Here is a 72,089-nt window from a genome sequence, read left to right on the forward strand (position 1 = left end):
CTTGTTTCGATCAAACGTGGAGTTGACGTGTACCTGCATCATTTGAACACCAATATGGGCTCTGCCGTGTGCATGATTCGAATAAACGTCGGCCTTGTCCCTGTTGCTTTGTCTGCCTTGCTGTGCTTGCTCGAACGTCAGCCTTGCTGCTTCGACCAAATGTCGGGCTTACTTCCTGCTGGGTCTTGCTGCCTGTTTCGTTCAATGTGGGACCCACCGCGTGCTTGCCTTGATCAAGCATGAACCTTGTGCGCTGAATATGGGTCCCCCTGTTCTCATATCCCTCCACGTCCAAGAGAGAATGCTTTACCGGTCGTGAGTACACATTCCGCGATATATATATATATATATATATATATATATTATATAAGTAATGATTTTGTTTTCTATTTCGTCTTATTGTAGTTGTTTGAAAATGAACAAAGAGGATCCCGCTAAGACATCACCTGAAGATAATACTGCCGCCAGATCGGAAGGTGTTAACAACTCCAAAGACATGCCGAGCATAAATGACGAGTTGTTTACTACGCCTTTTCCAAACGTTAGAACTCATCCAGGGCATAAATGGACCCTACTAACCGGCTCAGAGAACGAAGAGGATACTCCATCCACTTCTCCAGCATACGTGATGAGATTTTGTCTTCGGAAAAATGAATATCCACCTTCTCCTATTGACTTTAAGGTTTGTCAAACTCCAATGGGTTTTTATGAAGGATGGATGAGGCGTCTGTTGGGCAATGAGCGTATCAAAGACAACTTGACTAAAGCACGAATTATCGAGGCTGTTATGGCATCTGCAAATCTTCACATTAAGAAAGACGTTGCTGGTTTGATTACTTTGATGTATCGATGGCGCCCTTCCACGCACACGGCCATATATAGATGGGGAGAAATGACCATTACCTTGGAAAGCGTGGCCGTGTTGATGAATCTTCCTATTGCTGGAAATTTTCATTATAAGTTGTCCACCGAGGAAGGAATCATCTTCGATGCTATACTTCATAAGGCAGGAGAGTATGAACAACATAAAAAGGATGCGAAATTCTTTTACACTTGGTGGGTGTCTGAGTGGTCTCCCGCAAAACCAAAGCCGGGTCAGGTACTGGACGATGAACTCAGCATAGTTGCGTTTTTTTCTTTGTGGTTGTCTAGGGACATCCTTGATGAAGGTTCGGGGAAGAAGACTATAAGAGAAGATCTCGTCATTTTGCTATAAAGTTGGCGAAAGGTGTGGTCCTCCCTTTGGATGCCTTATTCCTTGGATCACTGTATTCTCATTTGGATGCGTTGGCGGTAGACATGCATGCTTCCAACGGGTATAAGAAAGTGGAATCGCATATCCATGTTGCTTTTCTTCAGGCGTGCCTGTGGGAACATTTCAAAGGTTACGCCCCTATTCCCGCAACTTCGCTTTCTGGTTTGTATGGCTGCTCAAGGATACTCCGTTGGAAAAACATACGTCCAAAGCCCGGGTTGAGACTTGTGTATTTTATCGATAACGTGTACGCCATAGATTTTCGTCCATGGGGAGCGGTCCATTCTTCCGTGGTTCAACCAGAAACCTTCACTACCACCTCCGACATTGTGTTGCACACTGAGGGAAAAACCATGAACTCTGGAGAAATCATTTTCTTGCGAAGTTGTATGCCAGGATACATTCCCTCTTTCTTTTATGAATTCCTTACTGTGGTTCCTTATAATATTGACAGGTCGCTCGCCAGATGATCTTTGACCAGGGCGTTCTGTTCCGTCGTCCACCAATGCCTTCGAAGGATCTCGTTTCATCTGTTCTGAATACCAACATCTTCACACCATAGCAGAGCCTTCCATTCTTGCCTCTTGGAAGAAGGCCAGCTGCGACTGGTGGTTACAAGCGTTTTTGGCAAGGAGAGCTGTTAGCTTTTCAAAAGTTCTCGGAAGAAGCTATGACAGTTACGCGCGGCAAGCCGTCTTCTGATATTTTGAAGCATCACAAACGATAGAAGCCGCTTCCGGGTAAACGAACCAGGGATAGCACTACTGATGACTGCAGTCCCCAGAAAGGAGCGGGGTCTAAGAAGCAGGCGTGTGGTCCCGTGGTCTTCAATTCCTCTCACATACAGGTACTTTGAACTTCTTACTTTTGATCATCCCATTTTACTTATCTTGAGCAATATCCACCAAAGTAATTATTTATTCGAAATCAGGGGCTACCGGAAGAGAACGTTTTCACAATGTTGGCACGTAGTCATAACGAGAAATCCGGCAACACTGATCTTATTGAAGGTGATGACAAGGACGATGCAAACTCGGTCGGCGACGAGGGAAGCGTTTTCCAGAGCGGCAAGGAGTCTGATCGTTTCAGTGATCTTATGGATGAAACCGTGGCAGAAATCAACCTTCAGGGTGAAGCGAACGGCGTGGGGAATTCCGGAGAGGCTACATCCATGATTGCAGAGGTGCTTCCCTCTGAATAATCTTCTGCAACTGACAAAAAGTTGGTGATGCACCCTGTCCCTGGAGTTGTCTTCGATCCTCCTTTCGATACTCCTTACACAAATCATGTGCTGGTCGGAGGATTCAGCGTGCCGGCTAATTATGAGGAGTTATACACCAAAATATGGAGAAAACATGGTCATATTGCCACTTCCAGAAAACTTAAGAGTCGCTTCGCATTAGTCAAACGTGTTGAAGAAGCTTTGTCCACTATCTACGGCATGAGTGTCATGATTGGGCGCACGGTTTCTGGAGAGATAATTTCAAACTTGGAGTTCCATCGGGATGTGTTCAAACAGTACGAGTTCAACGCTCCTTGGTTCTACAAATGGTTCTCTGAAATCGAGAAGCTTCAGAAGCTGCAAGGTGAGATGCATGAAGTTCCTTCCGCAGACTGCATTGCTCGCCAAGAAGAAGAGATCGAGAGGTTGCCTAACGAGTTGAAGCTGAAGCAGGCCGCCCTCTAGAACATGAAAGCTGCTCTTTCCCAGAAGAACGAGTTGTTGTTGAAAGACTTCCCTTGAACGTTTTAGGTTGTTTATTTATGCTTCTCTTCTTTCAGGTGTTTTTGAGTGATGTGAGGATTCCTTTTTACAACTTGATTTTCGGTCTTGAACTAATCGGTGATTGAATTTTGAATTAGATCATTTTGAGATAGTTTTGTGAATGATTTTTCTGAAATAAATTTGTTTTTTAGAAGGAATTTTCATTATGATTATAAATACGTGATCATTCTAAAGATATCGTACATGATATATGAAGTTGCAAATATCGTGTGAAAAGGAACATATCTACGGGGAAAGCAAAACATGATGTTTTACGATGATTTGCATCATTGGACCTCTTTCTCATTGCGGGACGTCAAGTCCCTAGTAGATTCTAAAACTATCTTTCTCATAAATTTGTTTAATAGAACTTACTTGTTCTTCGAAATTCCATCTGCATGAAATTAGGTCTTCTCTAGCACTTACTTCGAGAAATTATGTGCACTAATTTTAGGAGAGGGGAGGCAAACCTTCTGAATTAAGCTTCTTTTGGACGATGCACTTCAGGCCGTTGCATTCACTGTTAGGGTGGTGAAGAAAATGATGATAATGACAATACCTTGGATCTATCATCTCTTGATCAGTTGGTTGTCGCCACACAGGAGGAAGTTGAACTTCTCCATCTTTCACCCATACCTCAAATAATTCCAAGACTTTCTTTATCGAGAACGGGAAATGAGGGTATCCCAACTCTGGCTTTTCTTGTGCTAACGGATGTCGTGACATCTCCCGTTGGCTTTGATGTGAAGCACGCTTCGGGGATGGAAAAACTGCGTGTGTTAGCATACCCACGGCCCGCTTAGCTGGTCGAATTTGATGGAACGTAGAAGGCATTGTAACATCACTGCTGGGTGAATGGGTTGAGCGCTCCCAGCCTCTGTATTCACGTGCTCCTTGATTGATTTCTCCTTTCTCAAGTATTTCTTCACTTGGCTGAAAAGTCGCTGCGGATTGAGCAGCCTTCTGAACTTAGGCAAGGGTTTTGAGATATACATCTTCCAGCAAGGCTTCGTAAGACGCAGGCTCCTTTTCTTTATCTGGAAAATGTTTTGGAATCCCCGAGAAGTTTTTTCCTCTGTGGAACTGTCCTGAGTCTTCGTTGCCAGCTGGACTACGTTGTTCGTCTCCCCCCCTGTGACTATGTGTTCTTTCTGTATCTCCGTTGGTGAAGACATGGCCTCTAGGTAAGGATCCAACATTTCTCACATTGGCGTTTGCGATACTCCCTGGTAAATGCTTTCCGAGACTCCTTGTAATTGAATTGTTATATCATTCAAAAGGAGGAACGTCTCGCGCTGTCTTCTAGCGATACCAGCTTGATTTGCCAGGATATCCTCCAGCATCCTAGCCATACCTCCCATGATGTTTGAATTATCCATAGCTTCTGAACAATTTAGCGAGCGAGGATACACTGTGAGACGAAAGTTGGGGATTGATGAAAATGAATAGATTAATGATTAAATTGGACCTAAGATCTATCCCTTCAAAGTTGAGAAGACTGGAATGAATATTGAGAATTCAACTTCGAAACCGAGAGATTAATCTCCCACAGTCGTCGCCAATTGTTTATGGGTAAAAACTATTTCCGCTTGTTTTGGTAATCTTAGGTGTATGTGGATCAGAAATGAATCTAAACCCTAAACAAATGCACTGCACAGGGGTGCTTTTCGATTCGAGAGATCAATCTATACAATTCTGGCCTAAACCAAGAAATTGTCGTTCCAGACTTGCTTCGGTCACAAAATGAAGGAAATATGGTTGATTATAGGGAGGGGAGCGAAGAAGGTGTTGAGATTGTGAAGGTGTTGGCTGTTTATGACTTGTATCAGAATGTTGAACTGGTTTGCAATAATGTGAGCAATCCGCTCTGGATATTTTCTGGATACGAATGACAACACTTGGTTTCTGTGTCAGTCTTGTTTGGAAATAGTAGAACCTATTTATACAAGTCATTGAGCGCAACCCTCATCTCGTGGGAAGTGGAGGGAGTAAAGTGATGGAGCAGTGGGGTCGTGTAGGTGATTGTCATACGATCACGTCTTTGCCCACTTCTTCCATCATCGCTAACCGTCCATGCCTCCTGACACGTTCTCGTAATGGCATGTTGCACGCTGCACGCTATAAACCACCAAACCAATACCCCGGTAAGTATCCCCCAGTTTGTGACATGCTTGATGCCTCTAATGAGTGGATCGTGGGACCCACAGGAAGTAGCATACGGTGCTAAGTTAAATAACTAAGTTATTTAAGAAATTGATATTCATGAAATATTGTGTATGCGCGATGCATGCAACGCATCGAAAACAATTAACATGTACGAAGCATCGATGTTTTAAGGCTTAACCGAATAAGTCGCGGATTAAGCGTCTTAAAATAGCATCACGTCCAACCATCTTCGAGTGGTCGTTTGGAGGCCGCATGGGCGAGCTATCTCCTGGACGATCACTCCATGTGGAAGAGTGGCGGACGGTTATTATCGAGGTATTTCATTGGTCGTCTAGCTTTCAACCTAGGCTGTCTGACCAAGGTTGAAAAGTTGGACGGATGAGATGGTTTGCGGCACTTATTTGCGATCGTTGATGGATTTCTAGGATTTTAAAGAGGTGTGCAAGCATCCCTCTTCGGCTTGATCGAATTCAAGCATGGCACCAATTTTGGTGGGACCGATTGGTCGTGCATGGAGGTGGTCCATCGTTGTGCACGTCTATACCTCTCAGTCCCGTGAAGGCTTAATCTATGCCACTCAGATTGACTGGAAAAGATGAGTGATCGTGATTGATTTGCGATAGAAATCCTTTACCGCAAAGAATTTGGGAACCACGTGACATGCTTCCTTTGGGCATGTGTTTCGAGGCGCTCGGCCATGGTTGGCCTAGGCCGATTGGTCACGCGCATAGGTGGGCCCACGGTGATCACGTTGATATTCTTGGTACCTCTTAAGTTTATATCTACACCCTCCGTTTAGGCTGGCGAAGATGGATGGACACGATCGAACTGCGACAGTTATGCAGCGCCGCAATCCCTAAATAGGGTTTTTAAAATAGTCACGGATGCGTGAATTTGGCCAATCGGTTTGGCAATCTATGCCTCTCCTTTGGAGAGGTCGATCATGTGGGGCCCACGTTGGGCTGATAGTGAACATATGTGCACCTCCCTGATGGTCTTAGGCGCGATCTAAGCCATCCGAACATGCTGGTTAATTTGGATGGTTGAGATCAATTTAAGACGCTAGTGGAATTTCCGCGACCCTCGAGAAGCCTCACGCCCATCATGTTTTGGGCAAATGTTCATTAGTTAAGGTAGGGACGGAGTGCACCCGCCAATGTATGCATTAGCGCTTCACTGATCATTCGCGGGATGATCTAAGCCGTCCAACCAGGATGGTGAGGTTGGACGGTCTTGATGATTTTAAGACTGCCTCAAACAGTCTAAGCTCGTCGAGCTTCTTCCAAAGCAGCGCAACCACCCTATTTTAGGGCTGGCGTTTGACGTGCTGGGAGGAGTTCGTGTGATGTTCGGCCGGCTAGGGCATAAGTGGGACCGCCGGTGGTCATCACGTCAATCGCCTACTCTTGCCAGGGTTTGGCCAGGCTTATTAAATTGCACAACCAACTTCTGTGGTCGCGATCGTTTCTGAGACTGATATGGACAGTCCAGATTTTCCTTAAGGAAATTAAATGCGTTCGATCGAGCTGAAAGCTTATCGATTCGAAATTCTCTTTGTCAGAGAATGATGTAGCCTGTACGGGTATTTTGTGCATGTCTCAAAATAGGCACTTGGAGATTCATGTTACTCTGCTGAGAGTGAACACTCAGTCGTCATGTCATGCTAATAATGAGAGCTCGGCTAGGAACAACACAGGAAATACTAGGCTAATCGTGCATTAATTGGTAATGCTATAAATTTACAGAATATTTGGGATTGTTTCTACATGCACCATTCTAGGTGAATTTTTTATATTTATCGAATTGCTTCAAATAAATAAATCAAGAGGTTTTCATCGCTCATCAAACGGCTTTACCCTTTGTAGGTTGTCAACACATTAAAATTGGTTTTACAATTTTATCCCTGAACTAAAATCCACCATCAACAGGTGAACACTTGAACATATATATATATATATATCTCATATATACATTCATTAATCTTCAGAAAGGAACTCGATGGAAATTTTTCCCAAAGAAGAAAGTTAACCCTACTGTAAAGGATGATCTCAAAGAAAGTGATCCTGCTCAAGAGTTTTTCTGAAGAAGATGCTTGAAAGGAAAGAGTATAACTCTTGGATTGGAGAATCTGTCAAGGACTTAATTATCGTTCAGAATGAAGTAAAGAACGAACTTGCTAACCTTCAACTGCAGATAAACCAGCTTAGATGGACATGCAAAAATCCTTGGTACTCAGAACATCTTGATTAGGAATCAGAAGAAAGTTATTCTTGACTGCGCTAAGACTCGACATTATTGATCGAAAAACTAATGTTCTCACTCATGAACATGGGGTCTCAACGGTCAACAAGATCAAGGATATCAGTGATTCTTATTTCGATGGACCATTCCAGAGGTATGAAATCATCAAGGAAAATTGAGTTTTATTTATGTTTCCTAGTATGTTTTCTTTTTGATTTAGTTGGAAGAATAACTAGTGCATTGAATAGCAATGATTGTGATTACACATAGCTATTATTTTTTTCATCTTCATGTTCTTTTTAGGTTTATTTGTTTAAATTCTAAAACTTTTTGGAAGATGATGTTTTGCAGTATTAATCTTTATGATTTGTTCTATTGCAATTTGTTATGGGATATTGGTGTTTACGTCCGTGAACTATGTTCGTCCCATACTTTGTCAAAAGTAAAGTCGTTCGTGATCGGTATTCACGTATTGATAAAAGAATGAATGGACTTTTGAAAAATACAAAAGTTAAGCCTATATTGTCAAATATTTGATGGAAGATAGGTTAAAATCTTTTGTTTTCAAGGATTATGTCTATTAATATCGTTATGCAAATAGTGATGGAAAAATAGAATGAATCCTTGTGTATTCCGCAGTATTGATCATCCCTTATCCATATTTTATGTATTACTGTGAGGCTGCGTAATGTATCTTATGTTGAGAAATATACAACCAAGTTGATTATTTCCAGCTTAGTTGTTGTTCCATGAGATATTTTATGTCGAGCATATTAAACCAAATTAATCATCTTGTTTGGTTATTTAGTTATTGCTCCGTAAGTTTTCTTATGTCGAGCAAAACAAATGACAATTAAATTGATTACTTTTATGATTAGTTTGGTTGTGTATTCCGATTAGATTAATTATGGGTTCTCTTGTAATTAATCTAGTTGAGTATTTTCGTGTCTCCATAAGTTCTCTTATGTTGAGCATAATCAATTAAATTGATCACTTTTGTGTTTAATTTGATTGCATATTCCAATTAAATTTAATCATGGGTTTACTTGTGATTAATTTGATCGAGTTTTTGGATATAGGAAATCATTCTCATGGTTTTTTGTGTTCAATAAAAATCCTTCTTTTCTTTCGAAATTAAGGTCGCTCTTGTTGTTCCTTCGGGAATGACATCAAATGGGGGAGAGTTCTTTTGAACTTGTGCTTAATGGTTATATCTTGAGGGGTGTGCGGCTGTAGAATTTTAGAGGGGTTATCTTGTATCTTTAAACTCCTTGATGAATGCATTTAGCTTCGGCTTCATTATTGCATCTAAATTAGTTGGTTTGTATTTTTTCCTTTGTCATGAAATGTCTCTCTCAAAAATTTCATGATGATCCCGTTCTTGTACCTTTGCCAATTTTATTGACAAAAAGGGGGGGAATTAATATGTAGTTCACACTACAAATACATATGGTTTTCGTATCATTGTGTAAGGGGGAGTGGTTTCCATGTGAGATGGAGTATTGACTAATGGGGACTGATACATATCACCATAGTATTATTGTTGAAGTTATGATACAATTGAACTTTGACGCTGTGTAATAATACTATGACACTGTATAACAATGATCAAGAACTATGTTTTCTCATTGTTATAGCTACGGATCTTCAACAACGGTGATGCTAAACTTACAACCTTTGGGATCATTGGAGTACTTGGAAGTGACGAAGATTTCGAGGAATGTTGAAGATTAGACATGTGGAATAAGAGCTATTTCTTTATCTTTTTTGTATTCCATATTTATTGATAGTTTTGTCACTAAAATTGACAAAGGGGGAGATTGTTAGAGCATTGCTCGGTCGAACTCGCATGCGTTTCTATCTCAAGCGTGTTTGTCAATATTAGTGATCAAAACTATAAGTCTTGATTTCTAGTCTATTATAGCTAAGTCTCGGACTAGGATAGAAAGTGTAGTTGAGCTCAAGTACTTCATGTCAATTCATCATACAAGTAGAAGAACTACTCAAGGAACCGGTGGAACTTCTTGACAAAAAGGTATGTGAAGACTCGAACTTATCTATCACTCAAAAGTCTATCTACTCTATCTCCTACTCTTTGAGACAAGAAGTCGTACACTATACATATAGACATTGATTATACACATTTGGTATTTCGAGCCGAGTATACCTCGCCTATCTATATCTCGAAATATGAGTTGGTAAGCTTTTTGCTTTAACCAAGTTTATCTTTACCATGTGACGAAAGTCATGATATGTTTCAATCATATTGAAAATTGTTTTGACGAGAAATGGTGTAACAACTGCATAACTTCCTCTAAGAATGTTTCAATGATTGAAATGAGAGTTTAGATTACATAACAGATGATGGACATAAGCATTATTGTGGAAACACATTTATGTATAAGTCCTTTTCCTTGAACCAAAGTTTGCGAACTTTAGTGATCAAGAGAACCGGAAAAATGGCGTGAGCCAAGTCCGCGAACTCAGTCCGCGAACTGCCGAAGTTCTTAAACCCGAGAATTTCTGCTGGAGTTGAAAAACTATTTGCGAGAAACTAAGTCCGCGAACTCAGTCCACGAACCCAGTCCGCGAACCGGCGAAGTTCTCATACCCGAGAATTTCTGCAGGAGTTTGTAAACTCTGCCCGGTAACTTAAGCCCGCGAACCTAGTCTGCGAACTTGAGAAGGTTATATATCTGAAGATGATTTCTGAACTTAAACTTAAACAGACTAAGGAATGCAGTTTGCAAACCGTGGCTATAAAATTTCATGAACCGATTCAAGTGAATCAAATCATCTTTGCCTCAATTGTATATTGTGTAGTACATGAGATTTCCTTGAAATTGAACAACTCTCTAACTAGTTCATTTGAAATCATTTGAACTAGTTATGGTGAAGAAGAATGTGGTTCATATGGAATTCTCATATGGCTAACCATTTGGTTAACTATTGTTGAACCAACAAGTGCATGCGTTTGGGTACGGTTAACAAACCTAGAAGCGTGCATTGTCAAGTGTGTGTAACAAGCTAAGTTTTCGATCTAACGGTTGAGAAATATTAGCTTGAATCTAAATCAGGTTTTCATCTAACGTTGGATATTGATTGTTTTGTTACCAAGGTAACTTAATTGCAAACCCTGGTTTGAAAGACTATATAAGGGGAACTCTAGTATCTGTGCAAAACGAATACTCACACCTCACGTGTGATACTAGTTTGCATACTAGAGTTGGTTCTCCTTTAACCTTTGGTTTTCTTCTTCTAAAAACAGGTTAACGACTTAAAGACTTCATTGGGATTGTGAAGCCAAACCGATACTACTTTTATCGTAGTTGTGTGATCTGATCTTGCATCTTCTATCGTCCGAGTATAATCAGATTGAATGGCTTGAGATTGATATATACGATAGGAAAGATATAAAAAGTAATCACAAACATCTTCATCTCATTGTTTGTGATTCTGCAACATCTTGTTTCTCTACCATACAATTAAGATTGTTGTGAGGTGATTGATAAATCTAAGCTGTTCTTCGGGAATATAAGACTGGATTATCAATTGGTTCCTGTTCACCTTGATTATTATCAAAAGACGGAACAAAACCTTTTAGGGTTTATCTGTAGAAGACAGATTGATCCTTTGATAGACTTCTCTGTGTGAGACAAATTTGTTTATTATCAATTCTTCGACTTTGGGTCGTAGAAACTCTTAGTTGTGGGTGAGATCAGCTAAGGGAATCAAGTGCGCAGTATCCTGCTGGGATCAGAGTCGTAGGGAGTACAACTGTACCTTGGATCAGTGGGAGACTGATTGGGGTTCAACTACAGTCCAGTCTGAAGTTAGCTTGGAGTAGTCTAGTGTCTATAGCGGCTTAATACAGTGTATGTTCAATCTGGACTAGGTCCCGGGGTTTTTCTGCATTTGCGGTTTCCTCGTTAACAAAATTCGGGTGTCTGTGTTATTTCTATTTACGCATTATATTGTTTTATCTTTATAATTGAAATAATACAGGTTGTGCGTTTTAGATCATCAATTAGAATATCCAACCTTAGGTTGTTGATTTTCATTTATTGATCCTTGGATATTGGTCTTTGGTACCATCCAAGTTATTCCTTGTGTTTGATTGAAGACTCACTGATTTCTATTAGCTCGAGTAAATCAACACAAGAGAGAGATATTAACTCCTTAAGATACTTTTACCTAGATTGAGTCTGATTGTCTAGTTGATTCTCTAGAAAGTATTTCGGAGTTAGTCCATACAGATTGCTAAGAAAAATATTGGGTGGTGTTGTTAGACCCCCCCTTTTTCACTAATACTCACCATAAGGAAGATAGGTAGATATTCAATCCGCACGTCTTTGTTATACCACTTAATATGATATGTTACTCCCCCTTAGTCTGTGCTTTCACTCTTTCGTTTAGATTAAACCTTTAAGCACCAATGTTCTTTTCCTTAGCGATACCAATCAATATAAAATCAATGCCAGTGTCACTTGTTTATTCCATATATTTCTCCCCCTTTTTGTCATTAAATAACAAAGAAACGAAAAAATAAAGGACAACACAAAAAGAATCTTACAAATCTCAAAATAGACTTGCAACCTGTAGAGTTAGGCACGAGGGTTCCACACACCATGTTCTGATAACCAATATCAAAACCGAAACTACAAGTAGTTTTATTTTGATATGTTACTAAGGAAACAATTGTCCGAAACAATTTTTCCATTTTAGTTTAGCAAACCAAAAATCAACTAAGCATCTTAGTTCCTTTGCTAAACCGATTGTACAAAAACAATCGCTTATTCGAAAAGACCAAAATAAAATAACTCTATTTTTCTCACCAGGTTTTAATTATCCATAAACTTAGACCTTTCAATTTTAAACAAGACAAGTACTAGGTTATTTAACTAGCATTTATTGTTAAGGCATTCGATTAGACTTGAATAACCGAAACCTCACTTTGATAAGTCTAACTAAGATCAGAATTAACTTAGTTTCTCTTATACGGAATCGCATTGGACTAAACAACTCATCCCGTAAACCTTTTATTTCATTAAGCCATAAATAATTCATACAAACCAAATAAATCAACTTGCATAATTATTCACCTCAACCGGAAGCAATTGAAACAACATAGACAGTAAAGCACCGCAATTGCACCGAAATTTTGTAAACCTAAAAAATTGATACCACACAATAAAGCAAGATAACAATAGTTTTTCTTAACCGTAACCAATTGAATCACACATACATCCATACACACGTAATGGAATAAACATCAATTGTACCGAAATTTTTGTTAAGCAAAAGCAATAAATATATGAAATAAACTCAGGCTTTTCTTAAACAGGAAAACAATTAACTAACAATATTGTTACCTAGAATTTCGCATCCACTTCTCCACAAAGTTTGCATCGTCGTCCAAGGAGAATTGATATCGAAATATCATCATGTTGTCATCCTTATGCAAAAACAAAAGAATAACAAGAACCATCCTTTACCAGAGAAAGGTTGAAAATCGGTTTTAACAATTGTAAGCAAAAGTTGAAAACCGTTGAAACACATATGCTTTTATGCTAAACCAAAACCGATTCAAAATATTGTGACTTTTTCACATATTGTTTCTACCAGAACCCCTCATGATTCTTTAATAAAGCCTACCAACATGGGCTAGAACTTAATCCTGCTAAATCAAAAAGTCACCCTGTTTGAGGTAAAAAATGATTCTGCTTTTTTTTAGTAAATTTGGGTGTGTTGATGAAAAACGAATTCAAACCCTAAACAATGCACTGCACGGGAGTACTTTTAGGTTCGAGAGATCAATCTGTAAAACTATGGACTAAACCAAGAAATGGTCGTTCCATATTCAATTCGGTCACAAAGTGAAGGAGAAGGGGTTGATCTTAGGGAGGGAAGCGAAGAATGTGTTTTAGATCATAATGTTGAATTATGAAGGTGTGGATTTTTATGACTTGTATCAGAATATGGAACTGGCTTGCAGAATATAAGCTATCATTTCTTGGTGTTTTCTGGATACTGTGTTGATAACACTTGTGTTCTTGTTGTTGAAATTATACAAGTCATTTGAGCTCAACCCTGATCTCGTAGGAAGTGGATAAGGCTAAGTAGTGGAGTAGTTGGTCCATGTAAGAAGTGGTGGTCATCACGTGGTTACATTTTCGTCCACTACTCTCATCGTTGTCATCCGTCCGTCCTTTCCTGACGCATTCTCATAATGGACGCGTTGCACGCCACACGCTGTAAACCTCCAGACCAATACCCCAGTAAGTATCCCCTTGTTTGTGACATGTTTTATGACTCAAGTAAGTGGATCAATTTGTGGGACTTGCCGCAAAGAATAGCATACAGTGCTTGAGCGTCTTAAAAATGGCAGCATGTTCCACCCCCTTTGGGTGATCGTTTGAAGGCCGCCTGAATAAGCCATCACTTGTCCGATTTCTCCCTATGATAGAGTGGCGGCCGGTGATCATTGAGGTACCTCATTGATCGCCTAATATCTAATCCAAACTGTCCGACCAAGCTGGCGAAGTTGGATGGACGAGATGGTTTGCCGCCGTTGATATAATTTTAGGGTTTAGGGACGTGCGGACGTCCCTTCTTTGGCTAGTCGAATCCAAGCACTGGGTACTAATTCAAACGGGACCGATTGGGCATGCATGGAGATGGGACGCCAGCGTGCATGCCTATATCTATTGGTCCATCAAAATCGGATCTAGGCCACTCGATTCGACTGGTGAAGATGAGTGGCCACGATCAATTTGCGACAGAAATATATTGCCGCAAAGCGCAAATTAGTGTTTTGGACAGCCGTGACTACTCCAGTTCGATCGAGCAATTCGATGCTTCATTGACCTCCCACAGGTAAGTCGATCGAACACGAACAGAATTGGGCCAGCGGTGAACTCGTGTGCACTTCCCTGATCGTCCAAGACGCGATCTAAGCCATCCAAACAGGCTGGCTAAGTTGGATGGTCGTGATCGATTTAAGACGCTAATGTACTTCCGCGACCCAAATTAGGGTTTAGAAGCATCACGCCTGCTATAGTTTGGGCAAACGATTTATTGCCTTATGGTCTTGCCGTGGATAGACCGACTGAGTGGGGAAAAGCTAGGTCGATGGTGTGCGTGCTAGCATTTCCCTAATCACTCGTGGTGTAATCCAAGTCGTCCAACCAGGATGGAAAAGTTGGACGGCTTTGACGCTTTAAGACTGTTTTAGACAGTCTATGCTCGTTCGAGTTTCTTTCAACAGCATGATCACCCTACTTAGGGTTGGCGTTTTACAATGCTGTGATGCGTTTAGGAAAGGTACGATCAGTTGGGGCGTTGGTGGGACCGCCCACGATCATCATGATGGTTGCCTATTTTCGCCGGGGCTTGGCCAGGCTTGTTGAATTGCGCGTCCAAATTGTGTGGTCGTGATCGTTTCTGAGACTGATATTGACAGTCTAGATTTTCTTTATGAAATTTAATCATGTTCGATCGAGATGTCTTTAATTAAAAGTGCTTCGATACGAGATTCTCTTTTTCAGGGAGTGACGTAGCCTATTGATGTGATTTGTAGATAGTGGTAAAAGTGGTTCGATTCTCAGACTTGTGAAGGATATTAATTGGACTTAAATTCTAATACTAAAATAGAAAACTCACTAAAAATTATAGCAAACTCAATCAAAGATGATATCAATACTAAACGAAACACTGGGGCTAAGATTGCACTATTTTCCAAATTCAAAGTGATTAAATCAATACTTATATTTGTGCAATTTTCTTGTTTAATTTGATTCTAAAATATTGCAACAAGTAGATTTTCAAAAGTAATAATTGTAAATACCAAGTATGAAGCATCAAAAGTCTTAAAACTAAGCATACTCCATCAAAATCGATCACAATCACTCAAATAAAAATCATATTCAATAATAGTTCCAGGAAAATAATCATATAATTATTGCAAATAAAAAGATAAAATAGAATTTACCCCTTTTTGTTGGAAAAATAGCTTCCTCTATCGCCTCAGCAAAGGGGTTTAGCTCCTCATATTAATCATGATCTCAAAATATGTGTTTGTTGCTAAAAAGATGATTAAAAGAGTGAAAAGTAATAACACAGACTATTTGCAACAGTGTATTGGTGTTGCAAAATAGCTGTTACAATGGAACTGTTACAGAAAAACTCTTGCTTTGTCGCTGATTTTAAGACCCTAGAATAAGACTGCCCTGAACAGCTTAATGTTCTTCAGCTGTTAAACAACGACACTTTTTTGCGACTGTCTACCGAGCGTCAATGTTCTTCGCATTCTTCTTCTTCTTCAGCAGCAGCAGCAGAAACAGAGTTTGGTAAAGCTCTGATTTCTTCTTCTATGCCTCTCCTTAGGTTCCCAAACTCTAGAAACCTCTTCTATATGACCCAAGACATCTATTTATATCAAAAATACCGATTAAATCTCTCCCAAATCTTCCAAAATCTCTTTCCTTCTCTTCACAGCCAAGTTGCGACAATTTCTTGTTTTAGGATTTCTACGCGTTTCTGAGCTTTCCTTTTTATTCTAAACTCTTCCTTAGATAGATACAAATCTTTGGGAAGGTTTACATCGCTTTAATCTCTCTAAAATTCCCTAAAACAGGTCACACACGTGACTTTCCATATTTTCTTGTTGTGAGAAAAATCCGTCGATTGATCCCATTCTAATCGGCTTAAACACCCATATCAGATTCCTAGACCCATAAGGAGTCTATCCTATATAAATCAGAGTTTTAATCGACCTCAAACTCCTTCAAATCACGATTTCCAAAACTTCTCTTTAACTGCACTTTTTTCCCGCCAAAAACCTGATTTTTGAATGTTGAAGATGGTTGCGCCTTATCCAGAGTAGGGGTGCGATTAGCAACTGCCTGGAAATGGGATGCCCCTTAGTAATTAGGTTACCCCTTATCCAAAGTGAGAGTCCGAATAGCGAATGTCCTCCGGGTGCTTTCCGACAACTTTTCGAGCCAATTTTTTCCAAAAATGTTTATTGGCCAAAAATACCTACAAATAAATAAAACACCATAATAAGTACAAAAATGAGCCCTAACAACATATAGAATCGAGAAAAATCGGACATAAAAATGTGTCTATCAAATACCCCCAAACCTATTATTTGCTAGTCCTCGAGCAAAATAGAAATAAAATCCTAACTCACTGTCGCAGGCATCGTCGATTGCATTTAGCGTATGCAATAAGCCTTTAAACCCCTAGGTGTCCCTAGTGGCGGAGTGTTGTCTCCGGAGGGCTTACCAGAGGTATACCCACAAAACCTTTTTACTCTAGACCCTGGCTATCTACACAGAACCTTGGAAGGCACTAAAGAATCTCCTTGGTTGGCATACTTATTGACTACAAGAGGAAGTACCCTGATGCGAAATTCCAATTGTTGTACACGAGTTTGCACTCAAGCATACTAAAATTCATATGAAGTGACAAAGCTCTACTCAGATAGTCGCACTATAGTCACCAATATCCGGAGTCAAAACTAGTCACATGGATAGATCAAGAATATGGATATAGAAAAACATAGATGGTTTTGATGTTTACTAGGTGAACGGTGTTTCTCATATCTGTCTAAAGGCCTCCGCCAAAATGAACCTATCCTAATGGACTGAGATACTAGTATGACTAATATCAACACACTGGCATATACAAGGGAACCAGTGATTGATAATCCTAACTCTAGGTCAACACAACTGGCATATACAAGGGTTCCAGTGGTCGACTTTATTGAATTTATTCCAGTTGGTCTGATGGTCTGGTCTCTTTTTTTTTTCGTATCTCAATCACTCTAATTCACCCTAACATTGGTAACAACTTGAATCGTGATCCCTACCTAATCATTTAGAGAAACATAGTTTAAAAAACAAAACAAAATAAAAACAGAAGTGAAAATGACTCAACGAGATATGGTGAAACTATCATGTTATTTCTAACACCTGAGCTCTGTGCTTTTATGAATAGACTCTTTAGATGTTGCCATCTAGTCAGATTGGTTCCTCAACTGCTACAACCAAAATGCTTCCATCCACTTAGATTTGTTAGTGCCATCCTTAATATGGATAAATTTCTAGGCTCTGGAGTTTATTTATTGCAACAAAAAGGTAACAAAAAGTTCTACCCCACCCCCAAACTTAAATCTAACATTGTCCTCAATGTTTCTAATCAAAGAACAGTACCAAAAATATAAGTAACAAGAGTAAATAGTAAAGAGAGAAGTCGAAAAGATAGTACCTGGGTGAAGTGTAACCAAAAACCTACAAAAATATTATAAAACATACAAAATCGCCTTGATGGTCAATCAAGGTAAACAGGGTCCTCCAGAGGGACCTCCTCAATATCACATCTAGGAAAAGGCTCTAAAAAGGGCTTCAATCGCTGACCGTTAACCTTCGAAAAACTACTACTATCTGGTGTCTCAATCTCAACAGCGCCATGAGGAAAAACAGTACGGACCACAAAAGGACCGGTCCACCGAGAGCGCAACTTCCCGGGGAGTATATGCAAACGAGTGTCATACAGAAGAACTTTTTGACCTGGAGAAAATGACTTTCGTAAAATATTCCTATCATGCACAAGTTTCATTTTGTTCTTATACTCCTTAGCACTATCGTATGGATCTCTACGAATCTCGTCCAACTCATTGAGCTGGAGCTTTCTTTGAGCTCCTTCCTTGTCAAGTGAAAATTTTAAGTTCTTAATATCCCAATAGGCTCGATGCTCTAACTCAACAGGCAGGTGACATGCCTTGACAAACACTAAACGATAAGGTGACATCCCAATGGGTGTCTTAAATGCAATACGGTAAGCCCATGAGGCATCAGTAAGCCTCGACGACCAGTCTTTCCTATTTGGATTAACTTTTTTCTCTAGAATACGTTTAATTTCCCTATTGGAAACCTCTACCTGACCACTAGTCTGAGGGTGATATGGGGTTTCTGCTTTATGGGTAATACCGTATTGTTTCATTAAAAGAGAAAACGGTATATTACAAAAGTGTGAACCTCCATCACTAATTATAGCTCGCGGCGTACCAAAACGTGTAAGTATATTCTCTTTCAAAAACTGGACTACGACCCTGTGGTCATTCGTTCTACACGGGACCGCCTCAACCCACTTAGACACATAGTCTACAACGACAAATATGTAAAGATAACCAAACGAAATAGGAAATGGACCCATAAAATCAATTCCCCACACATCAAAGACCTCAATCACTAAAAATGGGTTCAAATGCATCATATTTCTACGGGAAATGGTTCCTAACTTGTGGCAACGCTCACAAGAAACACAATGACTATGGGAATCTTTAAACAACGAAGGCCAGTAAAATCCACACTGCAAAATCTTAGCAGCAGTCTTCTTAGCACTAAAACGACCCCCACATGCATGTTCATGACAAAAGAAGATAATACTAGACTGGTCACTCTCAGATACACATCTCCTAATAATCTGGTCCGGACAATACTTAAACAGATAAGGATCGTCCCAAAAGAAATGCTTAACCTCGGATAAAAACCTAGAAAGATCTTGCTTACCCCAATGTTGGGGGGTTCGACCAGTAACAAGATAATTCACTATATTTGCATACCGAGGTGATTGGGAAACAGAGAACAATTGTTCATCAGGAAAGCTATCCCTTATAGGAAGGGAATCACTAGGGGAACTAACAACTAGCCTAGACAAGTGATCTGATACTACATTTTCTGCACCCTTTTTGTCTCTAATGTCTGGGGAAAATTCCTGTAACAATAGGATCCATCTAATCAATCTAGGTTTGGTATCCTTCTTAGATAAAAGGTATTTCAAATCAGCATGATCTATATAGATTATGATCTTAGAACCTAATAGGTAGGACCTAAACTTATCCAAGGCAAACACGATAGTTCATTTGGGCATCATTCAGAGATTTTCTAGCATAATAAATCACATGAAGTAATTTGTTTTCTCGTTGTCCTAAAACGACGCCTATAGCATAATCTGAAGAATCACACATAATCTCAAAGGGTAGGTTCCAGTTAGGTGCCTGGACTATCGGGGCAGTAGTGAGTAAAGTTTTAAGCTTCTCAAAAGCCTCTAAACAAGCATCATCAAAGACAAACTTAACATCTTTTGAAAGCAAATTGCAAAGAGGTCTAAAATCAAGCTAAAATCCTTAATGAATCGACGGTAAAAACCTGCATGCCCTAGGAATGACCTAATATCTTTTACGGTTTTTGGGACCTGTAAAGTCTTAATAAGGTCAACTTTGGCTTTTTATACCTCTATACCCTTCGAAGAGACGATGTGCCCTAATACAATTCCTGATTTAACCATGAAATGGCATTTTTCCCAATTAAGCACTAAATTTTTTTCCTTACACCTAGTCAACACTAATGTCAAATGATGCAAGCACTCATCGAAAGATGAACCAAACACTGAAAAATCATCCATAAAGACCTCTAAGAACCGTTCTACCATATCAGAAAATATACTCATCATACAACGCTGAATAGTTGCAGGGGCGTTACATAGCCCGAAAGGCATGCGTCTATACGCAAAGGTACCAAAAAAGTGGTTTTCTCTTGGTCTTCTGAGGCAATGATGATCTGATTATAACTGGAGTAGCCATCTAAGAAGCAATAATGACTATGTATAGCTAATCTCTCTAGCATTTGGTCGATAAAAGGAAGGGGAAAGTGATCCTTCCTTGTGACCTTGTTCAATTTCCTATAGTCAATACACACACGCCATACCGTGGTCACTCGGGTTGGGATTAATTCATTATTATCCTTCTGGACTAAAGTGATACCTGATTTCTTGGGGACAACCTGAACAGGGCTGACCCACTTACTGTCTGAAATTGGGTAAATAATACCCGCATCTAACAACTTAAGCACATCTTTTCGAACTACCTCTTTCATGTTAGGGTTCAGTCGACGTTGCATTTCCCTAGAAGGCTTGGAGTCTTCCTCTAAATGAATCTGATGCATACACACAGTAGGACTTATACCCTTAATGTCGGCTATAGTCCACCCTAAAGCTTCCTTATTGTCTTGAAGTACATTTACTAGCCTACTTTCCTGATCATTATCCAAATTGGAAGCTACAATCACAGGTAAAGTCTCAGATGGGCCTAAAAACACATACTTTAGAGTATCGGGTAGCGTTTTAAGGTCCAACTTTGGGGGCTTTTCTAAAGAAGGAATTAGGGTAGTCTCAGAAACTGGTAACGGTTCGAACCTAGCTTTCCATATATCAGTGTCTAACACAGGGGTAGAATCTAATAGAGCATTCACCTGTTCAATAGTGATATCGTCGTCAAAATCTAAACCAAAATGGGATAGACAACTTTCTAATGGTTTTTCAGACAAGATGCTTGGTAATGACTCCTGAACTAAGGCTTATATCATGTTCACCTCCTCAACACATGTGTCATCTAGCTCATGAGGTTGCTTACTGACATTAAAAATGTTCATCTCCATAGTCATATTGCCAAAAGATAAACTCATCACACCATTTCGACAATTAATGATCACATTAGACGTAGCTAAAAATGGGCGACCTAAAATCACAGGTATCTGGTTCTCTGGGTCTTTGTACTTTGGAGTTGTGGTGTTCTGAATGATCGAACTTACGTGACTAGCTAAAAAGGCTTTCTTATGGACGCTAAGTTTTCGCTTTCGCGTACACATATCCTTAAGGAACTTGGAATAAGCAGGAATTTTCCTAATTGCATCTAATAAGGGGAGGTTTATGGTAACTTGCTTAAAAACCTCCACTATGTCATTAAAGTTCGATTCCTTCTTTGTTGGTACTAATAGCTGAGGAAATGGGGCTCTAGGCCTAAAATCAGACCTTTCAGGAACCGAATTCACATCATCAGAAACTTTATCAGTCTCTTCAACTACTGGTCTTGAGAGGTGAGATCCTGAGGGGTGAACTACAGTATGTTCACTATCGGGCATGGTTACCTTATTGTCTACAACTCTACCACTTCTAAGGGTTCTAACAGCATTCAATTGATTCGATGGTTTTGCACCTAATTCATGAACTCCTCTAGGGTTGGGTTGGGTTTGACTAGGAAACTTACCTTTTTCTCTCAAAGAATCACTTATCATACCAACCTGGGTTTTTAACTCGGAAATAGCCTGACTATTTTGTTTTCCTATCCTGTTACTAGCTTGTAGAATCTGTTCTACGGATAACTGGAATTTTGCAGTTTGCTGAGTTAACAAGGCGAGAGATTCCTCTAAACTTAGGATTTTCTTATCTGACTGATTCTGAAACTGAGATAGTCCTGAGGGATTCTTAGTATAGACAAAACCTGGGGGAGCATTAGAATTACTAAACTGACCTTGACTTTGGCCCTTAAACCACGAAAGGTTCGGATGGTTTCTCCAACCAGGATTATAGGTTTCTGAATATGGGTCAATCTTTTGACGGTTATCAAATCTAGTGTTATTATAAAGAGCATTGGCTTGCTCTTCAATATTCTGGCCTTCCCAAAAAGGCTCCACTCTACCACTAGCCTGGCCCACTTCTAAGGCTTCTAACCTTTTTGCTATAGCAGCAATTTTGGCATCTGATTCATAGCCTCCTTCTACCCTATTAACGTTTCCTTTACTTAAAAGAATTGTTTTCTGGGGTTCCCTACTATTTTCCCATTGCTGGGTTTTTTCGGTGATTTCATTAAAAAATTCCATCGCCGCATCAACAGTTTGGTTTTCAAATCCACTAGTGCGTAGAGACTCAACCATGGTCGTTGTGGAATAATCTAAACCCTCATAAAGGATCTGAACTAGCCCAACCTTTTCTAAACCATGATGAGGACACTGGGATAATAAATCATTGAACCTTTCCAAATACATATATAGAGATTCTCCATCTTGTTGTGAAAATGTGCATATTTGCGTCCTAATAGACGATGTTTTGTGCCTAGGGAAAAACTTATTAAAAAAGGAAGATGTAAGTTGTTCATATGTCTCAATTGACTCGGAGTCCAAACTATACATCCACGACTTGGCCTTATCTTTCAGGGAAAATGGGAATAACCTAAGTTTCAAAGCATCATCATCTAATCCTCTAATTCTTAGAGTACTACAAATTTCCTCAAAATCCCTAACATGGTAATAAGGGTTTTCATTTTCTTTCCCTAAAAAAATTGGGAGCATCTGTAAGGTCCCAGGTTTCAGTTCATAGGGTGCCTCCGTTTTAGCTAACTTAATACATGAAGTACGGGTAGTCCTAGTTGGATTCAACAAAGCTTTCAAAGTTTTCATTTCTGGCGCTATCGGAGCAATATGGATTCTCTCCTCAGTCAAAGAACGTTCAAAAACAGACTCTTCAAAAGACGGACTTTCTAGATTAAGGTCATCGAGATGCTTCGAACTACTAGGTTTCTCTTTAAAAAATCTACCTAGTGCGTCTCTTTTATGTTCAGGCATACAATAGAATTTTCTAAACTGGAAGGGTAAGCAAACAAAGATCAAGGCCGACTCAACCAAATCAAACCTATTGATTTCTAGCAAACAAAAATCATGATGGCTCCACTTAGATTGTTTCTAGACCAGCTTCTAATCCTTCGAACGAGAATTCGTTACAATTTAAGCAATCCCCTCTGGAATCAATCCGAGTTAACGTAAGTTAAATAGAGGCGAGGGAAGCTCGGTGGAGCTTTGATACCCAAGGCCTCACCGGTATTACAAGGCGGTGCAATCACGCATTCAACTTACAGAAACCGTCAAGAACTTCGAAGTATGCTTAAAAGAGTAACCAATATTTTTCGAATGACTTTCCTGTTAATCTCGTTACCCTATCGGTCTCGTTCTAGTCAAAATTTTAGGCTTAGATTCGCGTAGGTTACGTGTTCCTAAAGCGGGCAAGAAGAGAACGGTGATGAAATCTGAACCCTTATCTTGTATGGCCAGGCCTTGCCCTTTACTAGAAAAATAAATGTCCGTATTCAGTCCTCAACATATATGCATACGAAGGAGTCCAGTAACTCGCTGACAGGGTATTCACGAGTGTTTAGAATCTTACCTCCCGTTCCAGACGGGGGATGAATCGGTTGTAGTCGACTCGGGCCACTGACTCCGATGTCTAGTGTACGAACCCAAGGTGCATAGACAATATCGTAATTGTCCTCCTTCTCTGCAAACATTATATATTTAAAGTACCCTTCCGTAGGATAATAAAAAAAATAATGTCCCAAAGTCCAAAAGTCCAAAAAAATAAAGAAAAATTACAAAAATAATAAACCCTAATACAATTTTTTTTAATAAAATAAACAAACCCTAAAATAAAATTGTCTAAAATAAAATTGTCTTCTTTTCTGTTATTTTTTCTTTAATCTTTAGCTCCAAGTCTTTATGAAATCACCAAACTCCTTGGCTCAATTTTCTTTATGATCCAGAACCTGTAGACACAAGATAAATACCCAAAAACATAAAAAGGACAAAAAAAAAAAAATCTAAAACCCTAAAAAAAAGTCCCCGGCAGCGGCGCCAAAAATTGATGTGATTTGTAGATAGTGGTAAAAGTGGTTCGATTCTCAGACTTGTGAAGGATATTAATTACACTTAAATTCTAATACTAAAATAGAAAACTCACTAAAAATTATAGCAAACTCAATCAAAGATGATATCAATACTAAAAGAAACACTGAGGCTAAGATTCCACTATTTTCCAAATTCAAAGTGATTAAATCAATACTTATATCTGTGCAATTTTCTTGTTTAATTTGATTCTAAAATATTGCAACAAGTAGATTTTCAAAAGTAATAATTGTAAATACCAAGTATGAAGCATCAAAAGTCTTAAAACTAAGCATACTCCATCAAAATATATCACAATCACTCAAATAAAAATCATATTCAATAATAGTTCAAGGCAAATAATCATATAATCGTTGCAAATAAAAACATAAAATAGAATATACCACTTTTTGTTGGAAAATAGCTTCCTCTATCGCCTCAGCAAAAGGGTTTAGCTACTCATATTAATCATGATCTCAAAATATGTGTTTGTTGCTCAAAAGATGATTAAAAGAGTGAAAAGTAATAACACAGACTGTTTGCAACAGTGTATTGGTGTTGCAAAACAGCTATTACAATGGAACTGTTACAGAAAAACTGTTGCTTTGTCGCTGATTTTAAGACCCTAGAATAAGACTGCCCTGAGATCCAGACCTAAGATCCACCATCTTGAATTTTGAGAAAGTTGAAATGAAATCGAAAATTGATCTTGCAACCGAGAGATTAATCTCCCACTGTGATCGCCAATTGTTTGAGGGTAAAAACTGATTCTGCTGTTTTTTGGTTAATTTGGTGTGTTGATGAGAAACGAATTCAAACCCTAAACAATGCACTACACGGGAGTACTTTTAGATTCGAGAGATCAATCTGTAAGACTCTGGCCTAAACCAATTAATGGACATTCCAGATTCAATTCGGTCATAAAGTGAAGGAGAAGGGGTTGATCTTAGGGAATGAAGCGAAGAAGGTGTTTGATATCAGAATGTTGAATTATGAAGGTGTGGCTGTTTATGACTTGTATCAGAATGTGGAACTGGCTTGCAGAATGTAAGCTATCAGTTCTTGGTGTTTTCTGGATACTGTGTTGATAACACTTGTGTTCTTGTTGTTGAAATAGGTTGAAAACCTATTTATACAAGTCATTTGAGCGCAACCCTGATCTTGTAGGAAGTGGAGGAGGCTAAGTAGTGGAGTAGTAGGGCCGTGTAAGAAGTGGTGATCATCACGTGGTCACATCTTCGTCCATTAATTTCATCGTTGTCATCCGTACGTCCTTTCCTGACACATTCTCATAATGAGCGTGTTGCACGCCGCACGCTGTAAACCGCCAGACCAATACCCCAGTAAGTATCCCCCAGTTTGTGACATGTTTGATGTCTCGAGTAAGTGAGTCAAGTCGTGGGACTTGCCGAAAATAATAGCATACAATGCTATTAGGTGAAACAACTAAGTTGTTTTGTGAGGCCGACATAAAATATTGTATGTGTTCGATGCATGTAAAGCATTGCTTTTAAGCAAGCAGCTCAAGACAATCGACGTGCATGGAGCATCGATGTCTTAGTGTTTATCAAATAAGTTGCGGATTGAGCGTCTTAAAATGGCAGCATGTTCGACCACCTTTGGGTGATCGTTTGAAGGCCTCCTGAATCATCCATCACTTGTCCGATTGCTCCCTATGATAGAGTGGGGTACGGTGATCATTGAGGTACCTCATTGGTCGCCTCATATCTAATCCAAACTATCCGACCAAGCTGGCGAAATTTGACGGACGATATGGTTTGCGACAGATGTTTGCTGCCGTTGATATAATTTCCGCACGTCCCTTCTTTGGCTAGTCGAATCCAAGCACTGGTGCTAATTCAAATGGGACCGATTGGACATGCGTGGAGACGAGCCGCCAGCGTGCATGCCTATATCTCTTGGTCCATCAAAATCGGAAGGCCACTCGATTCAGCCGGCGAAGATGAGTGTCCACGATCAATTTGCGACAGAAATATATTGCCGCAAAGCGCAAATTAGGGTTTTGGACAGCCGTGACTACTCCAGTTCGATCGAGCAATTCGATGCTTCATTGACCTCCCACAGGTAAGTCGATCGAACACAAATAGAGTTGGGCCAGCGGTGAACTCGTGTGCACTTCCCTGATCGTCCAAGACGCGATCTAAGTCATCCAAACAGGTTGGCTAAGTTGGATGGTCGTGATCGATTTAAGACGCTAATGTACTTCCGCGACCCAAATTAGGGTTTAGAAGCATCACGCCTGCCATAGTTTGGGAAAACGATTTATTTCCTTATGGTCTTGTCGTGGATAGATCGATGAAGTGGGGAAAACCTGTGCCGCCGGTGTGCGTGCTAGCACTTCCCTAATCACTCGTGGAGTAATCCAAGCCGTCCAAACAGGCTGGAAAAGTTGGACGGTTGTGACGCTTTTAAGATTGTTTTAGGCAGTTTATGCTCGTTCGAGCTTCTTTCAACAGCGTGACCACCCTACTTAGGGTTGGCGTTTGAAAACGCTGTGATGCGTTTAGGAAAGGTACGATCAGTTAGGGCGTTGGTGGGCCCGCCGACGGTCATCATGATGGTTGCCTATTTCCTCCGGGGCTTGGCCAGGCTTGTTGAATTGCGCGGCCAAATTGTGTGGTCGTGATCGTTTCTGAGACTGATATTGACAGTTTAGATTTTCTTAATGGAATTTAATCGTGTTCGATCGAGCTGTCTTTAATTAAAAGTGCGTTTATACGAGATTCTCTTTGTCAGGGAGTGACGTAGCCTGTGTGGGTATTTTCATGCAGATCTCAATATTGGCACTTCGGGAGATTCATGCTACTCTGCTGAGAGTGAACACTTAATCGTCATGTCAATGATGAGAGTTCGGCTGAGAACATAGAACGGAAAATACTAGGAAAATCATGCATTAATTAATAATGCTGGTATAAAATATAAATCACAGAATGTTTGGGATTGCTACTACGCGCACCATTCTGAGTGAATTTCATATACATTGAATTGCTCAATGAGTGAGGAGGTTTTTTGCACTCGTCACTTTTCAAATGGTTTTACCCCTTGCAGGGTGACAGCGCATTAAATACTGGTTTTAAAATTTTATCTTTGAACTAAAAACCACCATCAACACACCCAAACCACAAGGGTTCAAAACATTATGAGATCGAATATCAAAGTTAGAAAATCGAAATCAGACATCCCATAAACACAAATGCAATACACCATAAATATTGAATAAAGTATTTCAATTACCTCTATCTTGTAGGGAGTTAAATTGCGAAACCAACGCAAAAAGAATGAGGTCATTCCGAGTTTGGACGAAGAAGTTATGGGCAAACCAGTTTTACACTTCTTCGTATGGGGACCTCTCACTAGGATCGGTAGCCCAAGTGTTACTTGTGATGGATCACAACACTAAACTGTTTTTGACATAACTTTGCATATGATGTCCGAATTCAGTGATTTTTGGCTTGTTTTAACCGTAAAAACAAGAGCTACATATATATGATCAGTAGATATCAACATCATAAACTCACAATTACCGTTTCTATCAAAACCTAAAATATGGATAGATAAAGTATGAGTATAGAAGAAAATAAATCTCCTAAAGATGTTAATTAGTCATATAATAACCGAGAGATCATGTGCTCAGTTTGACATGCTTCCTCACCCTTCAAAAGATTGAGCAGAAAGGTGATCATGCACAAGTAAACACAACTAGGTTGTGTTAAGTTGATCCTTGTATTGTTCGTCACTAGTGACTAAGACAGAATCATCATTCTTGATGTCTTGCTTGGATTGTTTTCTCTTGTTCTATGTCTTGTTTTTCTTCTTTGACTGGTGATGAAGAGTATCATTATCACAACGTTCACTAGTACAATAGATTTCAGACATGATGTCTTTCTTTAGTATTTCAAGAAGACTCTTGTAATTATTGTCACCAACAATTAACAGCTGAGAGCCATTCTTGTGACTAACTTTTGGTCCCTTCTTGGCTATAGAGGACTTCGAGACCCATTTAAAATTGGGTTTCGCAAGAGCATCCTTCTCCTTCATACAATTAGGATCATTGTCCTTTTGAATATTTTGCGAACCACCCTTTCTCCAATTTGGAACATCAGATCTTGTCTTTGCATTTACAAAGTTATCTCTCTTTCTATATTCGGGTCTTTTATGAGATGACCTTGTCGAGTGATATGCAAAATTTGAGCTATCATTATAATAATTCTTTTTCCTAAACTTAGGAAAATAACGATCTGAGTTCTTATGAGGAGAAAACTTAGCCAATTCGTTTGATACAGAAGAAAGTGCATCTTGCATCTTACGAACTTTGCATCCCCATTGCAAGTGTCCTTTATTACCATAATAATAACAATACTTAGTATAAATATACGAAGTATGAGTTTTAATGTTACCTTTTTGTGGATCCTCTTGCATTGGAGCTCGACGAGTCTTCTTCTTATCCTTGTTCAACGTTGTTTCTTTCTTGACATTAGCAGAAGTGCCTTCTTTGATTACTGCTGGTTGAACACTATTCTTAGGCTTGATATACTTTTCTTCTTTACAAGAAATATGAGCATCTTTGTCATCAGGGGAAGCCTCTGGTTGAGAAGAATTAGTAGCTTTAACAAATTTTACCTCTTTGTTAATATTTGAAGCATCTATTCCCTTATAGCCCAATCCTCGTGTATCACGATGATTTCTACTTGCTTTTAACATTGAGGTTAAATTGTTTGAACTAACATTGAACTTTTTAAGGTCCAAGATTTCTTCTTCTAACGTCTTGATTTTATCAAGAGCACCAGCTAGATCAACCTCAAGGTGTTTTTCTCGTGAGAGATATACACCTTCTTTCTCTTCAAAACTCTTTTGTTGAGAGTTAATCTTTGCATCAGATTCAACAAGTTTCTCTTCCAACAGGTGGATTTTTTCAAGAGCAACATCACGCTCTTTCTCTAACAATTTTGTTTGAGAGAGACTAGCACTGGATTTTTATTCAATACCCTATATTTGTCGAGAATTAAACATTGATTCCGATTCAGCACGTTTCTTTTCCGACAAAAACAGTTCTCTTCGAAGATTTTCACATTCTAATTTCTTAAAATTTATATCGTTTGCACGATCTTTAAGAAGATATTCAGCGGTGCGAGAACCACAATATTGTCCTTGAAATTTTTTTCTCAACTTCTTGTTCTGTCGACACAGAGGAGTTAAGAGATCAATGACATCAGAAGTTTTGAGTTTACTCTTTCCCAAAGGCTTCAATATATTGGAGTATTTTGAGATATCATCATCCACATCTCGATCAATATCTGAGTCACCATCATCGGATATTTCATCCAACTTATTTTATAGGCATGATTCCCAGTTATCACCAGTTTTTACATTATTAACAAGATGAACTTGTCCAGTATATGCCCTTTCATGAAGTTCTTCAGATATTGAATCGTAGATCCCATCATCAAGTGTTAATTCAAAACTCTTAATGTCTTGTTTTACGTTAACTGAATCATTATCAGGTTCTATAAAAAACCATTTCTAGATGCCAGTCTTATAGGTTGGATCGCACCAAACACAGATTGTTAGATCTTTTCGTGTTTGCCTGCTCTGACCAATTGAAAAGACGAGGGTACCCAAATATACCTCAATCTAAAACTTTTCCTACCTATAAGTCCTTTCTCCGAAACTTTCTCCGAAAGTGATTGTCTATGGACTGAGTCGAGACAATGCAACTAACCGGTTCACACTTCGTGTGATCGTCCATGGATACGAGACCGAGACAATACAACAACGAAGTATGTTTACTTGATAAAAAGGTTCGGACTTAACCAAACTCAATAGGATTAACTTATCAAGTAAATAGGAATTAACGTTTGTGTAATTTACTTTAAATTATAATAAAGACAATTATAATTGTGGAAAATAAAAGTAAATGACACATAAAGATTTTGTTAACGAGGAAAACCGCAAATGCAGAAAAACCCCGGGACCTTGTATAGAATTGAATACTCTCAGGATTAAGCCGCTACACAAAATTACACCTAACTTCGTATAGTTGAGACCAAGCAACTAAACCTATAGTTCACCTAGTTCCGTATGTATTCCCATGCCTCCAACTTATAAATAAGTCACGTACTTGGAACAATTCCTTTGGTTCGTATTCCAAACAGTAAAGGAACAACAAATCTGTTTGGTGAAAACTCTTTTCAACCAAGTGATATGAGTCGGACAAAGGCTCTTCTGTTTATCTTAACATAAACTCCTTCGACAGGTCCTTAGATCTATCTTATGTTCAATTAGCAAAGTAATCGTTAAGATTTTGCGATCAACACTCTTAATCCAAATAATTATGTTGATGCCGATCTACTCAATTAATCAATCCAATTCAATCACAAGGATAAAACTGATTATTAATTGGATCCTCTTTTTACCGAAACAAGTATTGTGCACACCAAAGATTATGAACCCACAAATCAGAAATCTTCAATATCTTCTTCGTCTTCAAATCTTCTTAGATCTTCAATAAACACGTGCACACAATCACTTGAATCTCTTGTGATCAACCACGCACAGAACGGAGTCTGTTAACAATGGATTATCACAAGATCGTCTTTAGAACTACAAACAGTCTAAAGATCCCTGTCGAAACTCTGAACTAGTTTGAGTGAATCTTATATCAGAAGCAAAGATTCTCAAGCATAAACAAACTAGGTGCAATCAAAGTTCAACCACCATTAGTCAATCAAATCAATGAAAACAAAAGATAAACCGGAATTATCTAGTTTCCCACCAACGGTACTCGTAGAGATTCTCAATCCCAAAAAAGATTTTAAACTGAGGGGACGTAAAATATTTCGCCTAATTAGGTTACTCTCCTCTCCGAATAGGCGTCTTCACCAGTAGCAGAAACAAGAGGTAGTTTTCTGTTACGAAGGATTAGCTTGCTAGAAATGCAAACTTCAAGTATTTATATACTAGGAAGTTTGGACACCAAGGAATTTTCAAAACCGGAAATATTCTCAAGATATTTATCAAAGCACAAATTCGGTTTCCATAATTCTTGGAAATGCTCTGTCCAAAAATAATGATCGAAATCTCTCAGAAAATAATTAAATAATAAACATTCACAGCATGTGTTCAAAGTATGTCGACATCCTAACTTTGTAAGTTCTCTTTCATACTTACAACCTTGAAACCGATTTTTCACACTTCCAAACAAGTTTAGAATTGGTTCATCTGACTTTCAAGAACTATGCGATTGATCAAATAACATTCAATCACAAATCATGGGCTTAACGGTTCTACCAAAACAAGTTTCGGTTCTACCTCCATGTGAGTATTGTGCATAGTCACACTAGCTTTCCAAAATTTGGTTGACTAGGTACTAGGATCGGTTCCCCACATATATATGGTATCTAACTTGATTGTGTTGCACATGTCCATAGGATCGGTTCCCCTTTGCCTTAAACCGTGTTGCACATGTCCATAGGATCGGTTCCCCTTTATGCTATAAACCTGCTGCACCTCATACAAGGATCGGTTCCCCTTTGTGATGTACTGCACCTCTTACTAGGATCGGTTCCCCTTTTCCCAGTTTTGGTCAGACATAAAATCACAAACCCGATCATACCATCTCAGGTGATTACTTAAGATCGGTTTCACTAATAATAGGCATACCAATACATAAGTCAGGCCTTTGTGAATAGTTTTACCAAGAATATAACAAGTCATGAATGGTTATACTAATCACACATATTGGTTGTTCATAAGATAAGGAATGAATAACAAAACCAATAAGACCTGGCGATTTCCTTTTCGATTCACAAACCAAGTTCATGAATTTACTTCCTTAGAACACATGTAAACATTGTTCCCTAAGATGAAATCCTCACCTCATACCCATACATAATCACAATAACATCCAAATGATTATGGTGATGTCTTATCTAAAAAGTTTAATGGTTAAGCAATAAACCTCGTATTGTATTCCTTAATACTATGTCTATCTAGAGTTCAAATATGCTTCGCAGTTTTGTTTTCAATATGCACGACTTGAAAGATACGTTAGGGAATGAAACAGTTCAAGTCAAATATCATTAACCTCAAGTGGAAGGATGATTGTTGTCGTTGTAGCTCCTTGCTTCTTCACATCTTCAAGTCTTCGCAATACTTGTAATGTCTCATATCCTAATACTTTCAATATAACCTATACGAAGTTGACTCTAGTACATAATCAAGCAACTCTTAACATGAGTTTTGATTCACTAAAATATGACAACCAAACTTGACATACCAACGCTTGGTGGGTTCAACCGAGTTTTGCTCTAACACAAACTCCTATTGGTACCCGAAGTCTCATCACGATTCAATCTTTTCCTATGAGCCATATAAACCAAGGAATGAAGAAGAACTTACCAAGTACGTGAACAGTCGTTAATGGTGAAGTTCCGGAACAAGAGAGTTTGAAGAATTAAGGACATCCTTGTCGAATGATTTCCTGCTATCACCACAAAGGAGCAAAGATCACTTGAAAAGATTAAAGATTGAGATTTTACAAACTCTTGGGTTTTTCCTTTTCGTACTTGAACTGTAGGGAATAAGAGATAAAAGGAAAGACGTGATTTCTTCCCTTTTTATATGTCACATAGTGGTATGTGAACCGTCACAACACGTTCTGGTCCACGGTTCATACACGTAATGGTTACAAGATCAGGGTACTTGAACCGTACGTGTGTGACAAGGACTCGTTTATTTTATAACATCATATTTTTACTAAGAAAATATGAATAAGAGACTTGGATCAGAGCTCAACAACCCTTTAACGAGAACCTTATCTTGAAGGCAAGAGGAGAACACCCTTGCCCACCATGACACCAAGAGAGAGTTTCTTTCCCACAACTCTTACAACTTCCAGTATAGAGAGAAACCCAAGGAACTGTTTTTACAAGTTTTTCATAGAATTTAAAAAGAGCACAAGATAATTTGTGTTCCTGATTTCTTCATTTTCAACTTATAACACACAGTCTCTGCAAATAATGTTCAGTACTGCACAAGGAAACTCTTTTGATAAAAAGAGACATCCTGACTTTCTCATAAGAGAGGGCAGTATCATTAGCTTGAGAAGGTGCATCAGGGTTTGACTGATGAACACGGTTAAGTTCAGAGATGAAACTAACTGACATATGAGGTTTAGATACTTTTTGTATATACCAAAATTGTCAGAGACACATGTAACAGAGGAAATACCCTTACTGATAAGAAGATCAATATCAACCTCAACATGGAGATTATTCATCATAACTTTATTTAACTTATCAAGAGATTCTTGCTCTTTCTGGAGATATAACTCAACATCAAGAGACAAGCTCTCAAGCCCTGAAAACACTTATAGGGATTTTAGACCTGGTGGAGGTTTAGATAGAATTTCTTCTGCAGATTTTACTAAATTAGTCATGGAAAAGAATTCTGAAATCCCTAGATATGTTGGTGCATTTATTGAGATAGCATTACTGTCCATAGAGTCAGATCGCTACAAACACAGACTTATAAGGTCTTAAAACGTGTTTTCCTGCTCTGTACCAATTGAAAAAGCGGGGGTCTAACAACCACACCCAATATTTCGCTAGCAATCTGTATGGACTAACTCCAATATACTTTCAAGAGAATCAACTAGATAGTCAGACTTAATCTTAAGAAAAGTATATCAAAGAGTTATATCTCGATTTCTCAATTCAATCTGCAATCAAACAAATAGGAATTTGTGAGCCCGATTGAGTATAAGAAATAACTTGGACGGTATCAAAAACCAATATCCAAAAGTCAATCAATTTAATAAACAACCAAAGATTGGATTCATAATTGACTGAACTTACGCACAACATGTGATATTTCAATTATATAAACAAATATAATGCGAAAAAAAAAACATACACCAGAAGTTTTGTTAACGAGGAAACCGCAAATGCAGAAAACCCGGGGACCTAGTACAGAATTGAAAACTACACTGTATTAAGCCGTTACATATACTAGCCTACTCCAAGTTAACTTCGGAGTGGAATGTAGTTAAGCCCTAACCAATCTCACACTAATCAAGGTACAGTTGCACTCCCTACATCTCTAAATCCCAGCAGGACTCTACGCACTTGATTCTGTTAGAGCATAGCTCGGTTGAACCCACCAAGCGTTGGTATGTCAAGTTTGGTTGTCATATTTTAGTGAATAAAAACTCATTTAAAGAGTCGATTGATTATATACTAGAGTCAACTAAGTATAGGTTAGCTTGAAAGTATTAGGATATGCGACATTACAAGTATTACGTGAAGACTTGAAGAATGTGAAGAAGTAAGGAGCTACAATGACGACATCATCCTTCCACTTGAGGTTAGTAATATTTGACTTGAATTGTTTCATTCCCTAACGTATCTTTCAAGTCGTGCATGTTGAAAACAAAACTGCGAAGCTATGAAAGATTATACTCTTAGACGTAGTATTAAAGAATACAATATGAAGTATAACGCTTATATTTTGAACTTCATATATAAGACATCTACATAATCGTTTGAATGCTATTGTTATTATGTATGGGTATGAGGTGAAGATTTCATCCTAGAAACAATGTTTTACATTCGTTTAAAGGAAGTAAATCCATGAACTTTTTTTGTGAATCGAAAGGGAAATCGATAGGCTTATTGGTATTGTTATTCATTGCAATTATTTTGAACTACCAATATGTGTGATTAGTATAACCCCTCATGACTTGCTTATGATCTTGGTAAAACTATTCACAAGGCCTGACTTTTGTATTGGTATGACTTTTATTAGTGAAACCGATCTTAAGTAATCACCTGAGATGGTATGATCGATTTAGTGTTATTGGTATGACCAACTCTAGGCAAAGGGGAAATGATCCTAGTAAGAGGTGCAACCGATCACAAAGGGGAACCGATCCTTGTCAGAGGTAGAGCAAGTTTCTAGATATTGGGAACCGATCCTATGAACATGTGTAACACATTTTTAGATATTGGGAACTGATCCTATGGACATGTGCAACTGAAAAAACGAGGGTCTAACAACCACACCCAATAATTTATTTGGAAATCTGTATGGACTAACTCCAATATACTTTCAAGAGAATCAACTAGACAGTCGGACTCAATCTTAAGAAAAGTATATCAAAGAGTTATATCTCAATTTCTTAATTCAATTCGTAATCAAACAAATAGGAATTTGCATCCCAATTGAATATAATAAATAACTTGGATGGTATCAAAAACCAATATCCAAGTATCAACTAATTTAATCAACAACCCAAAGGTCGAATTCGCAATTGATTGAACTTACACACAACCTGTGATATTTCAATTATATAAACAAATATAATGCGGAAAAGAAATAACACAGACACCAGAAATTTTGTTAACGAGGAAACCTCAAATGCAGAAAAACCTCGGAACCTAGTCCAGAACACACTGATTAAAAGTTGTTACACCAATTTCCTACTACCTATTCGGACTAGATGTAATACCTGCTTCAGTTGTATTTAATCACTTAATAAAACTCCTAGCACAACACAGATTGTCTTTAGGAATTCTTCTCGCAAATCTTCTAGCAGAACCCAAGGCTCTCTTTAGAATATACAACAACACGATTGGTACGATTCGAAATTTTGTTTGCACAGAACACCGGTTTGATTTCCTTTTAGATATGAATCAAGGTTTTGGAAATCTTGTGTTTGTTTTGAACAACTACCAAATAAAAATAGTGAAATCAAAACAAACTTGTAGATTAGGGTTCTAACTTACAATCAATATGCATACTCACAAGAAGTCCGTGAACCTGATTTTCGTAAGTTAACTTGGGTGATTCCAAAGATCAATTTCCAAGTTAAGAAAACCCTAATAATTCCACAACAAGAACAACTAGATAAATCTAGAGATATATTGTTTTAAACTTCTTAAGGATTTTTACGAGATACCTTAATCGAAGTTTTCTTTCTAGCTTCCGATTTCGACTAACAAGTGTTGGTATGCGATCGGAAACTGAAATCTATCAAAACCTAGGGTTTATGATCAACAACTCTTGAATGGTTTTATATCAGAAGAGAAAACCTTAGAATAGACAAGAGGTGAAAAACCTAGATTACAAGTTGTATAATCAATCACGAAGATTAAATCCAACTCGGATTTGTGATCCCTAATACAAAGACTTTTATCTCACTCTTGTTCATGAAGAACATAAGACATGGAAAACAACCTTGAAAAGCATATACCAATTTTCCAAAGGGGATGATAACCGTGTAGACTCACGAACCCTTTATTTATAATGAATAAGTTAGCTTAAAATCTAAGCTAGGGTTTTGACTATTTTCCTTTTTCAAGACTCGCCTAAATATTGGAGTCTTTCCTAAGTTACAACTCTTGCCAAAATAATTAATTAGCAAATGTTGTATTTATGTGAATCAATCACATTTTAACTTGGGCAGGAACTAAAAGTTATCACAAGTACTTTAATATGGTAATCAAATTTGTTTGGATTAATAGCCATCTTGCCTAGATAAGGAAACATCACCAACTTGACCAAAAATGCCTTTTAGTCACGTAATTGGACCCAAGTCCGTGAACGATTACAAACAGTCCATGGATTGTTTCCTACTACGAACTGTAACAATTACAGCAACACATATAATTGTTACTTTAATAAATCACTCATAACTTCATCGTTATAATTCGGAATTGAGTGATTCTTGGCTCGTTGAATTCGTATGATCAATTCACTATAACATGAGATACTCTATAGGGATAAAGGTTATTGTCACCAAAGTAATGAATCAAATAACCTCAAGTATATATACATAAATGTACATTTACCGTCATAGGAATTGTTCCATAGAGTGAGCATTTATCTCGATAGATTATAAAGGTGGAATTGAACAAGAATCCAAATGAAATCAATTACATACCTTTGTTGATGAAATACTTGTTGATGTCTTCTTGTAGTCTTCAATCTTCATCCTTTGAGGATAGCTTCGACTTCTTAGACCTAATCTAGTCCGAACCTATCTTTAGTATGCTAAATCAAGAATGCATTTTGGCAATTAAAATTGACAACTAACTTGACATACCAAAGATAGTGGGTTCAACCGAGCAATTCTCTAACAATCTTCCCCTTTATCAATTTTAGTGACAAAACCATTTTACATATGGATTGTACTTGTTAAAAGCATTACAGCTCCAAAATCCTACATGCTTGATTTCCTTGGTTCTTCAACTCTGCGTGTGTTCATCCTGTACTTGTTGAAGATCCTCCATAGTATTATTACACAGCATCAAATTTTCATTGTATCACAACTTTGACAATAATACGACGGTGATATGTATCATTCCCCCTTAGTCAATACTCCATCTCAACATGAAAATCACTACCCCGTACATAATGATCCATAAATCATATGTATTTGTAGTGTGAACTACAAACTAATTCTCCCCCTTTTTGTCAATAAAAATTGGCAAAGGTACAAAAAGTAGTGGGATCCTCATAAAATTTTCATGGAGGCACTTCATGACCAAAAGAAAGAAACATATCAACTTTGTTTAGACGATATCACAGAGTCAAAACTTAGTGACTTCATCAAGGAGTTTATTAAGATACAAGTTAACCCCTACATGTTCCAAACCCGCTTCTCTCTACAAAGATATGACCATTAAGCACAAGTTCATTTAAGAACTCTCCCCCATAAAATGACATTCCCTAAAGAACAGCAAGAGTGACCTTTCTTCGTAGAGAAGGATTTATATATTGTATTTTTGAAATCCTACAAGGAGATATGATTTAAGAACCAATCATTGAAAGTTTCTCATCAGATCGTGTGACTAAAAATTTAGAACTATCCCATGGTAACAGTACACAATATGTAATCATGCAGATCAAGTATTGTAATCATCTTTTCTAAGTTACAAACTTGTATAAACAAGACTTGATATGCTTAGAAGGAAGAATAACCTTTTCAACAAGGATTTATACCAAGAATAGTTACCAAAAGTGTATGAAAAAGTTTCTTTGACAATGAAACCAACATCCAATGGATTTGATTATTGCTTCTAACCTGTTATACTTAAGAATTCCAATCACAAATCAAGTTAGATAATTAAGAATCATACACGTGGTATTTATCCATATTCATCTTAATCACAACTAGTTCAAATGATATCAAAAAAACTAGTTGAAGAGTTGTTCAATTGCTTAGGTCTTTATACATAGACACAATTGAAACAAAAACGGTTTAATTCATTTGAATCAATTCATGAACAATATAGCCACGGTTTGCAAAAATTGCATTCCTTATAATTTATTGTTTAAGTTCATGAACTACCGATTTGAGAAATAACCAGCTTGGGTATGCGTACGGGTACGTGTATCATAGCTACCGGATTTGAGTTTACAGACTCAGCAGAAATTTTCGGTCGAAAACTTCCGTGGGTACGTGTACCTAAGGTGACTGGTTTAACAGTTTGCAAACTTACAAACTCAGCAGAAATTTTCGGTTCGAAAACTTCCGTTGGTACGCGTACCGAACCTATCTCCTTCACCAATACCGTATGCACACATATGCACACACTTGGTTTCCGGTACATGGATTTATACACTAATGTGCGAACACACTATATATGCTTATATCCATAGATGGTTACATAATCTCAACTCTATATTTCAATCATTGAAACATTCTTCTATAATGTTATAATAGTTGTTATTTACAACTATCATCATCAAAGCAATTTTCAAGATATTGAAATGTCATCATGACTTTCATCACGGGTAAAGATGAACTTGGTTAAAGCAAAAAGCTTCCACATATATTTCGAGAAATATGTAAGCGAGTTAAACTCAGCTCGAAACAAAAAATTGTTCCACATATTCAAAAATTACCCAACATAATATGTGCGCCCCAATTCTTTTGCAATCCTCACCGTATTTACAAGGTCTTCTTGGTGAGGATGCACTTCCAACACAATCATGTTGTGTTGAGGTGAATAAAATCTTGCTCACAACAGGTATTCGAAACAAAATCATGCATGGACTCTAGGAATTTAACAACTTCCTTGAAACTTTCAGTAACTGTTCCATACCTTTTTAAGACGCTATCCATTGTCGAACTCTTGTCTGGGACATCCTTCTTAATAGTACTCGTTGCTTGATTGGTCTTCTTTGGTACCCATTTCTGAGCAGCTTTTGGAGCAACGTATTTCTTTTTCTCCCCAATATAATTATGAAACTTCTTGGGGGGGATACTAGAAAAACTGGTATTATGAGACTCAGTTTTTCTCCAGTTTGGAACATTAGATCTTATCATCTTAACAGAATCAGATCTGGTTTTATCTCGTTTAAGAAATCTGCAATTCCTTTGCAAGTGACCTAGTTTTCCACAATAAAAACAATGTTTAGTAGAATGGAAAAATTTATGTTTAGTGTTACCTGAATGTGTATGTGCTTTCTTTAGAGCTTGACAGAATTTCCTCTTTTCGTCATCCGCAGTTGGTAGAGATACTTTACTTTTGTCAACCGTGGAAGGTTTTAGTTGAGAAGAATCTTTAGCTTTGACAAATTTTACCTCTTTGCAAATACTTGGAGCGTCTATTCCTTCATAGCCCAATCTTCGTGTATCACGATGAATTCTACATGCTCCTAATATTGAGGATAATTTATTTGAGCTATTATTTCTAGACAAACTCTCTTTTAAGATCGAGTTTTTTTCTTCCAACCTTTTGACCTTTTCAAGTGCAGTAAAGAGATCATTCTTGGATAATTCACATTGAACTTTGATATCTTCTCGTTCTGAATCAAATAACATGTTTATCCCAATGTTCTCCAAGTTATCTAGATTTGCTTGAAGAGTAATTTCCCGATCTCGACTTCCGACAATTTCTTCTTTAAACATTCGTATTTTGTTGAGATAATCTTGCACCAATAGAATCAATTTGGTATTTCAAGTCTTTATTCTGAATACGAAGTCTGTCATATTTAACTTTCTCATTGAAAATGGTGCTTTCAGCTTCCGAGAGTTTCTGATGACATTCTTTAAGAAGATTATTAGCAACTGGATCTACATGAAACACTTATTCGTCAGAATCATTATCCGAAAGAATTTTTCCAGAAGCTAATGCAACTTCTCCTGCGTACTCTTTGTGATCATAATCAGGTCCATTATCAAGAGTAGGTAAAGCTGCTGCATATGCTGATTGTCTACGGCTCCAGCTAGGACATACTGAAGACAAGTGACCGAAACCACGACAGTTATAGCATTGTACATCATCATTAGGAGATGTTGTAACTTTAGAAAAACTCTTTTTCCTGTCTCTCAAGAGTTTTCTAAATTTTCGTGGAGTAACATCCTTAGTATCTGGTGAACCATATTTATCCTTAGGGGATTCAGAATTGTTTGCAGCTTTAATAGAAATCACCTCTTTTATAGATGCGTGTTAATTATCAAAGATCTTTAACTTTCCAACAAAAGTATTTCTGGAGAGTGTAGAAAGATCGTTTGCTTCTTTAATGGCATGTTTCTTAGACTCGTATCTTTATGGTAGAGACCTGAGAATTTTGCACACAATAACTTTCTCCGGAATAGTTCTTCCTAATGAATATGAGGAGTTAACTATTTGAGAAAGTCTTTGGTTAAACTCATCAAAGGTTTCATCATCAGACATGCGAAGGTTTTCCCAGTCAGAAGCTAGATTTTTAAGATTTGCTTCTTTCTTTGCGGCATTCCCTTCGAATACGGTTTCTAAGATATCCCAAGCATCTTTAGACTTACTACACGTAGTAACATGGTGCCGAAGATCTGGGGTAATGGCATGGATGATTGCATTTAATCCTTCAGAATTTTGCTTTGCAGCAAGAATCTCCAGATCATTATAATCACCAATATCCTTTGCAACAATTACACCGTCTACTGTAACTAATGAAGGATTATATCCATTAACAATATGAACCCATGATTGAAAATTTCGCGCTTGAATGAACGAACGCATAGTAATTTTCCACCATAAATAGTTCGTGCCATCGAAGACTAGTGGTACGTTTATAGATAGCACTTTTGTCCATAACAATCAGATTGCTTCAAACACAGACTTATAAGGTCTTAGCGTGTTTGCCTGCTCTGATACCAATTGAAAAAACGGGGGTCTAACAGACACACCCAATAATTCGTTTGGAAATCTGTATGGACTAACTCCAATATACTTTCAAGAGAATCAACTAGACAGTCAGACTCGATCTTAAGAAAAGTCTGTCAAAGAGTTATATCTCTATTTCTTAATTCAATCCCAATCAAACAAATAGGAATTTGCGAGCCCAATTGAATATAAGAAATAACTTGGACGGTATCAAAAACCAATATCCAACTATCAACCAATTTAATCAACAACCCAAAGGTCGGATTTACAATTGATTGAACTTATGCACAACCTGTGATATTTCAATTATATAAACAAATATAACGCGGAAAAGAAATAACACAGACACCAGAAATTTTGTTAACGAGGAAACCGCAAATGCAGAAAAACCCCGGGACCTAGTCCAGAATAAACATACACTGATTAAAAGTTGTATTCGGACTAGATATAATACTTGTTTCATCTGTCTTTAAGCACTTAATAAAACTCCTAGCACAACATCGATTGTCTTTAGGAATTCTTCTCGCAAATCTTCTAGCAGAACTCAAGGCTCTCTTTAGAATATACAACAACACGATTGATACGATTCGAAATTTTGTTTGCACAGAACACCGGTTTGATTTCCTTTTAGATATGAATCAAGGTTTTGGAAATCTTGTGTTTGTTTTGAACAACTACCAAATAAAAAGTAGTGAAATCAAAACAAACTTGTAGATTAGGGTTCTAACTTACAATCAATATGCGTACTCACAAGAAGTCTGTGAACCTGATTTTCGTAAGTTAACTTGGGTGATTCCAAAGATCAATTTCCAAGTTAAGAAAACCCTAATAATTCCACAACAAGAACAACTAGATAAATCTAGAGATATATTGTTTTAAACTTCTTAAGGATTTTTACGAGATACCTTAATCGAAGTTTTCTTTCTAGCTTCCGATTTCGACTAACAAGTGTTGGTATGCGATCGGAAACTGAAATCTATCAAAACCTAGGGTTTATGATCAACAACTCTTGAATGGTTTTATATCAGAAGAGAAAACCTTAGAATAGACAAGAGGTGAAAAACCTAGATTACAAGTTGTATAATCAATCACGAAGATTAAATCCAACTCGGATTTGTGATCCCTAATACAAAGACTTTTATCTCACTCTTGTTCATGAAGAACATAAGACATGGAAAACAACCTTGAAAAGCATATACCAATTTTCCAAAGGGGATGATAACCGTGTAGACTCACGAACCCTTTATTTATAATGAATAAGTTAGCTTAAAATCTAAGCTAGGGTTTTGACTATTTTACTTTTTCAAGACTCGCCTAAATATTGGAGTCTTTCCTAAGTTACAACTCTTGCCAAAATAATTAATTAGCAAATGTTGTATTTATGTGAATCAATCACATTTTAACTTGGGCAGGAACTAAAAGTTATCACAAGTACTTTAATATGGTAATCAAATATGTTTGGATTAATAGCCATCTTGCCTAGATAAGGAAACATCACCAACTTGACCAAAAATGCCTTTTAGTCACGTAATTGGACCCAAGTCCGTGAACGATTACAAACAGTCCATGGATTGTTTCCTACTACGAACTGTAACAATTACAGCAACACATATAATTGTTACTTTAATAAATCACTCATAACTTCATCGTTATAACTCGGAATTGAGTGATTCTTGGCTCATTGAATTCGTAAGATCATTCACTATAACATGAGATACTCTATAGGTATAAAGGTTATTGTCACCAAAGTCATGAATCAAATAACCTCAAGTATATATACATAAATGTACATATACCGTCATAGGAATTGTTCCATAGAGTGAGCATTTATCTCGATAGATTAGAAAGATAGAATTGAACAAGAATACAAATGAAATCAATTACATACCTTTGTTGATGAAATAATAGTTGATGTCTTCTTGTAGTACTCAATCTTCATCCTTTAAGGATAGCTTCGATTCAACTTCTTAGACCTAATCTAGTCCGAAACTATCTTTAGTATGCTAAATCAAGAATGCATTTTGGTAACTAAAATTGAAAACTAACTTGACATACCAATGCTAGTGGGTTCAACCGAGCAATGCTCTAACAGCAACAAATACAAGTTAGATACCATATCTATGTGGGAACCGATCCTAGTACCTAGTCAACCAAGTTTTGGTAACTAGCGTGACTAATTCTAGCACCCACATGGAGGTAGTCACGTTAAACCCATCTTTGGTGATTTGATAGGATAATCAATCATATAGTTCTTGGAATTCAGATGAACCAATTCTAAACTTGTTTGGAAGTGTGGCAATTCAATTCCAAGATTGTAAGTATGAAAGCGGACTTAGAAAGTGAAGATGTCGACATACTTTGAACATGTGCAGTAACGCTTATCTTTTATTGTTCAAAGATATTCCTTAATAGTTAAAGGAGAATCCCGGATCGAAAATAAATTGAGAATCTTTTAATTAAGGTTTTTAATTTTATTTTTGGAAAATAAAAACTAGTAATGTGCATTTACTAGTTGGATATTTTCTACTCCGGTCAAATTTTGGACAAAGCATTCCCAGGAATTATGGAAACCGAATTTGGAAATATATTGCATATCTTGAGAATATTTTCGGTTTTGGAAACTCCTTGGTGTCCAAACTTCCTTGGTCTATAAATATCAAAGTTTGCATTTCGAGCAAACTAATCGTCAGAGCCAGCAAAACTACCTAGTTATGTTGTTACTGGTGGAGCCGCCTATTCGGAGATGAAAGTAACCTAATTAGGCGAAATCTCTTACGGCCGCTCGGTTTAAAGACTTCTTTGGGATTTAGAAGCTATATTAGTACCGTTGGTGGGAAACTAGATAATTGCGGTTTATTATTAGTTTTCGATTGATATGATTGACTAACGGTTGTTGAACTTTGATTGCACCTAGTTTGTTTATGCTTGAGAATCTTCTCTTCTGATATAAGATTCACTCAAACTAGATCGAAGTTTCGCCGGGGATCTTTAGACTGTTTGTAGATCTAAAGACGTCTTGTGATAATCTATTTTTAATATGTGTGATTGATCACAAGAGATTCAAGTTGATTGTGTGCAGGTGTTTATTGAAGATCTAAGAAGATTTGAAGACGAAGAAGATTTCTGATTTGGGTTCATAATCTTTAGTGTGCACAATACTTGTTTAGGATAAAGAGGATCCAACTATAATCGGTTTATCTTTGTGATAGATTGGATTGATTAGTTGAGTAGATCGGCATCAATACAATTCTTTGTGATTCAAAGTATTGATTGCAAAATATTAACAATTACTTTGGTAGTTGTTTATAAGATAAATCTAAGGACCCGACAAAGGAGTTTATTGGGATAAACGTAAGAGCCTTTTGTCGAAATCATATCACTTGGATGAAAATAGTTGTTACCGAACAGATTTGTTGTTCCTTTACTATTTGGAATACGAACGAAAGGAATTGTTCCAAGTGCGTGACTTATTAACAAGTTGGAGGCGCAAGGGTACAGACGGAACCAGGTGAACTATAGGTTTAGTTACTTGGTCTCAACTATACGAAGTTGTTTTGATTTTGTATAGCGGCTTAATCCTGAGAGTATTCAATTCTGGACGGTCCCGGGGTTTTTCTGCATTTGGGGTTTCCTCGTTAAGAAAATCTTGTTGTGTCTTTTACTTTTCTATTTCCGTAATTGTAATTATTTTATTATAATTAGAAGTAAAATACACAAACGTTAATTCTTATTTACTTGATAGTAATCTATTGTGTTTGGTTAAGGCCGAACCATTTATCAAGTAAACATACTTCGTTGTTGTATTGTCTCGATCTTGTATCCATAGTCAATCACGCAAGTTATCTTGTTGTCGTATTGTCTCGATCTCGTATCCGTAGACGATCACACGAAGTGTGAACCGATTAGTTGTATTGTCTCGACTCGGTCTATAGACAATCACTTTCGTAGAAAGGACTTATAGGTGGAAATTTTTTAGATTGAGGTATATTTGGGTACCCTCATCTTTTCAATTGGTATCAGAGCAGGCAAACACTTAAAGATCTAACAATCTGTTTTTGATGCGATCCAACCTATAAGACATGAGTCAAAGTAAAGTTAAGCAAGAGTGAAAACTAAATAAAGACTCAGTTAACGTATCGCAAGACGTTTAAAGCTTTGATTTTAAGAAATGCGTAAAAGGAGCTTCTTCATCAAGTTCTACTTGCTCTTCTGAGAATAAGTCTGAATGTTCTCTAGAAGAGACTAAGTTAATCCCTATATTCGAAATCAATGATTCAGATTTTGAAAAATGTCTTTTCGATAACGAGAATTTTTTGAGTTCTATGCTTGAGATTTCTGATGAAAGATCAAGTGTAAAAACATCTGAACTAAACGAATTGAGCAAACAATTTCTTATTTGTTCTAATGAACTTCTTTCAGCACTTGAAAGAAAACGAGATTTAACCTTAAAGTTTCAAAATCTCGATGAAGAGCATAACTTGCTGAAAGAAAAATTCTCACAACAAATACAGAGTCTTAAAGACAAAGTATGTGCTAGTCTTTCTCGAGCGGAACTTTTAGAGAAAGATCATGATGCTACTCTTGAAAAGGTATATTTCTTGTAAGAGAAACTTGCTTATTATGATTCCAGGATTAACTCTCAACAGAGTTTTGAAGAGAAAGAAGGTGAATATCTCTCCCGAGAAAAATGCCTTGAGGATGATCTAGCTAGTTCTCTTGATAAAATCAAGATGTTGAAAGAAGAAAATTTGGACCTTAAAAAGTTCAATGCTAGCTCAAACAATTTAACCTCAATGTTAGAAGAAAGTAGAAATCATCATGATACACGAGGATTCACAACACCAAATCCAGGATTTTGCAACATGTGGTTTTTGGGGTGTGCAACGTATATAGACGCAGACGTTAATCTGTTGCACATAAATTTTATACGTTGCACTAAATACATATTATCAAAAAGAAACAAGGAAAATGCGCTTGTAATTTATTTAAATGGCCGAGGGGTTAAAAGTCTATACAACCTTATTATTCTCCATTTCTTTTTTGTTTTCTTATTTTTTCCATCTCTCCCCCAGAACTTTATCGAGTTTTCTCCTTCACTCATTTTTTTCTTCTCTTCCAACACTCAACACTAAACTGAGATTTGCGGAATCAAACCCAAAAAATCGAAGCCAAAATCCATCTATTCATAAACCTTCATCTCACAAATCAAAACCCATCTTTCATAAATCAAACCCATTCATCGATAATCCCAATTTCGTTTCAAACCCTAGATTTATTTGGAAACCAAAACCCATCAATCCTAAGCTCTCATCTCACAAATCGAAACCCATCTTTCATAAATTAAAACCAGTCATTGATAATCCCAATTTCGTTTCAACCCTAGATTCGTATGTGATTTCTCCATCAGAAACCCTAACAAACTATTTTCTCAATTTTTATGAATTTGAGTTTTGAGTTTCGCTACTGTATATCTTCACATCTATTTGTATGATTTTATAGGGTTTATTTTTGTTGAGTTTTTATTCCGGAATTTATAAGTAGACAGAATCATTTAGGTTTTAGATTAACAGGTTTCTTTTTCGTTTGGGTGCTGTTTTTGGTTTCTCTTCGGAGAATCCGAGCTAATATCTATAATTTGTGGTGTTTGTATTGGATTGTATGGTTTTTTTTTTGTTTCTCTTTTTGTTCCATGAAGTTATTGAATCACATATTCAGTGTAGTGTTGACCACTTTAGAAGATTTATTAGGACTTCTGCAATCCTAGAAGGTGGTATCATGTAAATTTCAAGTTTATTTTTTATTTTTTTATGTATATGAAAACATAATCATTCCCTTTATGGATCATTTTTATTGTAGGTGGAGTTATGAAGGAATAAACTTTGTACACTCTTTACTTAGTTGTACCCACTTGTATCACAGCTACTGAAGCTTAGGAGAAGATGATAACTCTGAGGTGGCTAGATCAATTGGTGCAAGGTTTGTTGTGGACGACGATGCTAGATCTTGTTTATGCAGGGACAGGTAGCTAAAAGACATACCTCATACCCATGTTATTGCATTTCTAGGCCATTGTAGGTCGCAGATGGAGTAAGTATAAATCCAACTGTAACCTCACTGTGTGAGTTTGAAGTTTATAGCCTCTTATGTTAATACTTTTTATCTTCATGAGTTGGTTCAATGTGCCTTTATCTATATCCAAACGTTGATGTTTCTACTGTGCTTTTGACATAGATCTTTATGTTTTTCAGTGTGAAAAGGTGGATACTTGTCTGGTTGATTTTGATGACGGTTAGGTGAAAGTACAACCAATATCTTAAAGCATTTTTTACGGAGCTAAAACCAGATTCAAAACGCGTCATAACCCTTTCTGCAGTCTTATTACATCTCATTCAGGTTGGATTTATTTATTGCCTATCAGTTTCACATGCTTGCGTAAATTTTTTGAGTGTTCTCTTTCCGCAGGTCTCCCAACTGAATGGAGAGGCAACAAAGGAGAGACCTCAAGTGTACAGACAGGAAAAATTATTATATTCGTAGAAAATGTAACCAATGTGTTCTTCCGGTTGAGTTTGATTGTCTTTCAATTGAGATGGCATGTTCTTTAGGTATTGTCGAGTTTGTTCTATTTTTAGATTCTCTCCTTAATTTTAATTTATTGATTTGGTAGTGTTAATTGATGTTGATGGCAGGAAGAAGTACTAGCAGATCTTTAGGTTTTATAGCTAAAGCCAGTGAAAGCTTCGTTAAACTCAACAACTTTGGTCGATAATGATTAATGGGATTGAGATGATCAGGTAGTAGTTCTGTTTTTGATTCTTTATAGTTTATATTATAGTGTTCACCTTCTTTATGTAGATGTAGAATTTCTCAGGTTTTATATATATATATATAATATATATATTAGTATCGGTGTAATATTTTTACTATTAATAGTGTAGGTTCTTATGGAATTCCCTCAATTGACCATGACGTAACCTGATGGGGCTGAAGAGTCTGTCATTAAACGTACTACTCTAAAAGCTAACACTAACATGCATGTGGCTGCTCGAGAGGCCTCTATTTATATAGGTAACTTCTCTGTGGTGCCCTTTGTTATTCAGTTAGTCAACGTATTTGGGACTCTTTGTAGTGGATTTGAAAATTCTCAGATTGAATCTTTACAACATAGTTTAGAGATTTAAATTATGCGTCATTAAGAAATTGTCCTTTTACGTTCTTAATAGATGGGGATGTGTCCAGTGTTGTTATTTGTCTATAGTTAATGGGTCTTTCAAATATTAATTATGTAGAAATGATTGTTTTGATTTTGTTATATTCTGCTTGATAACAAACGTGGACATAAAGACACTAGTCATAGCTTAATTTGTTAATAAGCATATCTAGATTCTGGTTGGCTCCATTTGTTTAGATACGCCCACTGCCTTTTTGAATAGCGAAGTGCTTGAGTTCACTAAGTGTGTTTTTTTACGATGGATATGTATTCTGCCAGGAAACTGCTTTTACTTCCGCTAGAATTTTGGCGAAACCAACAACTCCTGTTTGATAAGGTATGTGATATGTCATTTGTTTGCACTTAGATGTTGTTAACATGCTCAGAACTGTACTCTATGTTGTGAACTATTTTTTCTACTCAGTAGAATATCCCTTTATGAACTATGTTCGATTTATTTGTTCTCTCCATACTCTTTTAATTGATTTGATTCTCTACTTTCAGTTGGATATATTATCAATGAAAATATGAATCTTATGATGAGAGACATAGAAATCAGTATGATGTAAATATGAATTTTGTCCTGTCATCGAATTTCTAAACTCCCTCTCCAATTTCGATCTGCAGGTATGTACATTTTGAAAATGTATCTTCTCTTGGTTAATGATTGCCTAATGCGATCTTGGACTCACTTTTGAGTTGCCTAGTATTCTTATTCATAATCCAGCTTCTAAAGCCACCAAAAAACAGACAGATAAACTCTTCTTACATTTGATATGTCATGTTTTGGTAGTTGTGGTATTAACAACTACTCTCTTTTGCGGTTTTCTTTGTTTAGAATGAGTCTTCATTTTCTTATATTGCATATCCCTTATATCAATATTATCGAGTCCCTGGCTGTATACAAATCTTTCGTAGTGTAATTTTTTTCTAAGACTAAGGTATAAGATACTCTAGTTTTGGTTACTTATTGCCTGTCCAGAACCATATAAATCCTGAAATTTGTTGTTTAATTGATGCAGCTATTGTCAGCAAGCACAGGCTATTGGAGAGGAGGTGCCAAATGACAACTTTAAAATCGTGCTTAAAGAAATATGTTGTGAGTTCAAGACAGTGACCGTAGTTTCCTTGGTTACCAGCACCAGCAGAAAGAATAATATTTACTGCCAAGAGGTTTGTTATTTGTTCCAATACTTTGCTTAACTCAATTTTCTTTTTGATATAATATGTGATAGTATAGAGTGATTTACCTGGTTATTGTCTGGTTACAAAAGCTGATGCTCATTATGAGGAGATGCTGCAAGTTTCAAACAACAAGTCAGTTCGAGCTTAGGTGATCCAATTTCACTTGGAGTAGCTTTATAGTTTAGTTATTTTCTTATGTTTTTTGGAATGAGCATTATCGAATTCATTGTGTATGTAATTAATGTCGTGAAAGAATGTTGTAAGATTATTTTATAAAGATGAATGCAACGTGGGTTTTGTAATATAAGAATTTCAAAAAATACAAATATACGGATTCTGTAATATATCTTTCTTTTTTTAATTCTAATTACCTATTCTGCAACGCGTATAGCTGTTGCTTAAATTGGCATATTCGTTGCTCAAATTAATGTATTCGTTGCTCCAATTACAAAATAAACGTTGCTAAACCAACTAAGCAACGATTATTAACGTTGCTCAAATTAATTTGTGCCTCGTATTTTGACGTTGCACAAAATATTGCTACGCCATATTAGCAACGAATATTGGCTTTGCTTAAATTCACTGCAACGCCTATGTCCGTTCCAAATCGGCTATTTTGATGTAGTGATTGGGCTCTAAAGAAATAGATGCTTCAAATATTAGCAAAGAGGTAAAATTTATTAAAGCTAAAAAATCTTCCAAACCAGAGGCTTCCACTGATGTAAAAAATGCTCGTATTTCTTATAAAGAAGTAAAACCAGTCAATCCTAAGAATCATGTTCAGCCATTCTCTTCAAGTACGAAAATCAAAGAGAGCACTTCTGCTAATGTCAAGGAAGCAACAAAGTTGAACAAAGATAAGAAGAATAAGAGGAGGAAGAAAACTCGTCGAGCTCCAATGCAAGAGGATCCACAAAAATGTAAAATTAAAACTCACACTTCGTATATTACTAAGCATTGTTGCTATTGTGGTAATAAAGGGCATGTGGAATGGGGATGCAATATTCGTAAGATAAAAGATATACTTTCTTTCGTATCAAACGAATTAGCTAAGATTGCTCCCCAAAGGAACTCAGATCGATATTGTCCTAAGTTTAGGCAAAAGAATTATTATAATGATAGTTCAACTTTTGCATATCGCTCGACAAGGTCATCTCATAAAAGACCCGAATATAGAAAGAGAGATAACTTTGTAAATGCAAAGACAAGATATGATGTTCCAAAATATTCACAAGGACAATGATCCTAATGGTACGAAGGAGAAAGCTGCTCCTATGAAATCCAACTCTAAATGGGTCCCGAAGTCCTCTATAGCCAAGAAGGGACCAAAAGTTAGTCACAAGAATGACTCTCAACTGTTAATTGTTGGTGAAAATAATTATAAGAGTTTTCTTGAAAGACTAAAGAAAGACATCATGTCTGAAATCTCTTGTACTAGTAAACGTTGTGATAATGACACTCTTCATCACAAGTCAAAGAAGAAAACCAAGAGATGGAACAAGAGAAAACAAACCAAGCAAGAGGTCAAGAATGATGATTCTGTCTTATTCACTCGTGGCGAACAAGATAAGGCTCAACTCAACACAACCTAGTTGTGTTAGAATGTGCATTCTCACCTTTGTGCTCAATATTTTGAAAGGTGAGGAAGCATATGATCTCTCGGTTATTGTATGACTAATTAATATCTTTAGGAAGATTTCTCTTCTTCCGTTCTCATACCTTCTCTATCTATATTTGGCCTTTGATAGAAACGGTATTTTTGAGTGTATGATGTTGATATCTACTGATCATATATGTGTAGCTCTTGTTTTTACAGTTAAAACAAACCAAAAATCACTGAATTCGGACATCATATGCAAAAGTTATGCCAAAAACAGTTTAGTATTGTGATCTTTCACTAGTAACATATGGTAACCGATCCTAGTGAGAGGTACAACATATGGTAACCGATCCTAGTGAGAGGTGCAATACGAAGGAGTGTAAAACGTTTTTGCCTATAACCTTTTCGTCCGAACTCGGAATGACCTAATTCTTTTTGCGTTGGTTTCGTAATTCAATTCCCTACAAGATTGAGGTAATTGCAATACGTGATTTTCTGTTGAATATTTATGGTGTTTAAACACTATATTTAACGAAAGAGTGAAGCATATACTAAGGTGGAGTAGCATATCATATTGATACTTTTAGTTATATGGACTACAAAGGGAATAACAAAGACGTGCGATTGAAAATCTACCTAGCTTACCTTTAGTGGGAGTATCATCTTTGTTATTATAATGTCAACGACGACATTTATGGATTGTGAAAATGTAGGGGGTCTAACAACCACACCAAACAATTAATTTGGCAATCTGAGAGTATACCTGTCAATGGATACCGATTTTTCGTTAGCCGATACCGATAATCCGTTAGCCGTTACCGCTACCGTCCGACATAGCGGTAAACAGATATCCGATACCGATAAGTTAACGGATAATCCCTTCTTAACGTAACGGTAGTGGAACCGTGCATTTCCGTTAGGTTTAGTTCCGTTATCCGCTAACGTGCGTATTGCACGTGTAAATTTTTTCACTTGTATTGTGTTTGTGTATCGTCGAAAATGGAGATGGAGTCATGGAGATGTCTTTTTCTTTTCAAAAAACATGATTTTTTCTTTTGCTAGAATCCTAGAACATCTGAATATTTGTATGTCTGTTTTTGTGTGTGTGTGGCATGGATTTAGAACCTGTTTTGTTGGATTTAATAGCTGATATGTGTTTTTAGCCTATTTTCTGTTTGTACCGGATGGTAACGGATAAATATCCGTTATCCGATAAATCCAACGTAACGGCAACGTTTTTGATTTTCCTATTTCCGCCGGAACTTAACGGATAACGGATATCCGCTAATTTTTAATGGCAGCGGCAGCGGAAGAGACAATATCCCTTACGTTAACATCCATTGACAGCCCTATCTGAGAGGACTTACTCTAATATACTTTCTAGAGAATCAACTAGAAAGTCAGACTCAATCTAAAGTAAAGTATATCAAAGAGTTTAATATATCTAACTCTTAATTCAATCCGCAATCAGCAAATAGAAATCTGCGAGCCCGATTGAATAAGATGAGTAACTTGAACGGTACCAAAGACCAATGTTCAAGTGTCAATCAATGTAAATCAACAACCCAAGGTTGGATATTCTAATTGATTGATCTTAACGCACAACCTGTGATATTTCAATTATATAACAAAATATAATGCGGAAAAAAAATAACACAGACACCAGAATTTTGTTAACGAGGAAACCGCAAATGCAGAAAAACCATGGGTCCTAGTCCAGATTGAACACCACACTGTATTAAGACGCTACAGACACTAGCCTACTACCAATTAACTTCGGACTGGACTGTAGTTGAACCCTAATCAATCTCACATTGATTCAAGGTACAGTTGTGCTCCTTACGTCTCTGATCTCAGCAGGGTACTACGTACTTGATTCCCTTAGTTGATCTCACCCACAACCAAGAGTTGCTACGACCCAAAGTCGAAAACTTGATAGAAAACTCTGTCTCACACAATAAAGTCTATAGGATTGAATAAATCTGTCTCCCACAGAAATACCCAAGAGTTTTTGTTCCGTCTTTTGATAAATCAGGGTGAATAGGAACCAATTGATAACCCAGACTTATATTCCCGAAGAACAACCTAGAATTATAAATCACCTCACAATAATCTTAATCGACTAGCAAAAGAAGATATTGTGGAATCACAAACGATGAGACAAAGTGTTTGTGATGATTACTTTTGTATCTTTCTTATCAGAGATATAAAATATCGAGCCAATTATTTCAATTGTACTCAACACGATAGAAATACCAAGATCAAATTACGCAACTACAAAGATAATAGTTGGATATGGCTTCACAATCCCAATGAAGTCTTCAAGTCATTAACCTACAGGGTCTCGAGAAGAAACCTAAGGTTAAAGGAGAATCGACTCTAGTTATGCAACTAGTAACACACAGGAGGTGTGGGGATTAGGTTTCCCAGTTGCTAGAGTTCTCCTTTATATAGTTTTCAAATCAGGTTTGCAATCCAAGTTACCTTGGTAACAAAGCATTCAATTCACCGTTAGATGAAAAACCTGATTCAACCAAGCTAATATCTTTCAACCGTTAGATCGAACTTAGCTTGTTACACACAAATTAAATGTACCCTCATTTAGGTTTATGTAACCGTACCTAAACGTGTACACCATGTTGGTTCACAAATAGTTAACCGAGGTTAGACATATGATTACTCTCATATCAACCTTATTCATCTCAACCATAACTACTTCAAATGACTCAAATGAAACTAATTAAAGAGTTGTTCAATTGCTATAGAAAACACAATTGAAACCAAATCGGTTTGATTCACTTAAATCAATCATGAACATTATACCCACGGTTTGCAAAGATTGCATTCCTTATGATTTAAATATTTAAATCCATGAAGTGACCGATTTGACAAAGTAACCAGCTTAAGTATGCGTACGGGTATGCGTACTTAAGCAACCGGATTTGAGTTTATTTAGTTTCCAAACTCAGCAGAAATTTCCGGTTCGAAAAATTCCGCCAGTATGCATACGGGTACGCATACTTAAGGTCACTAGTTAAGAGTTTGTCGAAACCAAACTCAACAGAAATTTTCGGTTCGAAAACTTCCGCTAGTATGCGTACGGGTGCGCATACTTAATCTGTCTCCTTCACCAATTTCGTATACACACATATGCATACACTTGGCTCCCGGTTTATGGATTTATACATTAATGTGCGAACACACTATATATGCTTATATCCAAACATGGTTACATTCTCAACTCTTTATTTCAATCATTGAAACATTCTTCTATAATGACAATATCCGTTTTCACACACTATTAGCATCAAAGCAATTTTCAAGATATTGAAATAATCATTATCGAAACATTCCAAGCCTACATCAAATGATTGTATCACACGAACCATGTAAGATGTTACTCGGAAATTTTCTCATGATATAAGATGAACTTGGTCGAAGCGAAATCTTACCAACACATATTTCGAAAAATATGTGAGCGAGATATACTCAGCTCGAAATCTCAAATGTGTATAGAGAAAACTATATCTTAATACGACTTATGTCTCAATATAGGAAATAGTAGAAATAGACTTTCCAATTGATAGATGAGTTCAAGTCTCCACATACCTTTTGTCGAAGAAGTTCCACAAGCTCCCCTTAGTAGTTCTTCGTCTTCAAATGATGAACTTGGTGAAATCTAAGCTCAACTACACTATCTATGTCCTAGTCCGAGACATCTATAAATAGGTTAGAAATCAAGACTTATAGTTTTGATCACTAACATTGACAAACATGCTTGAGATAGCAACGCATGCGAGTTCGACCGAGCAGTGCTCTAACAATCTCCCCCTTTTTCAAATTTAGTGACAAAATTATTAATACATATGGATTACAAAATAGATAGAAATTGTAGCTTCTCATCCAAATGCTTGATCTCCTTGGCAACTTCAACGCGACTAGAAATCTTTGTCACTTCCAAGTACTCCGTGATCCTAAAGGTTGTAAGTTCAGTATCACAGTTTTCGAAGATACGTAGCGATAACAATGAGAAAACAAAAATGCTCTCAATCATTGTTATACGGTGTCATAGTATTATTACACAACATCAAAGTCCAATTGTATCACAACTTTGACAACAATACTATGGTGATATGTATCACTCCCCCTTAGTCAATACTTCATCTCAACATGAAAAACACTCTCCCTTACATAATGATCCGTAAACCATATGTATTTGTAGTATCACACTACAAATTAATTCTCCCCCTTTTTGTCAATATAAATTTGCAAAGGTACCAAAACTAGTGGGATCCTCATTAAATTTTCACAGAGATAGTTCATGACCAAAAGAGAATACCATATAAACTTATTTTAGATGCCATCATAAAGCCGAAGCTAAATGCATTCATCAAGGAGTTTATAAAGATACCAGATAACCCCTAATATTCCACAGTCGCACTTCCCACAAAGATTTGGCAATTAAGTACAAGTTCAAAATGAACTCTCCCCCATAAAAAAAATGTCATTCCCGAAAGAACAACAAAGGCGACCTTGCTTTTACAAGAAAAGAAGGATTTCTTTTGGATAACTCAAATCACATGAAAACATGAATTTGTACCCAAATTATTCAATTGAATTAATCACAAGAGAACCCGTGATTAATGCAATCGAAAAAATACAACCAAATTAATCACAAGAAAATCCACGATTAATTTAATTGGAATACACAACCAAATTAACCACAACATGATCAATTCAATTGGTCATGCTCGACATAAGAGAACTTACGGAGCAACGACTAAAATAACCAAAAGAGAATGATCAATTTAGTTGGTCATTCTCAAACATAAGGAACCTTACGGAGAAACACAGTATATGCACAAAGATGTGGATCGGAGATCGACCAATACTGCGGAATAAACAAGGATTCATTCTATTTGCACAATGACATATAATAGACTTAATCCCTGTAAACAAAAGTTTTATCCTTTCTTCCATAAAAACAATGACATAAAAGGCTTTTACTTTTATAATGTCAAAAGTTCATTATATCTTCTATCAATCCATTCATACCGACACAATAGAGATAACTTTTGAGCAAGTATGGGACAGTCACAGGTTCACGGACGTAAACAACATATCCCATAACAGTTTGCAATATATAAAATCATAAAGATTAAAATTGCAAAAACCATCTTCCAAAAACTTAGAATTTAAATAAATAAATCTGAAAACATTGAAGATGAAAATCGTTGGACATAGCTATGTGTGCTCAAAATAATGGCTATTACAAACCCTAGTTATTCTTTAAGAAATAAATTCTCTAAAGGAATATTTACTAGACATTGAGACCTCTGAAGAATTCTTTATCATCCCTGAACTCCTTGTCGTCAACATCCATGGGAACATAAGGTTCGTGAAGAAATGAGTCAATTCCAACAAACCTTCTAGGCTGATGATGTCGAACTAGGGCCTTCTGAATTTCGAGAGTTCTCATAGCACAAGTCTTTATTAGCTGAATCTCCTTCCTTGTTTGCTTCAACTCTTCAAGAACATCAGAAAACTTCTGAGAATTTGAAGGAACAACTCTTGCCTTCCTCACATTCCTTCTTTTTCTTTTCAAAGTTGGAGGCAACGAAGATTTTTTTTCCTTTATGATTGATGGCTTAACAATCATATTAACATCTTTTCCATCAGAATACATGATGCTTGGAGTCTACATACGTGTATGCGTTTGTGAGAGGAAATCACAATTTGAACTCAACAAGCAGTCTTAAGATGAAAAGAGTTTCAGAGAGGAAAAAGGATGTAGGGTTACATAACCTTTTAACCACATAGGGTCACACACACTCAATTCATGACCCTAAAGAGAGTGGAATTGACGAGAATAACCCTATTTTATTGAATACACAGGGAAGTCCCTTCCAATATCAATTAGATATGAAAGAATTCCAAAACATACAACAAAACTACGAAAACAAAAACAGAAAGTTTTTTTTTTCTTTATGCCCGAGGAGTGCACAATCTTGTCTTTGTTAATCAGGCACATGAGATAAGATGCACTAAAACAACACAATCAAGTTGTGCTGCGGTGAACCATAATTTGTCCACCATAACCTTTTTGAAAGGAACTCATAGAACCATGTATATCAAATTGTTTAAACCATTCTCTTTTCTCTAGTGGTCTTGACATATCTTTGGAAACCAACTTCTTTGAAGAGGATAAAATCTTACATACCTCAGCGGTTTTTTGAACAAGTTTGAGCTTGTTTGCTCGCGATTTGCTCTTCGTTGAAGTCTCTTGATGTGTCTCATCTTGTGTTTATACTTGTAACACTTCGAAAGTTCATGGCCCTTGAGTGAACAATAATAACATGTCCCTGGATAAGATGATTCAGACATACAAGATGTGCAAGCTGCTAGGCATAGAGTGGAACCTGAAAAATCAGACATAGAGTTTCCAACAGAAAGGTTAATTTTTTCTTCCAAATTGGTTGAGTCTTCTTCTGGAAGAATATCAAGATTGATATATGTATTGCTACAATTATCAAAATCAATATCTTCACAAAGAAGTGCAACACTCGATTTTCGTCTTCATTGGAATCATAGTGATCAGATATTTCATCAAGAGTTGCAGCAAGACCTTTGTTTCCAGTGTATTTTCTACGATTCATACATTCATTTGAAAAATGACCAAAACCTTTACACTTAAAGCACTGAGGCATATCCTCGTCATCAGCCTCGTCAGCATCCCTGTTTTTAGGAAGAATGCGGTTGTGAGGTTTAACTAATGAACTGGTTTTGTCTCTAGAAAACCGTTTACTTCTCTTCAATAGACGAGCCCTAAACTGTCCTGTGATCAAAGAGACTGATTTTTCAATATCTTCATCCGATGAATCAGCCTCAGAAAGATCATGCTCAAACACATAAACACTTTTACTTTTGTCAAGTAATTTAGTGTTCTTTTGTGCTATGAAGGCAACATGCTTTTCGATTTTGGATGTATGATCATGATCAAAGATCTTTAGCTTTCCAACCAACGTGTTTCTGGAGAGAGCATCAAGGTTATTTCTATCAATGATGGCATGCTTCTTAGAATCGTATCTAGATGGCAGCGATCTGAGAATTTTCATCACGATGTCCTTTCAGGAATAGTCTTACCCAATGCAAAAGATGCATTAACAATTTCAGACACTTTGTGATTAAACTCATCAAATGAATCTTCATCAGCCATACGAAGGTTTTCCCAACTGGAATTAAGGTTTTGAAGCCTAGCTTCCTTTTCACTGGTATTTCCTTCGAATACGGTTTCTAAGATATCCCAAGCATCTTTAGACCTAGTGCACATTGTCACATGGTGCTGAAGATCTGGGGTAATGGCATGTATGATGGCATTCAAACCGTCATATTTTTGCTTTGCAACAAGTATCTCGGAAACATTGTATTCACCAATGTTATTTGGAACGGTTGCATTCCCTACTTCCACAATGGGAGCATCATAGCCATTAACTACATAAACCTATGATTGAAAATCACGCGCTTGAAGAAAGGCACGCATAGCAATTTTCCACCACAAGTAATTTGAGCCGTCGAAGACTGGTGGTACGTTTATAGAGATAAAACCTTTGTCCATATCAGATCGCTACAAACACATACTTATGAGGTCTTTAATGTGTTTGCCTGCTCTGATACCAATTAAAAATGCAGGGATCTAAAAACCACACCCAACAATTCGTTTGGCAATCTGAGAGGACGAACCCAATATACTTTCTAGAGAATCAACCAGACAGTCAGACTCAATCTAGAGTAAAGTATATCAAAGAGTTTAATATCTCTAACTCTTAATTCAATCCGCAATCAGCAAATATAAATCAGCGTGCCCGATTGAATAAGAGAAGTAACTTGAACGGTACTAAAGACCAATATTCAAGTGTCAATCAATGTAAATCAACAACCCAAGGTTGGATATTCTAATTGATTGATCTTAACGCACAATCTGTGATATTTCAATTATATAACAAAATATAATGCGGAAAAAGAATAACACAAACACTATAATTTTGTTAACGAGGAAACACAAATGCAAAAAAAACCCCGGGACCTAGTCCAGATTGAACACCATACTGTATTAAGCCGCTACAGACACTATCCAACTACCAATTAACTTCGGACTGGACTGTAGTTGAACCCTAATCAATCTCACACTGATTCAAGGTACAATTTCGCTCCTTACGTCTCTAATCCCAGCAGGATACTATGCACTAGATTCCCTTAGTTGATCTCACCCACAACCAAGAGTTGCTACGTCCCAAAGTCAAAGACTTGATAGACAAATCTGCCTCATACAGAAAAGTCTATAGGATTGAATAAATCTGTCTCCCAAAGAAATACCAAAGAGCTTTTGTTACGTCTTTTGATAAATCAAGGTGAACAGGAACCAATTAATAACCCGGACTTATATTCCCGAAGAACAACCTTGAATTATCAATCACCTCACAATAACCTTAATCGACTAGCGAAAGAAGATACTGTGGAATCACAAACAATGAGACGAAGTGTTTGTGATTACTTTTCTATCTTGCTTATCGAAGATATAAAATCTCGAGCCAATTATTTCAATTTTACTCAACACAATAGAAACAACAAGATCAGATCACACAACTACAAAGATAATAGTTGGGTGTGGCTTCACAATCCCAATGAAGTCTTCAAGTCGTTAACCTACAGGGTCTCGAGAAGAAACCTAAGGTTAAAGGAGAATCGACTCTAGTTATGCAACTAGTAACACACAGGAGGTGTGGGGATTAGGTTTCCCATTTGCTAGAGTTCTTCTTTATAAGTTTTCAAATAAGGGTTTGCAATCCAAGTTACCTTGGTAACAAAGCATTCAATATTCACCGTTAGATGAAAAACCTGATTCAACCGAGCTAATATCTTTCAACCGTTAGATCGAACTTAGCTTTTTTTACACACAAATGAAATGTACCCTCATTTAGGTTTATGTAACCGTACCTAAACGTGTACACCATGTTGGTTCACAAATATTTAACCGAGGTTATCCATATGATTACTCTCATATCAACCTTATTCATCTCAACCATAACTACTTCAAATGACTCAAATGAAACTAATTAAAGAGTTGTTCAATTGCTATAGAAAACACAATTGAAACCAAATCGGTTTGATTCACTTGAATCAATCATGAACATTATACCCACGGTTTGCAAAGATTGCATTCCTTATGATTTAAATATTTAAATCCATGAACTGACCGATTTGACAAAGTAACCAGCTTAAGTATGCGTACGGGTATGCGTACTTAAGCAACCGGATTTGAGTTTTCTTAGTTTCCAAACTCAGCAGAAATTTCCGGTTCGAAAACTTCCGCCAGTATGCGTACGGGTACGCATACTTAAGGTCACTAGTTAAGAGTTTGTCGGTCGAAACCAAACTCAACAGAAATTTTCGGTTCGAAAACTTCCGCCAGTATGCGTACGGGTACACATACTTAATTTGTCTCCTTCATCAATTTCATATACACACATATACATACACTTGGCTCTCGGTTTATGGATATATACACTAATGTGCGAACACACTATATATGCTTATATTCAAACACGGTTACATTCTCAACTCTTTATTTCAATCATTGAAATTCTTCTATAATGACAATATCCGTTTTCACACACTATTGGCATCAAAGCAATTTTCAAGATATTGAAATAATCATTATCGAAACATTCCAAGCCTACATTAAATGATTGTATCACATGAACCATGTAAGATGTTACTCAGCAATTTTCTCATGATATAAGATGAACTTAGCCGAAGAGAAAGCTTACCAACACATATTTCGAAAAATATGTAAGCGAGATATACTCAGCTCAAAATCTCAAATGTGTATAGAGAAAACTATATCCTAACACGACTTATGTCTCAATATAGGAAATAGTAGAAATAGACTTTCCAAGTGATAGATGAGTTCAAGTCTCCACATACCTTTTGTCGAAGAAGTTCCACAAGCTCCCCTTAGTAGTTCTTCGTCTTCAAATGATGAACTTGGTGAAATCTAAGCTCAACTACACTATCTATGTCCTAGTCCGAGACATCTATAAATAGGTTAGAAATCAAGACTTATAGTTTTTATCACTAACATTGACAAACATGCTTGAGATAGCAACGCATGCGAGTTCGACCGAGCAGTGCTCTAACAATCTCCCCCTTTGTCAAATCGTGCATATTGAAAACAAAACTGTGAAGCTATGAATAATTATACTCTCGTTAGACGTAGTATTAAGGAATACAATACGAAGTATAACGCTTATCTTTTGAACTTCGTATATAAGACATCGACATAATCGTTTGAATGCTTTTGTGATTATGTATGGGTATGAGGTGAAGATTTCATCCTAGGAAACAATGTTTTACATTCATTTAAAGGAAGTAAATTCATGAACTAGTTTTTTGAATCGAAAGGGAAATCGCTAGGCTTATTTGTATTGTTATTCATTGCAAATCTTTTGAACTACCAATATGTGTAATTAGTATAACCTCTCATGACTTGCTTATGTTCTTGGTAAAACTATTCACAAGGCCTGACTTTTGTATTGGTATGACTTTTATTAGTGTAACTGATCTTAAGTAATCACCTGAGATGGTATGATCGATTTAGTTTTATTTGTATGACCAACTCTAGGCAAAGGGCAACCGATCCTAGTAAGAGGTGCATCCGATCACAAATGGGAATCAATCCTTTGTAAGAGGTGCTGCAAGTTTCTAGATATTGGTAACCGATCCTATGAACATGAGCAACACGCTTTTAGATATTGAGAACCGATCATATGAAAATGTGCACAAATACAAGTTAGATACCATATCTATGTGGGAACCGATCCTAGTACCTAGTCAACCAAGTTTTGGTAACTAGCGTGACTAATTCTAGTACCCACATGGAGGTAGAACCGAAACTTGTTTTGGTAGAACCGTTAAACCCATGTTTGGTGATTTGATAGGATAATCAATCACATAGTTCTTGGAATTCAGATGAACCAATTCCAAACTTGTTTGGAAGTGTGGAAAATCGATTCCAAGATTGTAAGTATGAAAGAGGACTTAGAAAGTAAAGATGTCGACATACTTTGAACATGTGCAGTAACGCTTATCTTTTATTGTTCAAATATATTCCTTAATATCTAACGTAGAATCCCGGATCGAAAATAAATTAAGAATCTTTTGATTAAGGTTTTTAATTTTATTTTTGAAAATAAAAATTAGTAATGTGCATTTACTAGTTGGAGATTTTCTAGTGAGATTTCGGTCAACTTTTGCACAAAGCATTTCCAGGAATTACGGAAACTGTATTTGAAAATATATTGCATATCTTGAGAATATTTTCGGTTTTGGAAATTCCTTGGTGTCCAAACTTCCTTGGTCTATAAATTTCAAAGTTTGCATTTTGAGCAAACTAATCCTCAGAGCCAGCAAAACTACCTAGTTGTGTTGTTACTGGTGGAACCGCCTATTTGGAGAGGAAAGTAACCTAATTAGGCGAAATTTCTTATGGCCGCTCGGTTTAAAGATTTATTTGGGATTGAGAAGCTCTATTAGTACCATTGGTGGGAAACTAGATAATTGCGGTTTATTATTAGTTTTCAACTGATTTGATTGACTAACAGTTGTTGAACTTTGATTGCACCTAGTTTGTTTATGCTTGAGAATCTTCTCTTCTGATATAAGATTCACTAAAACTAGATCGAAGTTTCGACGGAGATCTTTAGACTGTTTGTAGATTTAAAGACGTATTGTGATAATCCACTGTTAACATACTTCGTTCGGTGTGTGATTGATCACAAGAGATTCAAGTTGATTGTGTGCAGGTGTTTATTTAAGATCTAAGAATATTTGAAGACGAAGAAGATTTCTTATTTGGGTTCATAATCTTCAGTGTGCACAATACTTGTTTCGGGTAAAGAGGATCCAACTATAATCGGTTTATCTTTGTGATAGATTGGATTGATTATTTGAGTAGATCGGCATCAATACAATTCTTTGTGATTCAAAGTATTGATTTCAAAATCTTAACAATTACTTTGGTAGTTGTTTATAAGATAGATCTAAGTACCTGACAAAGGATTTTATTGGGATAAACAGAAGATCCTTTTGTCGAACTTATATCACTTGGTTGAAAAGAGTTATTACCGAACAGATTTGTTGTTCCATTACTATTTGGAATACGAACCAAAGGAATTGTTCCAAGTGCGTGACTTATTAACAAGTTGGAGGCGCAGGGATATAGACTGAACTAGGTGAACTATAGGTTTAGTTGCTTGATCTTAACTATACGAAGTTGGTTTGATTTTGTATAGCGTCTTAATCCTGAGAGTATTTAATTCTGGACATGGTCCCTGGGTTTTTCTGCATTTACGGTTTCCTCGTTAACAAAATCTTGCTTTGTCTTTTACTTTTCTGTTTCCGCAATTATAATTATTTTATTATAATTAGAAGTAAAATACACAAACGTTAATTCCTATTTACTTGATAGTAACCCTATTATGTTTGGTTAAGTCCGAACCATTTATCAAGTAAACATACTTCGTTGTTGTATTGTCTCGATAGTCAATCATGCAATTTATTTTCTTATCGTATTATCTCGATCTCATATCCATAGACGATCACATGAAGTGTGAACTGATTAGTTGTATTGTCTCGACTCGGTTTATATACAATCATTTTCGGAGAAAGAACTTATGGGTGAAACAATTTTAGATTGGGGTATATTTGGATACCCTCGTCTTTTCAGATTCCCTTAGCTGATCTCACCCATAACTAAGAGTTTCCACGACCCAAAGTCGAAGACTTGATAAACTAGTCTGTCTCACACAGAAAAGTCTATTGAATAGATAAATCTGTCTCTCATAGATATCCCTATGAGTTTTGTTCCGTCTTTTGATAAATCAACGTGAACAAGAACCAATTGATATACCAGACTTATACTCCGAATAACAGCCAAGAAATATGAATCACCTCACAATAATCTTAATCGTATGGTGGCGATAGAGAAGATAATTTAATCTCGAGAAAATCTTAGAGTAGATAGTACTCAATCACGATAGAAAATATCAAGATCTGAACATGCAACTACAGAGAAAATAATTGGGCCTGGCTTCACGATCCCAATGAAGTCTTCAAGTCGTTAACCTACAGGGTTTTGGAAAAACCTAAGGTTAAAGGAGAACCGACTCTAATCGTAACTAATATCACACAGGAGGTGTGGGGATTAGGTTTCTCGGTTGCTAGAGTTCTCCTTTATATAGTATTCAAATCAGGGTTTGCCATCAATGTTATCTTGGTAACAAAGCATTCAATATTCACCGTTAGATGACAACCTGATTAGACTCAAGCTAATATCTTTCAACCGTTAGATCGAACTTAGCTATAAATGAAAAGTGACTTCATTTAGATATGAGTAATCGTACCTAAACGGTCACACCTTTGTTGGATCAACAATAGTTAACCGAAGTTAGCCATATGAACACTTTCATATCAACCTTATTAATCTTAGCCATAACTAGTTCTGGATCTGTTCAATTGTTTACATTCTCATAGAAATATACAAGACACAATTGAAGAAAAATTGATTTTCATTCACTCGAATCAAGTCATGAATATTATAGCCACGGTTTGCAAAAGATTGCATTCCTTAATATATAAATATATTAGTTCATGAACGAACCTATTTTATAACATAACCCACTTAAGTATGCAAACAGGTACGCATACCTTAGTGGCCGAACTAAGTTTGGGTTCGCCAGTATGCGAACGGGTACGCATACGGGTATGCATACCATGGTTCCCGGACTTGGATTACACATATGCAAGTACGCATACTGTGCTTATATCTAATTTTTCTAAACTCTCATTTAAACCATTGAAACATTCTCGGAAGACGACAATAGCTGTCTCACACAAACTATTAGCTTCAAAGCAATTTTTAAGTGACCGAACAATCAATACGAAACATTCCGAGTCTACATAAAGTGACTGTCTCACACAAATCATGTAAGATGTTACCAGGCGATTTTCACATGATCAACTTTTGACTTTCGTCAAGAATATAAGATGAACTTGGTTAAAGATAAAGCTTACGAACACATATTTCGAGAAATATGTAAGCAAGTTAAACTCAGCTCGAAATATCAAATGTGCATAATGAAGTTTATATATCTATACGACTTTTGTCTAAAATAGGAGATAGAGTGTATAAACTTTTGAGTGATAGATGAGTTCAAGTCTCCACATACCTTTTGTTGATGAAGTCTAATGCTCAACTACACTTTCTATCCTAATCCGAGACTTAGCTATAAGTATACTAGAAATCAAGACTTATAGTTTTGGCAACTAAACTTGACAAACAAGCTTGAGATAGAAACGCTTGCGAGTTCGACCGAGAAGCGATCTAACATGAGGTAATAACATGGATGATAGCGTTTAATCCATCAGAATTTTGCTTTGCAGTGAGATTAGAGCATTGCTCGATCGAACTCGCATGCGTTGCTATCTCAAGCATGTTTGTCAATGTTAGCGATCAAAACTATAATTCTTGATTTCTAGTCTATTATAGATAAGTCTCGGACTAGGATAGAAAGTGTAGTTGAGCTCAAGGACTTCATGGCGATTCATCATACAAGTAGAAGAACTACTCAAGGAATCGGTGGAACTTCTCTACAAAAAGGTATGTGAAGACTTGAACTTATCTATCACTCAAAAGTCTATCTACTCTATCTCTTACTCTTTGAGACAAGAAGTCGTATGCTATATATATATATACTTGGATTATACACATTTGGTATTTCGAGCCGAGTATACCTCGCCTATCTATATCTCAAATTATGTGTTGGTAATCTTTTCGCTTCGATCAAGTTTATCTTTACCATGTGACGAAAGTCATGATATGTTTCAATCATCTTGAAAATTGCTTTGACGAGAACTAGTGAAAAACTATATAACGTCCTCTAAGAATGTTTCAATGATTGAAATGAGAGTATAGATTACATAACTAATGGTGGACATAAGCATTGTTGTGGAAACACATTTATGTATAAGTCCTATTCCTTTAACCAAAGTTTGCAAACTTTGTTGATCAAGAGAACCGGAAGAATGGCATGAGCCAAGCCCGCGAACTGCCGAAGTTCTCAAACCCGAGAATTTCTGCTGGAGTTGACAAACTACTTGCGTAAAGCTAAGTCCGCGAACTCAGTCTACGAACCGTCGAAGTTCTCATACCCAAGAATTTCTGCTGGAGTTTGTAAACTCTGCCCGGTAACGTAAGTCCGCGAACCTAGTCTGCGAACTTGAGAAGGTTATATATTTGAAGATGATTTCTGAACTTAAACTTAAAAAGACTAAAGAATGGAGTTTGCAAACCGTGGCTATAAAAGTTCATGAACCGATTCAAGTGAATCAAATCATCTTTTTGCTTCCATTTTGTCTTGTGTAGTACATAAGATTTCCTTGCAATTGAAAAACTCTCTAACTAGTTCATTTGAAGTCATTTGAATTAGTTATGGTGAAGAAGAACATGGTTGATATGAAATGCTCATATGGCTAACCTTTTAATTAACTATTGTTGAACCAGCAAGTGCGTACGTTTGGGTACGGTTAACAAACCTAGAAGCGTGCATTGTCAAGTGTGTGTAACAAGCTAAGTTTTCGATCTAACGGTTGAGAAATATTAACTTGAATCTAAATCAGGTTTTCATCTAACGGTGAATAATGAATGCTTTGTTACTAAGCTAACATTGATTGCAAACCCTGATTTGAAAGACTATATAAAGGAGACATCTAGTATTGTGCAAAACTAATCCCCACACCTTACGTGTGATACTAGTTTGCGTGCTAGAGTCGATTCTCCTTTAACATTTGGTTTTCTTCTTCTAAAACCAGGTTAACGACTTAAAGACTTCATTAGGATTGTGAAGCCAGATGCTATTTTTATCGTAGTTTTGTGATCTGATCTTGCATCTTCTATCGTACGAGTATAATCAGATTGATTGGCTTGAGATTGATATCTCCGATAGGCAAGATATAGAAAGTAATCACAAACCTCTTCGTCTCATTGTTTGTGATTCCGCAACATCTTATTTCGCTACCATACGATTAAGATTGTTGTGAGGTGATTGATAACTCTAGGCTGTTCTTCGGGAATATAAGACCGGATTATCAATTGGTTCCTTTTCACCTTGATTATTATCAAAAGACGGAACAAAACCTTTTGGGTTTATCTGTGGGAGACAGATTGATTCTTTGATAGACTTGTCTGTGTGAGACAGATTTGTTTATTGTCAAAGCCTGCGATTTTGGGTCGTAGCAACTCTTAGTTGTGTGTGAGATCAGCTAACGGAATCAACTGCGCAGTATTCTGCTGGATCAGAGGCGTAAAAGCATAACTATACCTTGGATCAGTGGAGATTTAATGGGGTTCAACTATAGTCCAGTCCGAAGTTAGCTTGGAGTAGGCTAGTGTCTGTAGCGGCTTAATACATGGTGTGTTCAATCTGGATTAGGTCCCGGGGTTTTTCTGCATTTGCGGGTTCCTCGTTAACAAAATTTCTGGTGTCTGTGTTATTTCAATTTCCACATTATATTGTTTTATCTTTATAATTGAAATAATACAGGTTGTGTGTTATATCATCAATTAGAGTAATTCAACCTTTGGTTGTTGATTGTCATTGATATACTTTTAATTGATTTAGTAAATCAATTTGTCCATACAGATTGCTAAGTGAAATATTGGGTGGTGTTGTTAGACCCCCGCTTTTTCAATTGGTATCAGAGCAGGCAAACACGTTCAAGACCTTACAAGTCTGTGTTTGTAGCGATCTGACTCTATGGACAGAGGTGCTATCTCTATTAACGTACCACAAGTCTTCGATGACTCTAATTACTTATGGTGAAAAATTGCTATGCGAGCTTTTCTTCAAGCACGTGATTTTCAATCATGGGTATATGTTGTTAATGGATATGATGCTTCCATTGTGGAAGTTGGGGATGTAAACGTTCCCAAGAATATTGGTGAATACATTCCTGCCGAGATACTTGCTGCAAAGCAAAATTCTGACGGTTTGAATGCAAGCATACATGCCATTACCCCAAATCTTCAGCACCATGTGTCAAATTGCACTAGGTCTAAAGATGCTTGGGATATCTTAGAAACCGTATTTGAAGGTAACTCCAGTGAAAAGGAAGCTAGACTTCAAAATCTTAATTCCGATTGGGAAAACCTTCGTATGGCAGATGAAGATACATTTGATGAATTTAATCACAGAGTGTCTGAAATTGTTAATGCATCTTTTGCATTGGGTAAGACTATTCCTGAAAAGGACATTGTGATGAAAATTCTCAGATCGCTGCCATCTAGATATGAGTCTAAGAAGCATGCCATCGTTGAGGGAAATAACCTTGATAATCTTTCCAGAAATAGATTGGTTGGAAAACTAAAGATCTTTGATCATGAGCAAACATCAAAAATCGGAAAGAATGTTGCCTTTAAAGCACATAAGAACACTAAATTACTTGATAAAGGTAAAAGTGTTTATGTTTCTGAGGATGATCGGTCTGAGGATGATTTTTCGGATGAAGATCTTGACAAATCAGTCTCCTTGATCACAAGACAATTTAGGGATCTTCTATTGAAGAGAATTAAACGGTTTTCAAGAGACAAACCTAAGTCATCAGATAAACCTCACAATCGCGTTCTTCCTAAAAACAGGGATGCTGACGAGGCTGATGACGAGGATATGCCACAATGCTTTAAGTGTAAAGGCTTTGGTCATTTTGCAAACGAGTGCCCAAATCGTAGAAAATACACTGGGAACAAAGGTCTTGTTGTAACACTTGATGAGATGTCTGAGATCTATGATTCTGATGAAGACAAGAAATCAAGTGTCGGTCTTCTATTTGAAAACATTGATTTTGATAATTGTAGAAATACATATATCAACCTTGATGGTTTCGGTGAAGAGGATAATCCAATCAAGATGGAAGAATCAATTGACCCATCCTTTGGAAACTTTGGTTGTAATGTTTCAGGATCTACCATGTGTCTAGCTGCGTTCACAACACAGATGCCTGAATACTATCCAAGTTTAACGTGCTCGTTTTGTTCTCAGAAGGGTCATGAACTATCAAGATGTTACAAGTACAAACATCAAGTGAGGCACGCCAACAAACTTCAACGAAGAGCAAATCGATTGGCAAGGAAGCTTGAACTTGCTCAGAAGACTGCTGAGGTATGTAGGATTTTATCTTCGTCTAATAAGTTGGTTTCCAAAGACAAAATAAAACCATTAGGGAAGAAAGTAGGTCAAATCGATTTGATAGACAGAAGTCTGAGGATTCCTCTCTAGAGGAAAATGGTGGACAAATTGTTGTTCACCACAACACAAATTGATTGTGTTGTTTGGTAAATCTTGTCTCATGTGCATGATCAAAAGAGATAAGATTGTGTACCGCTCAAGCTTTAGGAAAAAAAAATTTGGTTTGTTTTTCCTGTCTATCAAATAAAGTAAAGGGTTATTATCGACAATTCTACTCTTTATAGGGTATAGAGTTAACCCTAAATTCCTTTTTCCTCTCTGATATTCTTTATATCTTAAAACTGCTTGATGAGATTGTGAATTCCACTCACAAAAACTTGTTTTTTATAATTGTTCTCTAAGCACCATGTCTTTGGATAGAAAATATGTCAATATAATTGTTAAGCCATCAATCAAGGAAAAAGAGAAATCTCCAGTAACTCTTTCCTTGAAAAGAAAGAGGAGGAATACAAGAAAGCCAAGGGTTGTCCCTTCTAACTATCAGAAGTTTTCCGATGTTCTTGATGAGTTGAAGGAAGTAAGAAAGGAGATTAGTGAAATAAAGGCTTGTGTTTTAAGATCTTTGGAAATTCAGAAGGCCCTGGTTCGACATCATCAGCCAAGACGGTTCGTTGGTATTGACTCCTTCCTCCATGAACCTTATATTCCAATGGTTGTTGTCGACAAGGAGTTCGGGAATGATAAGGAATTTCTCAAAGACATTGCTGCCTAGTATGTCTTCTTTTTGGTTTAATTGGAAGAATAACTAGTGATTGAATAGCAATGATAGTGACTACACATAGCTATTATTTTTCATCTTCTTGTTCTTTTTTAGGTTTATTTGATATTAAATTCTAAAAATATTTGGAGGATGATTTTTTGCAGTATTAATCTTTATGATTTTACATACTGCAATTTGTTATGGGATATTGATGTTTACGTCCGTGAACTATGTTTGTCCCATACATTGTCAAAAGTAAAGTCGTTCGTGATCGGTATTCACGTACTGGTAAAAGAATGAATTGACTTTTAACAAATAAAAATTTAAGCCTATATTGTCAAACATTTGATGGAAGATAGGTTAAAATATTTTGTTTTCAAGAATTATGTCTATTAATTGTCATTATGCAAATAGTGATTGAAGATAGAACGAATCCTTGTGTATTCCGCATTATTGATCATCCCTGATCCATATTTTATGTATTACTGTGAGGCTCCATAATGTATCTTATGTTGAGCACTATACAACCAAGTTCATTTATTAGCTTAGTTGGTGTTCCGTGAGATATGTTATGTCGAGCATATTGAACTAAATTAATCATCTTGTTTGGTTATTTAGTTATTGCTCCGTAAGTTTTCTTATGTCGAGCAAAAAAAATGAAAATTAAATTGATTACTTTTGTGATTAGTTTGGTTGTGTATTCCAATTAGATTAATTATGGGTTCTCTTGTAATTAATCTAGTTGAGTTTTTTCGTTTCTCCATAAGTTCTCTTATGTTACGCATATCAATTGAATTGATCACCTCTTGTGTTTAATTTGATTGTGTATTCCGAATAAATTTCATGGGTTTACTTGTGATTAATTTGATTGAGTTTTTTTGATATAGAAAATCGTTCTCATGGTTTTTGGTGTCCAATAAAATCCTTCTTTTCTTTTGAAATTAAGGTCGCTTTTGTTGTTCTTTCGGGAATGACATCAAATGGGGGAGAGTTCTTTTGAACTTGTGCTTAATGGTCATATCTTGAGGGGTGTGCGGCTGTGGAATTTTAGAGGGGTTATCTTGTATCTTTAAACTCCTTGATGAATGCATTTATCTTCGGCTTTATGATTGCATCTAAATTTGTTGGTATGTATTTTTTCCTTTTGTCATGAAATATCTCTCTCGGAAATTTCATTATGATCCCGTTCTTGTACCTTTGCCAATTTTATTGAAAAAAGGGGGAGAATTAATATGTAATTCACACTACAAATACATATGATTTTCGGATCATTATGTAAGGGGGAGTGGTTACCATGTGATATGGAGTGTTGACTAAGGGGGAGTGATACATATCACCATAGTATTATTGTTGAAGTTGTGATACAATTGAATTTTGACGCTGTCTAATATTTCTATGACACTGTATAATAGTGATCGAGAACTATGTTTTCTCATTGTTATAGCTACGGATCTTCAACAGAGGTGATGCTAAACTTACAACCTTTGGGATCATTGGAGTACTTGGAAGTGATGAAGATTTCGAGGAATGTTGGAGATTAGACATGTGGAATAGGAGCTACTAAAATTTCTTTATAATTTTTGTATTCCATATGTATTGATAGTTTTGTCACTAAAATTGACAAAGGGGGAGATTGTTATAGCATTGCTTGGTCGAACTCGCATGCGTTGCTATCCCAAGCATGCCTATCAATGTTAGTGATCAAAACTATAAGTCTTGATTTCTAGTCTATTATAGCTAAGTCTCAGACTAGGATATAAAGTGTAGTTGAGCTCAAGGACTTCATGGTTATTCATCATACAAGTAGAATAACTACTCAAGGAACCGGCGGAACTTCTCGACAAAAAGGTATGTGAATACTTGAACTTATCTATCACTCAA

The 72,089-nt window shown here is 36.8% G+C and overlaps 1 long non-coding RNA gene and 1 pseudogene across 10 annotated transcripts; both read left to right on the forward strand.

The window, feature by feature from the left end:
- Positions 1–22,262: 22,262 nt before the first annotated feature.
- Positions 22,263–22,362, forward strand: LOC113292027 (annotated as a pseudogene).
- A 23,867-nt stretch (positions 22,363–46,229) lies between these two features.
- On the forward strand, positions 46,230–49,851 carry LOC113287579. 10 transcript variants are annotated; one of them, XR_003330152.1, is made up of 6 exons: positions 46,230–47,948; positions 48,093–48,222; positions 48,644–48,701; positions 48,869–48,991; positions 49,387–49,537; positions 49,639–49,851. It is a non-coding gene; the product is annotated as an uncharacterized LOC113287579 (long non-coding RNA). The 10 variants fall into 10 exon arrangements; XR_003330145.1 differs by lacking the exon at positions 48,869–48,991 and having other exon boundaries at positions 46,230–47,759; positions 47,844–47,948; XR_003330146.1 differs by lacking the exon at positions 48,869–48,991 and having other exon boundaries at positions 46,230–47,547; positions 47,617–47,948.
- The last annotated feature ends 22,238 nt before the right edge of the window (positions 49,852–72,089 follow it).

Source organism: Papaver somniferum, chromosome 6 (genome assembly GCF_003573695.1).
Source record: "Papaver somniferum cultivar HN1 chromosome 6, ASM357369v1, whole genome shotgun sequence".
NCBI classification, from domain to species: Eukaryota; Viridiplantae; Streptophyta; class Magnoliopsida; order Ranunculales; family Papaveraceae; genus Papaver; species Papaver somniferum.